Source organism: Phoenix dactylifera, chromosome 16 (genome assembly GCF_051530095.1).
Source record: "Phoenix dactylifera cultivar Ajwa chromosome 16, Ajwa_hap1_PhDact_Kaust_v1.1, whole genome shotgun sequence".
Classification (NCBI taxonomy): domain Eukaryota; kingdom Viridiplantae; phylum Streptophyta; class Magnoliopsida; order Arecales; family Arecaceae; genus Phoenix; species Phoenix dactylifera.
This window is the reverse complement of record NC_143205.1, coordinates 796,095-867,727: the sequence shown is the minus strand read 5'-3', so window position 1 is coordinate 867,727 and position 71,633 is coordinate 796,095. Positions and strand designations below refer to the sequence as shown.

At 43.4% G+C, this 71,633-nt stretch overlaps 2 protein-coding genes, 3 non-coding genes and 1 pseudogene across 7 annotated transcripts; 1 reads left to right on the top strand and 5 right to left on the bottom strand.

Moving 5' to 3' along the window:
- The first annotated feature begins 30,861 nt into the window (after positions 1–30,861).
- On the top strand, positions 30,862–35,713 carry LOC103695935 (putative polyamine transporter At1g31830). 2 transcript variants are annotated; one of them, XM_088712280.1, is made up of 4 exons: positions 30,893–31,035; positions 31,449–31,542; positions 31,758–33,643; positions 35,467–35,713. In XM_088712280.1, exon 3 carries the CDS (start codon positions 31,800–31,802, stop codon positions 33,234–33,236), a length of 1,437 nt encoding a protein of 478 aa, XP_088568406.1. In that variant the 5' UTR covers positions 30,893–31,035; positions 31,449–31,542; positions 31,758–31,799; the 3' UTR covers positions 33,237–33,643; positions 35,467–35,713. The 2 variants fall into 2 exon arrangements, with proteins under 2 accessions (XP_088568407.1, XP_088568406.1); XM_088712281.1 differs by lacking the exon at positions 31,449–31,542 and having other exon boundaries at positions 30,862–31,035.
- An 882-nt stretch (positions 35,714–36,595) lies between these two features.
- Positions 36,596–39,299, bottom strand: LOC103695936 (small ribosomal subunit protein uS3x-like; annotated as a pseudogene). The gene is made up of 4 exons (XR_015974169.1): positions 39,101–39,299; positions 37,837–37,898; positions 37,568–37,699; positions 36,596–36,916 (listed from the first exon to the last, which is right to left on the bottom strand). The product of XR_015974169.1 is annotated as a small ribosomal subunit protein uS3x-like (transcript).
- On the bottom strand, positions 38,142–38,303 carry LOC113461150 (small nucleolar RNA snoR143). The gene has a single exon (XR_003383219.3). It is a non-coding gene; the product is annotated as a small nucleolar RNA snoR143 (small nucleolar RNA).
- On the bottom strand, positions 38,883–39,046 carry LOC113461149 (small nucleolar RNA snoR143). The gene has a single exon (XR_003383218.3). It is a non-coding gene; the product is annotated as a small nucleolar RNA snoR143 (small nucleolar RNA).
- LOC113461151 (small nucleolar RNA snoR143) lies at positions 39,241–39,406 on the bottom strand. Its single transcript, XR_003383220.3, has one exon. It is a non-coding gene; the product is annotated as a small nucleolar RNA snoR143 (small nucleolar RNA).
- A 2,585-nt stretch (positions 39,407–41,991) lies between these two features.
- LOC113461148 (uncharacterized) lies at positions 41,992–43,251 on the bottom strand. Its single transcript, XM_089927907.1, has 2 exons — positions 42,771–43,251; positions 41,992–42,644 (listed from the first exon to the last, which is right to left on the bottom strand). The coding sequence occupies exons 1-2, from the start codon at positions 43,070–43,072 to the stop codon at positions 42,506–42,508; spliced, it is 441 nt and encodes a 146-aa protein (XP_089784033.1). The 5' UTR covers positions 43,073–43,251; the 3' UTR covers positions 41,992–42,505.
- Positions 43,252–71,633: the final 28,382 nt, after the last annotated feature.

Below are 71,633 nucleotides of genomic sequence, written 5' to 3'. Positions count from 1 at the left end.
TCGTGGGGCAGCGCCGGATACGGCCGTTGCAGGGAGTAGTGGAGCAGGGGGCCGCGGCGTGCCTCAGAGGAACAGTCTGTTGTTGTCGAGAGATTGCCGACTCGGGGTCGGATTGCTGGATCAAGGGGCAGCCGACTCGGGGTCGGGCTGCGGAGCCGAAGATATCCGACCCGAGGTGGGATTGCTGGATCAAGGGGCAGCCGACTCGGGGTCGGGCTGCGGTGCCGAAGATATCCGACCCGAGGTCGGATTGCTGGATCAAGGGGCAGCCGTAGTCTTCCTGGGCGCGCGTGCCGGTCACGTGGGGCATGGTGGCTAAGTTCCCCCGTAACAGTAGCCCCCCACTCCCGAGCCTGGAACCAGGAGGGGAACGGGTGAAGGGAGTGATGCTTCGAGATTGCCGCCATCCCTCGGAAAGGCGCGCGCGCTCCAAGCTTCCCGCCTTCTTTATGGCGTATGGCAGTTGTCGCTGATCTGGCGGTCTGCGGATTTCGGCGGACATCCTTCCTTAATGGCGTCGATTCGCCTTTGGGGCGCGAACAAACTTTCGGCAGCCAGGCGTCCTCTGGCGTCACCGAGGCGTCACCCGCCTTTCCGTCTATTTAACCGGGGGCCCTCCCCCGTCCGCCTTTCTCTTCACAGGCATCTTCAAGTTTCTCCCTTGTGCCGCTGCCGTTGCCGCCGAACTGTTCGTTCGCTCCTCCTTTGACGCTCTCGGAACCGTTCTTCCTTCCTTTCCGGTGAGTTGCCCCACTCTTCAATTTAGGGCTCTCCGTACTTTCTCCTTTCGTGTTAGTGTACTCCAGTCGTTCCGGTGCCTTCCCCCCTCTTGACCCCGTCCTGATCGTAGGTTCACTGGCCATTAAGGATGGACGAAGTAAGGGCGGACCGCATTCAGTCGGAGCTGGTCCCTGAAGACCTAGATAGGTTCGTGGCCCGGTACCACCTTCCCGAAGCCTGCAACATTACGCTCCCGGGGCCTGAGGAGAGGATGTCCCATCCTCCTCCAGGGAAGGTCGCCATCAATGAGGACATCCTTCGGGCTGGGTTCCGCTTTCCCCCCTCGGACTTAGTCGTGCAGGTGCTTCGGGGTTTAAGAGTGGCGCCGACGCAACTGGTGCCGAACTCATGGCGCACCCTGACGGCCTTCCAGGTTCTCTGCCGCATGCATGAGGTTCCCGCCACCCTGAATGTCTTTTGGGAATGCTACGGCCTGAACGGCCACCCCCGGGACAGAGGGTGGTGGTGCTTCGCGGCGCGGCGAGGGTGCGGCCTCGTCAAGGATGCTCCTTCCTCCATTCACGGCTGGAAGGAGCGTTTCTTTTTCATTGACGTAGATCCCTCTTGGGGAATCGGGACAACCTGGGAGACGCCGATGAAGTCCCCGATCGGCTTATCGAGGTTGTCGAGGGAGGAGTCCGATGGCGTTGCCGTCTTGAGGGGGCTGGTTGCCGAGGGCCGGCTTCCCCCGGTGGCCCGCCTTATTTCCGAGGATGCCTTGGTGAACGTCGGTCTGAGCTCGGTCCCCGCCGACCGTGAGCCCGCCACCACTTCTTTTTTAGCTCTTTTCTCCTCTTTCGTTTCTTCTTTCCATCAGTTTCTCAGTCTCCGACCATCTCGTCCTTTTTGCAGAAATCGACGACGTCATGCGGTCGGACAAGGCGATGGCTGTCAGTAGGGCGTCCCTACTGGAAGCGGTCCGGAGGAAGAAACGGACTCCTCCGAGCGGGGTCCCACCGGCGAAGAAGTCCCGCCAGCAGGCGACTCCGACGCCGACAGACGGGTCCGGACCCACCGATCAGGGGGACGCCGCGGGCTCGGACCGACAGTTGACGCCGTATCAGCCCTCCGGTGATGAGACTACCGCTTTTCCGGAGGCGTCACCCGGGCGCGCCCGAGACGGCCGGGTCGGACGCGATCGGTCCCCAGCCCGGCCTTCGACTCGGTCGGCTTCGGATGATACGAGAAGGAGCGCGCCGAGGCCCCGGCCGAGCGGGACCCTGTCGATTTCTGGAGCGGCCCCCGCCCCGAGCACGGTCAGCATGACTCTCCCCCAAGCAATGGGTAAGGGTAAGGCCGCAGAACCACCGTCCGGCTCCGGGGCGAAGTCGGGGTCAGCCTTCACTTTCGCCGGCGCCCGAAACCTCATCGAGACGGTGCTGCTGGAGAGTGACCGTAGGCGGGTCCGGCAGATGGGGATCCCTGACGTCGGAGCTGCCAGCTGCGTCTGTCTCATGTCGGTGAGTGTTCTTCTGGCCGCTTTCGTCATTTATAGGCTCTATTGATCCCCGCCTGACGCCCTCATTTTTCCTATCTCTTAGCTCGCCCAGTACATGATCCGTCTAGAGGAGAGCCACGAGGAACAGGCGAGGCTTCTGGCGAGGGCCAAGAGCCGACTGAAAGCTGTAGAGGAGGGAGGCCAGGCTGCGGCGGGGAGGACGACCAGGGACCTCGAGACGAGGCTCCAGGTGGCCGAAGAGCGGGTACTCAGCTTCGCCGCCCTCGAGAGGCAACTATTGGAGACTCAGGAGCAACTCAAGGTTGCCTCGGGTCTCGAAGGCGAGATCAGGAAGGCGGAGGAGCGGGCCGAAGAGCAGTCCCGGAAGGCTGCCGACTTCCGGGAGAGGTGGGAGAAGGCCCAGCAGTCAGCCGACAACGCCCGCAACCGAGCCCGATCTCTTGAAGCCAAGCTGGCCGAATTGGAATCGGCCTTGGAGGAGTCCCGCGCGAGCAACCAGGAGCTTCATTCGCGCCTGGAGGAGGCTGAGGCTGCTCGCGTTGCTGCCGAGGCGAAGCACATGGAGGCTCGGGCCGATCTGCTGAGGGTCTCCTCCGAGGCGGACGACCGGATTGTGGCGAAGGTCACGGAGGCGAAAGCTCAGATTACGGAGCGAGCGGAGGCGGCGCTGGCCGAGAAGAGCGCGGAAATCGGGCGTCAGGCGGTACAAGCCTATCGTCAGTCCGCCGAGTTCATCCGTGACATGTCGGACGCGGGGTCCGACTCCTTTGTCTTAGGCTTCGATGAAGGCCTGGCGAGGGTGTCCGCCAGATACCCTGAAATTGACCTGAGTGGGGTCTCCCTCCTCGACTCCCCTTCGATGCCATTGCCTGCTGATTCTCCAACTGTCTCCCTACCCCTTGCGGGTGTGCTCGCCGTTCCCGACCCAGGGGTTCCTTCAAGCTGACCCTCTGTACTTTTCTTTGTTCTTTTCTTTGTATGTTGGCGTTTTGCCATGTTGTATGGGTCTCGGCCCTGGTGCAACGAAAGTTAATGCAAACAGAGTGTTTCCTCATTTCACTTTCATCCTTCCTCTTTTTAACTCTCGGTAGCGCCTCGCCGACTCCTGACTCTTGAAGTTCCTCCGGCGCTAGGCCAGGCATCCGAGGGTTAGGCCTCAGGAAATTCATCCGGCGCTAAGCCAGGCATCCGAGGGTTAGGCCTCAGAAAATTCTTCCGGCGCTAGGCCAGGCATCCGAGGGTTAGGCCTCAGGAAATTCTTCCGGCGCTAGGCCAGGCATCCGAGGGTTAGGCCTCAGGAAATTCATCCGGCGCTAGGCCAGGCATCCGAGGGTTAGGCCTCAGGAAATTCTTCCGGCGCTAGGCCAGGCATCCGAGGGTTAGGCCTCAGGAAATTCTTTCGGCGCTAGGCCAGGCATCCGAGGGTTAGGCCTCAGGAAATTCATCCGGCACTAGGCCAGGCATCCGAGGATTAGGCCTCAGGAAATTCTTCCGGCACTAGGCCAGGCATCCGAGGGTTAGGCCTCAGGAAATTCATCCGGCGCTAGGCTAGGCATCCGAGGGTTAGGCCTCAGAAAATTCTTCCGGCGCTAGGCCAGGCATCCGAGGGTTAGGCCTCAGGAAATTCATCCGGCGCTAGGCCAGGCATCCGAGGATTAGGCCTCAGGAAATTCTTCCGGCACTAGGCCAGGCATCCGAGGGTTAGGCCTCAGGAAATTCTTCCGGCGCTAGGCCAGGCATCCGAGGGTTAGGCCTCAGGAAATTCTTCCGGTGCTAGGCCAGGCATCCGAGGGTTAGGCCTCAGGAAATTCTTCCGGCGCTAGGCCAGGCATCCGAGGGTTAGGCCTCAGGAAATTCCGCTCGTTGGCCGGCCAAAGCTGGCGCAAGCCGAGGCGACCGGTCGGGGCTTCAGGCTAGTCTGCCCCCGGGATGGTCATCGGGTTAGCCTGGCATCCGAGGGCCGAGCCTCGGGGAATTCCGCTCATTGGTCGGCCAAGGCTGGCGCAAGCCGAGGCGACCGGTCGGGGCTTCAGGCTAGTCTGCTCCCGGGATGATCATCGGGTTAGCCTGGCATCCGAGGGCCGAGCCTCGGGAAATTCCGCTCGTTGCTCGGCCAAGGCTGGCGCAAGCCGAGGCGACCGGTCGGGGCTTCAGGCTAGTCTGCTCCCGGGATGATCATCGGGTTAGCCTGGCATCCGAGGGCCGAGCCTCGGAAAATTTCGCTCGTTGGTCGGCCAAGGCTGGCGCAAGCCGAGGTGACCGATCGGGGCTTCAGGCTAGTCTGCTCCCGGGATGATCATCGGGTTAGCCTGGCATCCAAGGGCCGAGCCTCGGGAAATTCCGCTCGTTGGTCGGCCAAGGCTGGCGCAAGCCGAGGCGACCGGTCGGGGCTTCAGGCTAGTCTGCTCCCGGGATGATCATCGGGTTAGCCTGGCATCCGAGGGTTGAGCCTCGGAAAATTCCGCTCGTTGGTCGGCCAAGGCTGGCGCAAGCCGAGGCGACCGGTCGGGGCTTCAGGCTAGTCTGCTCCCGGGATGATCATCGGGTTAGCCTGGCATCCGAGGGCTGAGCCTCGGAAAATTTCGCTCGTTGGTCGGCCAAGGCTGGCGCAAGCCGAGGCGACCGGTCGGGGCTTCAGGCTAGTCTGCTCCCGGGATGATCATCGGGTTAGCCTGGCATCCGAGGGCTGAGCCTCGGAAAATTCCGCTCGTTGGTCGGCCAAGGCTGGCGCAAGCCGAGGCGACCGGTCGGGGCTTCAGGCTAGTCTGCTCCCGGGATGATCATCGGGTTAGCCTGGCATCCGAGGGCCGAGCCTCGGGAAATTCTGCTCGTTGGCCACGCGCCTGTCGCTTGCCGCTCGACGGGATTTCTCCGTGGCCAGCTACGATCGTGTTTCTCCTATTCTCCAAGCGTCGCCTGGGGAACACCAGAAGGGTATTAAATGCTAATTGAGGCGTTACCTGGGAAATCGGATCGCCAGTTGCTGCTTGCAAGGAGTGTCAGTTAAGCGGCCGCGATACGCGCGCTCTTCGAGGCGGATGCGGCCTGGGCGCGAGCGGAGATACGTGGGCCGTGGGATACACACCGCCCGGAGTGTCCTGCATGAAGAATGCAATTAAGGAGAACGACGCTTAGGAGATCGTGGGAGGATACGCCTCGAGAGCTGGAACGGCTCCGGATTCGGTGCGCCCGCCTTTATTGGAGCCACCCGCATCGGAACGACCGGGGGGCCACAGTTTGGCTATAAATATAAGTGCAGGTGCGGTGGAGCCTCCCAAGCCGGAGCTATTCGGGTTGCCATGGATCGTGGACCTCCTCTCCGGCGTGTGGCTGGGAAACCCCTGCCGGAGGAACGGGAGGCGCGCCCCTCGCGACTTCCGCCAACTAGCCGTTTCATCAGGGATCAACAAGGAGGTTCTCCCCGGCGGAACTCCGCTCTAGGCGTTTCATCCGGGATCACATCCCCCCTTCTTTCAGCCCCGCCTCCCGATTGAGCTCTGCGCCAGACGCTTCATCCGGGATCGCGCCTCCTCGCGCTCTTCTCCCTTGTATTCCTTCCCTCCCCTTCTCCTGGGGAGGACCGGAATATCCCTTGGAGGTGGCGTTCCTCTGGAGGCAGCGGGAACTTCTTCTGCGGCGGCTCCTCATCTTTTTCGTGAGGCGTCGATGGCGCCTCCGGGGGGAAGCACCCACGCCCGGTGGGATTGCAGCTGCTTCGGATGGAGGGTTCGGGATCCCAGATCTTCAGCTCCACGGAGTCTCCACCTCTTCCTTGTTTTCTTTACTCCCTAATTCCCCTCTGGGAATTCTTTGTAATCACACGAACACACCGTTGTAACCAGGAATTATTGAAATGAAAAGAATTGTACATTTTTCGAACTGTCTTCCTGGCTTTGTCGTTCTACTGGTAATACGCCCGCGGGTTAGCGGAATTCCAGCTCCTCGGAATTTCTCGACCATCTAGGGCCTCCAACTGGTAGGAGCCAGGTCGGTTTACCCAGCGAACCCTATACGGGCCTTCCCAATTTGGCGCCAGCTTCCCACCTTCCGCGGGTTGAGATGCTTTGGCTCGCCTTAGCACCAGATCTCCGATTCTGAAAAGTTTCGGTCGGACCTTGGAGTTATAATATCGGGCCACCCTCCGCTGATACATCGCCATCCGAACCTGCACCATTTCTCTTGCTTCTTCCAAGAGGTCCAGGTTCCCTCGGAGTTGCTCCGAATTGGCCTCGGGTCGGTGCGCGGCCACCCGGGGCGAGGGGAGTCCGAGCTCCACGGGAACAACCGCTTCCGTGCCATAGGTTAGGCTGAAAGGTGTCTCCCCGGTAGGGGTCCGATGCGTGGTCCGATACGCCCAAAGGACATTTTCGAGTTCTTCGACCCAAGCTTGCCCCGTCCGACCGATTCGCGCCTTAATTCCTTGGAGGATTGTCTGATTTGTGACCTCGGCCTCACCGTTGGTTTGGGGATGCGACACAGATGTGAACCGATGCTCGATCCCGAACTCCTCGCAGAAATCACGGAAATGCTTGTTGTCGAACTGTCGACCATTATCCGAGATGAGGACTCGGGGTACCCCAAATCGGACAATGATGTTTTTCTTCACGAACTTCCGGACTTGCGCCTCCGTGATAGTGGCCAGCGGCTCTGCCTCCACCCACTTGGTGAAGTAGTCGATTGCAACAATCAAGAATTTCCGCTGGGCTGAAGCGACGGGGAATGGTCCGAGGATATCCATTCCCCACTGTGCGAAGGGCCAGGGTGCGGTGATTGGTGCCAAGGGGACAGAAGGGACTCTCTGGATGTTGGCGTGGCGCTGGCAGGCGTCGCATTTCCGTACATGATCCTTTGAGTCCTCCAACAAGGTAGGCCAATAATAGCCTTGCCTCATGATCTTGTGCGCCAAGGACCTAGCCCCCAAGTGCGATCCGCAAACGCCCTCGTGGACTTCGCCGAGGACGTAGGCCGCCTCCGAGGGGCGGAGGCACCTTAAGAGGGGGGCGGTAAACGAGGTCCGATACAGCCTCCCTTCATAGAGTACGTAGTGGGCGGACTTCTTGACAAGTCGCCGAACTTGATCTTCGTCTTTAGGGAGGATCCCTTCGGCGAGGTAGGCGACGAGCGGGTCCATCCAAGACGGCTCCGGATCAATCGCCATCACCGCTCCAGCCTCGCCGATGCTCGGGGCCTCCAGGGTCTCCATGTAGATTGCCCTCGACAAGTTGTGCGCCTCTGCGCTCACCAAGCGGGACAACCTGTCGGCCCTAGCATTTTCGCTTCTGGGGACCTGCTGGATGTCGACTCTGCCGAGATCGGGAATGAGTGCTTGCACCTTCCGGACGTAGTTCTGCATGGTCGGGCTCCGGGCCTCGAACTCCCCACGGACCTGCTCGACCACCAGCTGGGAGTCGGTGAAGACCTTCAAACGCCGGATGCCGAGCTCCCTGGTGAGTTTGAGTCCCGTGACTAGGGCCTCGTACTCCGCCTCGTTGTTGGTCACTGAAAATCCAAATCTCAAGGCATACTCGGCTATCACTCCATCAAGAATGGTAAGGACCAGCCCGGCTCCTCCACCCTCGGGGTTCGACGACCCATCGATGTGAAGCGTCCAGGTCGGGAGGTCGAGGCTGGGCGTTTCCGGCGGTCTAGGTTCCGCCTCCTGCACCGTGCACTCAGCGAGGAAATCCGCGAGCACCTGGGCCTTGATGGCGGGTCGAGGCTGGTAGCGGATGTCGAACTCACCGAGTTCTATTGCCCACTTCACCAGCCGTCCCGCATTCCCGGGGTTGCTGAGGATCTGTCGTAGTGGTTGATCAGTTAAGAGGGTGACAGAATGGGCCTGGAAATAGGGGCGGAGTCTCCTGGTCGCGGTCAGCAGCGCGAAGGCGATCTTCTCAGCCTTCGTATACCGCGTCTCGGCATCCCGTAGGACCCGGCTGATGTAGTACACGGGCTTCTGGAGCTTTGCCTCTTCCCGAACCAGCACCGCACTGACCGCGGTTGGGGAGACCGCCAGATAGAGGTAGAGCATCTCCCCTTCTTGCGGCTTGGACAGTAGGGGAGGAGACGCCAGGTATTCCTTGAGCTGGTCGAATGCTGCTTGACATTCGGCCGTCCAGAGGAAGTCTTTCGGACGTTTTAACACCTTGAAGAATGGTTGGCAGCGTTCGGCCGATTTTGCCACAAATCGTCCAAGCGCGGCGACCCTTCCTGAACCTCCTTTACTTTGGTCGGAGGGGACATACCTTGGATGGCCTTGATTTTGTCCGGGTTGGCTTCGATACCCCGCTGGTTGACAATGAAACCGAGGAACCTCCCGGCCGAAGCGCCGAAGGCGCACTTCGCTGGGTTCAGCTTCATGCGAAACTTCCGCAAGGTGGTGAAAGTCTCCTCCAAATCCGCGATGTACTGGTCTGCATGGCGGCTCTTCACCAGCATATCGTCCACGTACACCTCCATGTTCCGGCCGATTTGCTCTTTGAAGATTTTGTTGACGAGGCGCTGGTAAGTGGCGCCAGCATTCTTCAGACCGAAGGGCATTACCTTGTAGCAGTACAGCCCCCGGTCTGTTATAAAGGCAGTTTTCTCCTCGTCCTGTGGGGCTATCATTATCTGGTTGTAACCGGAGAAGGCGTCCATGAAAGACAGCAGCTGATATCCGGAAGTCGCGTCGACCAGTTGGTCTATTCGCGGAAGCGGAAAGCTATCCTTAGGGCACGCCTTGTTCAGGTCGGTATAGTCGACGCACATCCTCCACTTCCCGCTCGCCTTTCGGACAAGTACAACATTTGCCAGCCACTCGGGGTAGCTTACCTCCCTTATGAATCCTGCCTCCAAGAGCTTGTCTACCTCCTGGTCGACCACCCGGATCCGATCCGGGGCACAGTGTCTCTTCTTCTGCTTTATTGGTCGGTGGGTCGGGTCGACGTTGAGGGCATGAGAAATGACCTCCGGGTCGATCCCAGGTACATCGGCCGCCGACCAGGCAAATACATCGGTATTGGCTCGGAGGAATTCCACCAACCGGGCCCGAGCTCCCGGATCGAGATTGGCGCCGACCCGGACCGCCCGGTCGGGGCGGCCTTCCTCGAGGGGGACTTCGACCACACCCTCGGCCGGCTCCCCCTGCCGCAAGGCCACCTCATCTCTGGTATCAAGGGACTCGACGCTTAGGGCTTCCACGGGCTTCTTCCCTTTGAGGGTTGCTAGAAAACATTGCCATGCGGTCGGTTGGTCACCTCGGACCTCTCCGATCCCGACCGCCGTGGGGAACCGCATGAGCAAGTGGTACGTGGAGACCACCGCGCGAAGGGCGTTCAGCCCGGGTCGCCCGAGGATAGCGTTGTAGGCCGAGGGAACACGGACGACCAAGAACCCGAGTCGCACCGTGGCTTCTGCGGGTGCGACGCCCGCAGTCACAGGCAGCTCAACGACACCTTCCGCCGGGACGGCGTCACCGGTTAATCCTACGAGGGGGGTGGACATTTTGTGCAACAACTGTCTGGACAAGCTCATCTTTTGGAAGGCCTCGTAAAACAAAATATCAGCTGAGCTTCCACTATCCACAAGAACACGCCTTACATCATAGTTTGCCATAGTGAGGGAGATCACCATGGCGTCATCGTGGAGAGTCTGAACCCCCTTTACATCCTCATCAGAAAAGGTGATTACATTGCCGACCCTCTGCCTCTTTACGACGGCCGTCCCTGACGCTTCCGTCGAGCCCCCTGCGTTCCTCACGGGCCGAGAGCAGCCTCCAGTGATAGTGTGGATCACGCCCGCAATGGGTCGATTCTGCTCCCGAGGCTCCGGAGGAGCCGGGTCGGCCGGACGCGGGTCTGCGGGGGGACGTCGGTCGCTCACATATCGACCGAGACGCCCCCGACGGATAAGAGCCTCGATCTCGTCCCGAAGCTGGAAGCAGTCCTCTGTGTCGTGGCCATGGTCTCGGTGGTACTCACAGTACGCCCGGGAGGGCCTCTTTCCAGGGATCCTTCGTATCTGTCTCGGGGCCGGGAGGTCCTCCCGCCCCTTGATCTCCATAAGGATCTGGGCCCGGGGAGTCAGGAGAGGGGTGTACCGGTTGAAACGTCGGGGCGGAGAACGAGGGCGTGGGGCGCCGTGGTTCTTCGCCGGCGACGGGCTTCTGCGCCGACGCTGGGGCGTCGGGCTCCTCCTCTGGCGTGCCTCTTTCCGCCTTTTCTTTCCAAGCTTTGGAGGGATCTCGGCAGCCTCCTTGCTCCGGTGGGCGGCCGCCTCCTCGGCGTCCGCATACTGGTTCGCCCGGGACAACAGCTCTGGGAAGCTCCGCGGCAGGCGTTTGTCCAGGGAGAAGGTGAGCCTGCCCTTCCGGAAGCCATGCTTCAGGGCTGAAAGAGCTACCTCCTGACTCAGGTTCCGGACCTCCAGCGTAGCCCTGTTGAAGCGGGTAAGATAATCCCGCAGGCTTTCTCCCTCGTTTTGCCGGACGTCAAAGAGGGAGTCGGAGACCAGTCGCCGCCGGCTACTGACGGCGAAATGAGTGATGAAGAGGCGAGTGAACTGGTCGAAAGACCGGATTGAGTCAGCCTCCAGCCCGGCGAACCACGCCCTCGCCGGGCCACGGAGGGTTGCCGGGAAGGCCTTGCAGAGAAGGGGATCTGATGCTCCGTGGAGGAGCATAAGGGTCCTGAAACTCTCGACGTGATCCCGCGGGTCTGCCGCCCCGTCATAGGGCTCGATCGCCGGCATTTTGAACCCCGGAGGATTCGGGGTCCGCAGGATCCTCGAGGCAAGCGCCGGCTGAGAGGAGATCTCTAAGTCGGCGAAGGGATCTTTGGAATGGCCCTTCAGGACCTGGAGTTGTCGGTGGAGATCGTCCACCCGCCGGTCCAGGGAGCGCGACCGGTGGGTGGGAGACAAGGAGCGGCGAGTGGGGGACCGACTGGAGCGCGGGTTCCTCGAGGACTGGGGGGTCTGGGAACGCGCCCGGGCCCGCCTCTCGTACCCCGCGCGCTCCGATGGGAAGGTCCCGGCAGAATAGACCGTGCTCGAGAATCCTCCTCGCACCGGCGCTCCTCCCCATGGGAGAGGAAGGAGCGCGGGTTGAGGAGGACAGGCGAGCGCTCAGGGAGCAGTGGCTCCTAAGCCCGCTGCGGCGCCCGGGACATCGCACCCTGCAGATTCTGCACCGCCTCCGCGAGGGTGCGAACCTGCTGGGCTAGCTGGTCGAACTGGGCGGCTTCGACCGTCTGAATGGGCGGTGGGGTGGTGGAGTGTTGCTGAGAGTGTGTTGGAGATGCAGCGGCCTCCCGGCCGGAGGCGCGAGAGGCCCCGCGACCAGAAGCATTGGAAGCTCCACGACCACCTCGCCGTGCCATTACGATCGCTCGGAGGTTCGGGCCCTTCCTCTAGCGCCAACTGTTGCTGGTGGTCCAAACCGAGAACGATTGGCACAGCGGTGTGAACGGGGTTCCCTTTGAGTTGCTTTGGTTGCGCTCCGCCCTCCGCCGTGAAACCTGCAAGCAAGCCTCGCACCACCACCGGGGTAGTGGGGGCCCTCCGACGATCAAGTCAGAGGAGATCGAAGGAGAAGGAGAAGGAGAAGGTAGCAGGTGAGATGATACTCTGGAAGATATATCTTACCCTCCCCTTTCCCCTCCAGCCTCATATATATCAGGCTGGGGGGTTTTTCCGGGGATTCGTCATCGTGTGGCACGATGGGGCTGCCACTGACATGGCCGTTACAGGGCGTCGTGGGGCAGCGCTGGGTACAGCCATGGCAGGGCATAGTGGAGCTCCGCTTTGTACGGCTGTTACAGGGGATCGTGGGGCAGCGCCGGATACGGCCGTTGCAGGGAGTAGTGGAGCAGGGGGCCGCGGCGTGCCTCAGAGGAACAGTCTGTTGTTGTCGAGAGATTGCCGACTCGGGGTCGGATTGCTGGATCAAGGGGCAGCCGACTCGGGGTCGGGCTGCGGAGCCGAAGATATCCGATTCGAGGTCGGATTGCTGGATCAAGGGGCAGCCGACTCGGGGTCGGGCTGCGGAGCCGAAGATATCCGACCCGAGGTCGGATTGCTGGATCAAGGGGCAGCCGTAGTCTTCCTGGGCGCGCGTGCCGGTCACGTGGGGCATGGTGGCTAAGTTCCCCCGTAACAATAATAATAATCATTTCAGCGGATCCCTATTGCACTATGTGCAGATGATATTATAGTGTAAAGAAAAATGTACTTATAATTGTCTGAATTAGTTTTTTTTTTTAAAAAAAAACCCAAACCTAGGTCATGGTATTAGAATTTCTCTACTTGAAAAGAGTGCTAATTACAGTATCTTTTAGATGTCTATGAATTACCAAACTTCCAGCACCTTGAGTTTGGGTTGAGAAGGTCCTGCCTTGAGAGTTGATCGGCAAGGAGATTAGCCTACCTACATAGATCTCAATGACAATGGCTCAATGATCATACATTCCACTCTCTAATCCAAGGTTTTGTGTTCGAATATTGACCGTGAATTCTCAAAAATTTTGGTGACGGTAGTTATTTTGCGGGTGAGTCTTCCTGCCTTACTGTATTTGCATATAAATATGATACTATTTATTATCACGTGGATCAGGCATATGAAAATTTTAAATCAGTTATTGTGATAGAAATATTTTTTTTTGATAAATTGACAGCTTTTGAGAATTTAATGGATTTTCTATTGCTTGAAAATTTTGAAATGAGAATGGTTTTAAAATTCTCATTTGTTTTTTTGATAATTGACTCTCTAAGTTTGACTACCATTCGGACCTAGCTAATGCAATGATTATTGACATTGCATGTACTTACACACTAGTTTCTTTTAAAATAGAATTTATTAACAAGATGGATGTTGAATGACACTTATAGAGTATAATTATACTTATTTATACTAAAATATAATAATTGTCCATTCTGATGATTGCTATCTACATCTGGTCTTCACTCTTGGTGATTCTGATGGCTGACATCAGTTATCTTTTCACTACTCCATTTGGTTGCTTTATACCAATTGTTAGACCAATAATCATATCTTATCGGCCTTGGTTTATCTAGACATTGTTAACCGCCTCTCTTTACTTTGGCCTATAATATAGTCATTTGCACTTAGACATATTTTTGAGACCGATTCGGTTGCCTTGGTCCATTCCTTCTACCAGGCATCCAACATCATATGTTTTATATTGTGGTTAATCACGGCCAACCCTTGATTTTTCGGTCTATTTGTCAACATCCTGATCGAATTCTTCTTTTTCAACCTATATAACTGAATCCTATCCAGCTCAGCAAGGGTTACATAACTTCATCCATCTTTATTCAATCTAATCTTGTCCACATAGTGCTTACTCACAACCTCCAGCTAGGCTATCAAGATGGGGTGACCTTTCCTCTTGAGAGTGATTCTATAGTAGCTCTAAGCTTAGAATCCAACCAGTGCATCTCTCTTGGACCCATCTAGATTCCAATTAAGAATCTGATACAACCTTATTATATTAGCTTGAGAGATAATCCGGGGCAGCGACATAAAGGAAGGAAAACATGATTGGTGCATGGTCTTAGCAAGAGATAGGAAGGGTGACTCGGAGAGCATTGGGACATACAAAGTCCCATTCTATAAAATATAATAAATCTATCCAACTTTGTCTGTCACTCCAAGTAAAGTCTTGGCCTTTAAGAGAGAGATCCGTAAGTTGAAGAGATCTGATAAGAGCACAAAAATCTGAGCCTACTATATTTGATTCCTAAGATGTGAATGTGATATTAAAATCACCTCCAATTATCCAGGGCTCACTATAAAAGCTTGTAATACTTTCCACCCCATCCCAAAAGTTTTTTTTTTTTTTTCCTTGAGGTCTTGAACTATAGGGCCATATACCACTGTATTTGGGTACCTTTCCAACGCATTGCACAACCAATTGTCCTCTCATATCCAAAGTTTTTTTTTAAGCCTATGAATATTTGGGTAGTGGAACATACTGCCTCAAATTTCGTGGGCAGTATTTGGAGAGATAAATCTGATACTAAAAAGTCAGAAGATCCCAAAACTGGTTTTGCTTTGTTTGTTGGTTTGATTTGTTTCTGAAGACTCAATTAATCACACTCCAAGACCTCATTAAGGCGGTAATAAACCACAAATGAGAAGGTGCCACTTTTTTCCAGAGGTACCTCTATTGGCAAGAAACATCAAAAGACCCAAGTTTATGAAGGTAAAAATACAAAAGCCAAAGTAGAGAGATGGTGAAGTGGAATAGAGGTAAGGATAGTAATTTATTTTTACTGCTCTGCTATAAGATTAAATAACTGATAAAAATCATAAGGTAGGAACGACTAGCTCAAAATTGCGCACTCTAAAGGTATCTTCAATGAATTGATAAAAATCATAAGGGATTTCGGCGTTCAACTACGCACACATACACACAAAAAAGCAAGAGAAGCAAGTAGGATTCTGAGTATCCAACTTGCAAATGTAATATCATTTCCCATCAGCTTGGTCTCTCTCCCATCTCCTAAACACGATTTTTGGAAACATACCATATCATTATAGCAATGTGATGTGCACAAAGTAATGATGCCTAGAAACAATTCTTTAAAAAATTATCTAGGGGTCCATAATTACATATTTGGTTTTAGGGGTGCAACAGGGGACAATGAGCAATCCAAGCTTGGCTCTAGCTCAGTCTTTGTTTTATAGCCAGCTTATTCAAATTCTGACATGAAATCGAGCTGTTCATGGATGACCCAATTAAAAGATCCGATAAAAGCTTGACATCTTTCAAGACTTTATTTACACAATTTGGACTTATTTTTAATCATATTTTTAATTTATAATTAAATATATTATACTCTTCATAAGTTATATTATTTTATGATAAATAAACATAAAAATAATTTTATATTGATAATAAGTAATATATGCAGATACCATATAATAAATTTACGTATTCATATTTCAAGTTAAATCGAGTCAAGCTTGAGCAAGCTAAGCATAGCTTGAGTCCATCTTTGTTCGGGCCCTTATCTCAGTGGGCATGCCAAGGAACTTGTTTGCCCTCTCTTGATCCTATCCAGATGTGCCAAGAAACTTATTGATAGATACAAAGGATAACAAAGTCAAATGGCAGTATAGATAGATATGCGGGCATACCACCAATGTTAGAGCAGTTGGAAAGAAGGTGATCGAAAGAAGGATACAAGAGTATCATACGTTCAGGTATCTTGATCTTCAAGAATTTTTGCCACCATCATACCACCATTCGAACAAGATTGATTCAGATAAGGATAGGGATATAGCTTAAACTATGATAGTAACAATTTATGTTCACACTCTCCTAAGGTAGAAAGCTACTCGTAAGATAAACTAAGATAAAATAAAATACATTGATAAGAAAGGTTTTTTATCGCAAAGTACAACTCTACTTATTTATACTAAACGATAATAACTACCCATTTAAACAACTACCACCATGTCTGGCCTCCACTTTTGGCGGTTTTAATAATTGATGCCAGTTGTTCTCCCACTATGCACGTTTATTAGCACAATTGCTCTACTCTGACTATCAGACTGATAACCATATCTTATTGGTCTTAGCTCATCCAACATACTTGCATTGGCCATCTCTTTTTGTTAGGCCTATAAGTGGTCTTCACCACTTTGAAATTCTTGGAAACTGATTCATTCACCTCAATTTATGCTTTCTATCAGCCATCTAAGCGAGTACATACGCTTTGGCTCAAAGTTCTAGAGGCTCTATCTGATTCTTCTTTAGAGCTGCTATGTGTACAGTGATCCTTAGATATTAAGATATGGTATACGAAGGCCCTATAAATTAACATTTAGGTTTACAATTTAGGCATGGGTTTATGTTACTTGTGTAGCATGGTATGATGATGCTATGCTCAAACAAATGCTGCCAACTAGACATGACATTGCTTCTGTCATTGACATATATTTGTTAAAGTTAAAAAACCAATTAGTAATTGTTAGTCTATAATTTAGGAGATATGTCACTCATCATAGTTGATGAGGAAAATACTGGACACCCCGACCTTGAGCCTAACCGACCTCCCTATCCTTGACGTAAACTGAGGCGAACGACTTCGGCTCAGTGAACGACTTTTGCCCCGATTGAAGAGTCACCAGCCATGGAGAACAATCGGCATGCGTCGACAAGGGCTGACAGCCCCAACAACCAATAACCCTAGCAGTCTGCAGTCGTGACGGTAACATATTCTGCGCCCCACTAGCGCACTCTGCCACCCACGTGGACTAGCACCCATGTCGCAGTTGTACCACTCGCTACTGCCTGGCCATCATTGCACGACACGTCGGCCCAATTAACAACAAATTGGCTTCTCTATATAAAGGGAGCAACCCGGAGGACCTTAAGTACACAATATACACGTAATATGCTATTCTCCTTACAAAGCCCTCACTTTACTGAAATCTCCTCCTTCCATATTATTGCCTCGTTGTTTTGACTTAGGCATCGAAAGATCTTCTATCGAAAATTCTTTAGCAAGTGGACTTCTTGCAAGCCACCCAATGGAGGAGTCTAGTGTCCAATGCCTCAACCAGCCTGCTCAGTCTGTCTCCAGCCGACCTCAGAGTTGTTCGAGCTGTGCTCCTATCTCGGTTTGGATACGGCAGCAATAGATTGACGCTAGAAGGAGGGCCCAGCCCTAGCTACATCAACTTAAATTAAAGGAAGAGACAATAGCATGAAGTCGCGAAGAACTCGTGGCGTGTCTCATGCTTCACAACTCTGCGCTCCGACCTCCCAAAGGTCGTTGCAAAGCCCCAAACCTACTCCACTAGAGTGGCCCGCCATGCGTGAGACAATGAGCAATTCAACTTACTCACTCAACATGTTAAGACATTGACCGTGGCGGTCTAGGGCCTGCAACAGACAATGGCGCGGCTAGCCCAATCAAAACTCGGCCAGCACAACCCCCATTCTCAATCATTGGCACACCATGTGCCCCAGGACAGCCACCGCTCTTATGACCGAGATCCTGAGCAGTCACATTAGAGTCGGCACACCCGACGAAGCGACCTCGCCTGAAATGAGAGATGGTGTACTCCAAGGCCCCATTCTGGTGGGGACTTTGTCTAAAGCTTCTTGCCTATTCGTCTGGTGGAGCCCCTGCCTCAATGGGGTGTCGACCTTAATAGGAGGATCAAGAAAATGGGTCGCCAGATTTGGGCCCTACAACCTCAACTTTTCCTCGAATCTCCTTTCTACTGGCAGATCATGGAGGAGTCGATCCCACATCGATCTAAGATACCTCAAGTGGAGCTGTACGACAGCACTTTAGATCTCTTGGACCACCTTAAGAGCTTCAATACTTTTATGATGCTGCATGGAGCCACCGACGTCGTGCTTTACAAGGCATTCCCTATGACCCTTTGTAAGGCAGCTCGATTCTAGTTCTCTGGGCTTTGGCCTGAGCTTATCTACTCCTTCGAGCAGCTTATCTGTCTCTTCATGGTGCACTTCATCTCCAGCCAAAGACGGCGCCGCAACTCGAACATACTGCTTGGCATTAAGCAGAGAGAGAGAATGCCTCAAAGAATGTGTCAGCCACTTTAATATGACGACACTGGAGGTCCATGACTTAGATTAGTCGGTTGTGTGTCTACAACGAAGAGCAACCTATGGCCATTGAGTTTTCTCCCTGGAGAAGCGCTTCTCCATCAACTTCGCTGAAATATTGGCACAAGCTGACAAGTATGTCAACGCTGAGGAAGCCATGGCCTTTTGCCGTGAATCTGCTGGCGTGAGACTCCCCTAAGAAACCAAGAGGGGATGCGAGGAGCGAAAAGAGCCGAGAAGTGTCTCATCTCAGTGTGAGAGGGGCCTAAGATGGCTTAAGAGCCCTCCTCAAAAGTTGGAGAGGTACACCCCTCTCACCACCTTGAGGACCCAAGTCGTCATAAAAATTGAAGGCCGAGGCTATCTGCACCCCCCTCATTGGTTGAAGGCCGCAGCATTCAATAGGGACAAGAAGTACTGTCGTTTCCATTGGAACCACGACCATAACATCGAGGAGTATCTCCATCTTAGAGACAAGATTAAAGTGTTCATCTGACGCGGGTGGTTGGGTCAGTACGTCCATGCTCGGCATGACCGAGAAGCGCCTGGTTCCTCCTCTGGTCCGCCACCTCTAGAGCTGATCAACAATCGTCCGACAGCATGCATCATCAACACTATTACAGGCAGGCTTGTTGAGGCCCCTAAATGCCTCAGATAGCCGAACTCTTCAAAAAAAGACGACCACGGAGCTGCCATAAAATCGTGCATGTGGATAGGTCATCAAGCCTGGGAGGCAGGAAAGCCGGTCTCATGCTCACCGACCCTAGCGAAGTGCGCCCCTTGGTTCAAATCCTCTGCCCCGAGTAGCGAAGCTAAGTGCAAGGCGCTAATCACCAGACTCAAGCCTTTGAAGAATCTCGGAATCCGACAACTAAGGATCTTTAGCGTATAGGTTGGGAGACCTCGACAGCACCATAATCCTGTGGGCTCAGGACTACGACAACCTCCGTGCCTGTTATTAGAAAGGCTCATTGAAGTCCGAACTTATTTTCAATAAAAATCCTCTCATTGTGTTTATCTTTCAGATCGAATGACTGTGCTAATTATACTCGACTTGGGACACCCCTGGAAAGCCCAAGCCCTAATAAAGGAGACACCCTGGGGACACCTGGGGACTTCTCGAACCGATCTCTCTCAAGATTCCTTCGAGACCATAATTCAGAGAAGAAAGGAGGTGCCGACCTCCCGAAGACCTAGCCTACTCGGATTTTCTCTGGTAGCCAACTCCAGAGAGCTTTGGGGAGCATACTCCTGAGATAAGAAGATCGAGCCCACCTGAATTTTTTTAAGTATCCAACCCCAGAGATGCTTTGAGGAGCATACTCCCAAAGATGAGAAGATTGAGGCCACTCGAATTTTCTCTAGTAGCCAAACCCAGAGATAACTTTGTAAGCATACTCCGGAGACGAACGGAGGCACGGGCCTCCCGAAGACTGAATCCACTCAAATTTTCTCGAGTAGCCAAACTTAGAGATGCCTCCGAGTGCATACTCGAAAGATGAACGAAGTCCCAACCTTTCAAAGATTGAGTCCACTCCGATTTCCTCTGGTAGCCAAACCTAAAGATGCCTCCGGGAGCATACTTTGAAGATGAATGGTGGTGCCAACCTTCCAAAGACCGAGCCCACTCGAATTTTTTCTAGTAGCCAACCTAGAGATGCTTCGAGGAGAATACTCTCGAGATAGGAAGACCGGCTACCGTGCTGAAGGCTTGGTGAGTCAAGCGACCTCTTCAAGTCTATAATGACTTGAGCAGGAGAACCGACCGCCGTGCTAAAGACTCGGCAAGTCAAGCAACCTCTTTAAGTCTATAATGGCATGAGCAAGAGAATCGGACGTTGCGCCAAAGGCTCAACGAGTCAAGTGACCTTTTCAGGTCCATAATAATTCGAGCAAAAAAATTGGCCGCCATACCAAAGGCTCGGCGAGTCAAGTGACCTCTTTAGGTCCATAATAACCTGAGCAAGAGAATCGACTGCAATGTTGAATGCTCGGTGAGTCAAGCAACCTCTTCAGATCCATAATGACCCATGCAGGAGAACCAAACACTGCGCCAAAGGCTCGGAGAGTCAAGCGACCTCTTGAGGTTCATAATGACCCAAGCAAGAGAACCGGCTGCCGTGCCAAAGGCTCGGCAAGTCAAATGATCTCTTCAGGTCTATAATGGCCCGAGCACGAGAACCGGTCGTCGCACCGAAGGCTTGGCAAGTCAAGTGACCTCTTTAAATTCATAATGATCCACGCAGGGAGCCGACTGCCATAGCAAAGGTTTGGCAAGTCAAGCAACCTCTTTAAATCCATAATGATCCAAGCAGGAGAATTAGATGCCATGCTGAAGGCTTGGCGAGTCTACCGGTCTCTTTAGGTCGGCAATGGACCGAGTAGGAGAACTAGTCACCGCACCGAAGGCTCGACAATAAGCAAAAACTGAAGATAGGTACTTCACAAAATTCCTTTACTTTCATTATCTTCTGGTGCATACAACAACCTTGGTAGAAACCAAGCAAAAAGAGCTACAACAAACAGATCAAAGTTGGGGATGACGACCTGGACTTAAAAAAGGGCAAATAATGACATGCGTAAATCAAGACCGAAGTCTACTTGGAAAACTCCTCGCTTTCATTAAAGTTGTATCCTCCTACATTGAACCTAACAGAGGCCAAACAAAAAGAAGGCACATCAAGCTCGGTTCACTCGAGCAAAAAGAAAAATAAGTAAAAATATCGAGGTGGAAGACTTCATTCTTCACCCTTGGCCCCATTGTCGCCTTCATTATGGCCAGCATCCCTGCCTTCATCACCGTCAGGGTCGCCACCTTCACTAGCACTGCCATCATGGACATCGAGGATAGAGAAGTCTATCCTCGAATAAAGTCGCTAAGCTTGAGCTTGGCATGCTTCGAATTCCTTCCCAAAGGTATCGGCCACAGTCTCCTAAGCCTCCTCTCAGAACTCTTCCGAGGCGCGATACTCTTCGACCGCTCCCATGACCTTCGCCTTGGCGTGAAGGGTTTGCTCCCTAGCCTCGGCAATCGGTCGATCAGCCTTATTAGCCCACTGCTCGGCCTCCTCGACCCCCCGCTCAGCCTTGTCAGCCCATTGTTCAACCTCTCGAGCCCTATGTTTAGCTTGGGCCAGCTCCGCGGAAAGGTCTACCACTCTCCGATCGGTAGCTTTGAGGGCCTTCTTGATTGCAGATAGCTAGGCCTCCTTCACCCCCGCTTAGGTCCGCACGTGGACTTCCGCCAACCTAGACTTATCCTTAGCCAACTTGGCCTTCGCCTCAGTCACCATGGTTTTTGCCTCACACAGCTCAGCCCGCTCAAAGGTCACTTTCTATTTCTCCTCGAGTGTTGAATGCTTCGTGAACCTCTCGACCAGCTCCTCTGTCTCGCTAACCACATAGGCATGCTAGAAAGGGGAATAAGAGTCTATAATGAAAGTGAAGGAGCACACGAAGGTCTCACCCTCGATTGAGGTAACTGCTCAATTTCCATCACCCAAACCAGAGTATTGTCCGACCTCATAAGTGGGGAGCAAGTGATGAAGAAAATATTGGACACCTCGACCTTGGATCTAACTGACCTTCCTGTCCTCCGACGTAGACCAAGGTGAATGACTTCGGCTCCAACTAATGAGTCGCTAGCTGCGGAGAACAATTAGCATGCGTCGACAAAGGCTGACAACCCCAACAACTGATAGCCCTTGCAATCTGCAATCGCAGCAGCATTACATCTTGCGCCCCACTAGCACACTCTACTGCCCACATGGACTGGCACTCACTCTGCAACTGCATCATCGGCCACTGCCTGGCCATCATTGCACGCCACGTCAGCTAAGATAACAACAAACTGGCTTCTCTACATAAGGGGAGCAACTCGGAGGACCTCGAGTGTGCAATATACACGCAATATGCTATCTCCTCATAGAGCCCTCACTCTGTTGCAATCTCTTCCTTCCATATTGTTGCCTCGTTGTTCTGACTTAGGCATTGGAGGGTCTCCTGCCGAAAATCTTCCGGCAAGTGTACTTTTTGCAGACCACCCAATAGAAGAGTCTAGCGCCCAACGTGTTAACCAGCCTGCTCAACCCGTCTCTAGCTGATCTCAAGATAAGTGCGTTTCTACCTCGGTTCGGATATGGCGACAACAATAATCATCCTAGTTCAAATAAGTAACATACACGACAGGAGGTAGCATGATAATGATGCTATATGGATGGTACCTAAACTTCACCTTTAGATTTAGTATAAACGAGCAAGCCAAACTCAAACTAAACATGAGCTGGCTCATGAATAACTTTCTTGTTTGTCGGTCCTAATTGGTTATTTTTGTGAGCAAATCTACGAGCATTGCAATAATTTTCCAAAATCGATGCAAAAATGACTCACAATCTAGGAGTGATTAGAGATATAATTGCAGTAAAATCCAATGACAGAACTCTTAAGTCTCTCTTGTTACATAAATAGAAAAATATATAGATTTTTTTAATATATGACAATTTCTTAAGCTTTAGGTGGACCTGTGTTTGACCACATATATAATCAACCTAGCAGGGCTACATGCAGATCCACATAGGTGGCTTTGCTGCTTGGCTGTTAGAAGATTGGCCCACGTGATCCAACCCCAAAGAAAGAGTATAATTTAGCTGCAAGAAAATCGAGTCCTATGATCAACCCCAGAATCATTAACAGCCACGTCAAGGCTCCCATGAACGAATGTTCAAGCACACGTCATCATTGTGACATGCGTGCAAATCTTCATGCGCAAATATAGAAAGTTAGAAGCTACGGATACTACACTGTTCGTATTTTGTACCTTTTGTTTTTTTATAGATCGAGTGGATTATACTCTCCAAGTACTGGATATATTCAAAAAAAATAAAAAATATATATATAGAGAGAAAGTAGAATAATCTTATAGTTCTCTCATAGAATACCATCAAATATAGGGTAATAAAAAAAAAAGATCCAGCCAATAATTCTATACGCTTCTCAATATATATAAGTAGTATTGAAAGCATCACAAACCATCATTAATCTAGGGTTGTCCTGTAGTAACTGATGTCCATCGCTAGCTCTGCAGCTTTTTTCTTTTTTTCGAATCGAGTACAATCCACTCCAAAGACGTATAGATGATTCCCTTCAATATTGTTTATTTTTTTTGGTAGAAATTTTCTGCACGTAAAAAAGAAGAAGCCAAATACGTAGTCTGTTCCCTCACGAATGACGAAGTCTGCGGGAACGTTTGCCACGTGACAGCATCTTTCTTTCCACGTCAACTTTTATCCTAATATGCTGCAAAACAAATTCTTCCATTAATTCAAACCACATAGAGGGGAAGCAAACCTATAATATAAAAAGTATAAGCCAACTCCAAACAATTCATTAATTAATTCAAAAAAAAATGAAGCACGATAAAAATAAAAATACATCAATGGCATACAAATCAGCACCATAAAAAAAGAAAACAAAATTATAAACAATCACTAAATCAAACAGATGTGCATATCATAATCATACCTGGAACAAAATAAATCCCAATGGCCAAATAGAATATTTGCCCATAAATAGACAAAGAGTCAAAATATTGGCTACCATTCGACAAGGATAATCATATTGTACACCAAAGCTGCCGACTACGACCCACCACAGTCGGGTGGTAAGACTTTAAAACCGCCAAATTAGCTTACCGGCGAGCTTGCTATATCCTACCAGTAGTAATAATAGATAATAACTTTCTCTCATCTTTGTTTCTAGATCTATCGACCTTTTTTATTTGTTGATATTTATATATTTTTATCATTTTTTATATCTCTTATTTGCCAATATATTTGTATGTTTTCATATTTTATCATTTTTTATATAATTATGTATTTTCTTATTTTTATATTTCTCTTACTTGTCAATATATTTGTATACTTTATTATTTTATAATTTTATATGAATAATCAAAAATTTGATAATTATTTCATCATTTGATCAATCTCAAGTAATAATTGCAGAAAAAAATTAATTAGTAGTATTAAAACCTCTGCTTTTTTATTCCCCCATCATTGGGGTATTTTACTAATTAAATTTTATCAAAATATATGGCCTTTATGACATGGCATGCATGGAAACAAATTTCAAAAGGAAAACAAACTATTAAAAATTCTTATCAATTTGGACTTCTATGGTCTTTCATAGCATGCTCTATTTTTTGTATATATATATATATATATATATATATATATATATATATATATATATATATATATATAGAATTTTGTAGTGGATTGAGTTTTCTCTCTTCTCTTGCTCATCCATTTAAAAGGAACAAAAATCATATATATATATATATATATATATATATATATATATATATATATATATATATATATATATATATATATATATATATAGAATTTTGTAGTGGATTGAGTTTTGCTCATCTTAAAGGGAAAACTCAAAAGTCAAATAAAAATAGAACTTCTTCTGCCAATAGAATTCATCAATTTTATAACTTAAAAAAATATAAAATAAAAAATTTCATGCATAATAAAGATCGATGAAGAAAGATCATCGCATTCTCTTTTTTTCGTCAAGTGATACAGACTCATCGGCTTCCGGATACATATTGTAACATTTTTTGACAGCGTAAATTAATTCCCAACCCCCCATGACCATAGTGTAACGCTAAGTCCCTGTTGACCCAACAAACCGAGCTTTCCGGTCCAAGATTAGAGTTAATCTTAATTACCGGTCCTTAACACAGATTTGTTTTTTTTTTTTCCGAAGTTGCCCTTTCGTTGCCGTTATAGTTTTAAGAGAAGAAACAGTTGGAAAATCGTCCGCAAACAGGGGAAAGGGGAAACAGTTCAGCTTCTATGTTTATGTTTGTTTTAGCAGAAATAATCAAGTGAAAAGGGTAGATTTTCTCCATTGGTATCGTGGTTAAGGAAGTATCTCTATTGGCAGTCGTCCGCAAACAGAGGAAAGGGGAAACAGTTCGGCTTCTTCGTTTCTATTTGTTGTAGCAGAAATAATCAAGTGGAAAGGGGAGATTTTCTTCATTGGTATCATGGTTAAGGAAGTATCTCCATTGGCAGGGAGTCGGGGAGAGCTTCTCGGTTGGTTCGGCGCCCACGTTTCTTTTTCCTGTTGCGGTGAGTCGGGGAGAGCTTCTCGGTTGGTTCGGCTCCTACATCTCTGTTTCATGTTGTGGTAATTACTGATTCCTTGCGATATCCCTTTTGCAAACTTATCTGTTGGCAGAGAGTCGGGGAGGGTTTCTCTATTGTTAGTGAGGCAAAGGAATGTTAGATGTTATAGGTGAACCGTTGAAGAAACAGAGAGTTTCTTATCTGTGAGTTGGCAAAAATTCAAATTCTTCCTTATTTGTTTGCTTAGAGTCCCTTTCGATTTTTAGCTGCATGGTTTCATTGCACAAGAGTATTAGATGTTGAAATTCTATTCCGATTTCTCATAATCCACTGAGTCATCCCTCTGTTCTTCTTTGTTTTCCGATTGTGATCGAACAGAAACCCTGTTTTAGTTAGATTAGCTTCTTGTGTGTCTGCCATTGCTCATATCCTGTTTGGAAAACTTCTTGTGTGACTTCAATTGCTGATATAATATACGAAAAATAGTTCCTGTGGCAGCATTTCCTTTGTTTCATTGTTGAAATAGCATTCGGAACTTCAATCAGTTCATCCCTCTATCCTTTTTCCATTGTCATGGCTTCAAAAAAAATAAGTAGCCCTGTTTTCATGGGTATTTGTTCTTATGGTGGCGAAGCTCTTATTATTTCTATCTCCGAGGACACAAATCTCGATCAAATTTACAAGAAAATAGTGAAAAGGTGGAGACATCTTTCTGATACAATGGTAGAAGTTAAATATTTTATTCCAAACAAGTCTAGAATACTTGTTACGCTCCTGTGCGATAAGGATGTTAGGAATATGCATCAAATACACGTCAACTTAAATGCGCCGGTGATTGAGTTAGTTGTTAGTCACATTCCATGCTTGATCAAAGCAGCCGATGTCGTCATTGATATGAGGTAATGCAGAAGTTAATTGCATATGTTTCTATTTTGGTAATCTTAGTTTAAACTTTGTTGTATTACATATTTCATTTGTAGGTTTGTTCATGTTAAGCACAAATTTATTAGTTAGTATGCCGAATTTTTGTTTAACTTATTGTAGGGATAGTGGCCCATCCCAAAATGTCTAGTGGAGTTGCAGATCCAAATTTTTTTCAAAGGGTAGCTCAAGTAATTTCGGTCGAGTTGTTGAAGAAACAAGAACTGCAATTGATGAACAACCTAGTCAAACAAATTCTTTGGATGCTTGGAAAACTTCTATAGAGGGTGTTGGTCAGGAGTTCAATGATGTGGAAACTCTCCGCGACACGATCCGCAACTTCTGCATTGCAAATTGTAGAGATTTTGTATTTGTAAAGAACGATCGTCGGTGACTGACCGTGGAATGTGCATACAAAGGATGTGAATGGCGTATCCATGCTTCCCAACTTGGGAATCAAGAAAGATTTGCAATTAAAAAATGAACAGTCAGCATACATGTGGCGGAGGGTTGCAAATCCGGTCACATCCTAAGGCTTTGAAACGTTGGGTTTGAAACATTGTTAAAGAAAAACTTCAAGATATGTTATTATATAGGCCGATTGATATCGTAAAGGATATTCGTCGAGAATATGGTGTTGAATTGCCGTATCATCAAGCTTGGCATGGCAAGGAGGTGGCTATGAAGGACCTTTATGGTCACAGATCAAAATCTTATGACCGGATACGCTGGTATTGTGATACCATTCTTGAGACCAACCCCGGCAGCATAGCTGAGTATGAAACTATTGAAGGTCGATTCAGACGCCTATTCATTTCTTTTCATGCTTCAGTAGTTGGTTTCATAAGAGGATGTAGACCTCTGATTTTTATGGATGGAACATTTATAAAGCATAAGGATGGAGGAGTAGTACTTAGCACGACTTCCAAAGATGCGAACGACGATATGTTTTCTATTGCTTACGGTGTCGTCGATATAGAGACTGATGACAATTGAGACTGGTTTTGTCGAATTTTGAAAGAAAAAATTTATAGTTGCAGTGAGTGGCGAAGTGAACAAATCACATTTATGATGGATAGATATCAAGGAATTATTAAATCAGTGCCGAAGTACTTTCCTGGCAGTTACCAATCATATTGTTCCGTCACGTGAAAGGCAACTTCAAGAATCAGGTATGGAATGTCATATTCTTAATTATCAACCCATAATTTATCTAACTAATTTAGGATGTTGTAGATCTCATCGTTTGATTATTGTTAATGCAGGTGCTTGTCCATTATTGTGCAAGTGAGAGAAAGAGGCTGCTCGATTTACTAAATGCTGCTGCCTATACTCCAAGGCTGAATGTTTTCCACAAATTAATTAGCAAGCTTACATTAGAAGCTCCAGGGAGTAGAACTTTTCTCCTGCATGCAAATCCGAAGCATTGGGCAAATGCAGTATTCCCAGGTCCACGATGGGGTATTATGATGTCTAACGTGGCAGAGTGTTTCAACAGTTGGATCATGGAGGCTCGCCAAGAAATAATGATGTGTAGATACATGAGAGGTGTGTGCCATATGTACATAAGTGTGTGCCGCCAATTGAAAAGTACATGCGAAAGTCTAGAATGCTTGTAAGTTTTTTGTACAAACATTGAAACTTTTTTGTACACCCTTTTGCAATGCATCATCTCTTCACGTCTCTATCGGAGCAACGTCTCGTGGCCTTCCTTGCGAGAGAATGTGCAACTCCTCCTCTCTAGGCTCTAGCTTCTCGATCACCTGATGCAAGCGAAAACTTAAAGTTTGGCATCAACTTAAATTATTTTCGATGTAAGAAATAAAAATTCAAACCTGATATCATTTTAACTTCTTCATGATTTCAGCAATCACGTCCACCTTGCGAGGGAATGGGGCATTGCTCCAACGCAGGAGACGTGGATACATGAAGGGGGGTCGTTGGCTTCCAACAAGGCTGTTCGCATGCTCAACAGCCCATGCCTGCAAAAAATCAATGTAAACATCAAATTAGAAGTAAATACATATCTTAACAATGAAATTTAAAACAAACATTAAGATGCTTACCACCAAAGCGACCGTGCAACCGTCCATATATTTAGCCGATCCCTTGCCGGTGATATTTCTTGACCTCACACTATCGGCTAGACTAGGTATTTGTTTGCGAAGAAAAGAAAAAACAGCAAGACCCCAACTATATGAACCTAAGCGGTCTAAATCATCAAGATATGAACATAATGCCTTAGGAACATAATAGTGTATAGTTGGAAAGAGGATAGTCACAAAGAGATATAGAACCCATAATTTTGTGAAATCCTCTACATCTTGATGTCCGCTCTTTCCAACAAGAAATTGTAATCTATTTTTAACTGCATTTCTATTGGCTTTTTTTATGGTCCCGCTTAAAAAAATGGATGATGAGGTCAGACGTAATCCTCCCCTTCCTATGCAGTTCTATCTCATCGCCCGTCGCACTTAAACCAAGAATTAGTGCAAAATCGCTCCTTACAAAAGGAACTAAAACCTTACCAAACAAAAAATCCTCCTCCTCGTCATTCCAGAAGGAGAGCAGAGTGTCCAGGACAGGCCTACTCTATTTAATATATAGAAGACCTAGCAAATGCCCAAAAGGTGTGCCGGTGATCCTAACCTTCTGCTCATGAGACATTAACGGGACTAGGATGACAATAAAATTGACAAAATTGACCTTATTTTTTGGGCCAACAGCAAGTGCTTTGCGTCTAGTCTGAATTGGAGCCATCAAAAATGTCTGCAACACAAATATATTCAAACACTAATTGTGAATAAAATCAACTCAAATATAGAAACATATAATTGAGTAAAACATAGATGGGATAATGAATAATTTTAAAAAACTATAACAACGAACAGAAATGGAACCAAATAATTAGGCTTTTTGAAGACAAAAATCTCCATTTTGATATCACAGCGTCTTTGTCTGATAATTTCTCAAATCCTAAGCATTCGCACATTTTTAAAATAAATGCCCTACAATACTATATAACAGTTTGTTGTTAGAAAAAACAATTCGAGAAAATATGATGTAGGATTTACAAACCGTCGAAGGATTGGCAATACGCCTCAGAGAGGGTTTGGAAAGCAATGTCGAACGAAGCGCCGTCAACCAACAATCAGGGCGAAGTCGCGAGTATCAAGGAAAGCTTCTAGAGTGGGACTCGACAAAATGCTGTCGACTCAGAGCTCTCAGTCGGAGACTTGCCGGAAAATAGAGTCGAGAGAGGAACGGATTAACAAGACAAGGGAGCAAGAGCGATTTGCCGGTGGGAACTTGTTTACGGTCTTAGGGTTTGAAACATGGGACTAAAAATCAACCGAAATCGGTGAGGAAGATGGAAAATTTCGTGGGGAGATAGGATTACAAAAAGGGAAAAATATGAAACCTTAATGATGAGAGCTATTTCCGTGTGAAGATAAGAGTGAAAAATGGGAAGAGATGAAGCCAAATTGGTGAGAACTTCAGGGCTATTTTCATCTCAAATGGAAAGCTAGAAACGGGATAGACCGGCTGTTACAAAAAGAGTCAACAAGGACTAAAACTTATAGTCCGGTCCAACACCGGACCGGCCATTAATTACCCCTTTTTGATATACACCTAGCAGCAACCCAAATACATACCTTTAGATAAATCGATATATAGTTTCCAGAATATAATGTTCTCCAGTACAATAGTATATAATTACTTGATACACACCTTGCAATATAGTCATCGAATATCCCAATATGCACCCCATGTAAATTAATACACAGTTTCCATAATATGATTCTGACCAGTCTTACTACATGGTTAAGTAATACACAATCGTCGATTTTTCAATACATACTGTAAGCTTTTTTTGGTATATACTGAGCAACAACCCAATATATACCTTCAGATAAATAGATACATAGTTTCCAAAATATGGTATTCACTAATACACACTGCACGATTAGCTGATACATGTCTACTAAAATAGTCATCGAACATTTCAACATGCAACTTTATGTAAATCGATAAACAGTTTCCAGAAAGAAGGAAGAAAAGAACTCGGAAGAAGAAGAAAGACCTTACGAATAGGAGAAATGAAGAAGATAGAAGAAAAGGCTCGACGAGAAAGAAAAAATGCGGATGATCTTTCTTCATAGATGTTTTCTCTTGGTGCGTATAATTTTTTTTTTTTTTTTTTTTTAAGTTAGAGGATTGAGGACTCTGTTTGTAGAATTTTTTTATCCATATTTAACTTTTGAGTTTCTATTTAAGATAGGTGAAAAAAAAAGTGCCCAAAAAGAGGTTATGCTCATATTATTATATTCTATAGTGCTCCCCGCTATGATTTTTGCACGTTTAAAGGAAGGATTGAGGACTCTGTTTGTAGAATTTTTTTATCCATATTTAACTTTTGAGTTTCTATTTAAGATAGGTGAAAAAAAAAGTGCCCAAAAAGAGGTTATGCTCATATTATTATCTTCTATAGTGCTCCCCGCTATGATTTTTGCTCGTTTAAAGGAAGGATTGAGGACTCTGTTAGTAGAACTTTTTTTATCCATATTTAACTTTTGAGTTTCTATTTAAGATAGGTGAAGAAAAAGTGCCCAAAAAAAGTTCTGCCCATATTATTTTTTTCTATAGTGCTCCCCCCGTATGATTTTTGCTCCTTTAAAAGTTATTCATTGATGCGGTTGTGACGCTGACCGCTAACCACGGGAGTTACAAACCTTTACCACATCCAGGGAGCCCCGATCCCCGAAACGGGAATCGGGAAACGCATCCTATTCCTCCTTCCACATGGGACCGCCTTTCCGGGACACGTGCAGTCCGTAGCGCACGTTGGAGCTATCTTTTACTTTCTGTATGGAAGACCGATGAACGTGACTGGACGAAAGAACTCAAGGCTGAAGGTTTCGGCGAATCCATTATAAAAGTGGGTCCCACTTCCCCTCTCTCTCTCTCCAGGTACAATCGTGCGTTTCTTTGCCTTTGACAGGTCCCCCGAAGCTTTTCCACTTGCTAGGGACTCCAACGCGCCGCTGGAGAGGGTGAGAGGGAGAGGGAGAGGCGGAGGGGGAACTGGGAGAGCTTGGAGTTAATGGCGAGCTCGAGCCCGTAAACCCTCGTTGTTTAGATGGTCAGTTGCAATTCTGTGCACCGATTCTACGCCTTTTTTTTTACCTTTTCTTCGATTTTTTTTTTAGTTTTTTCAGATTATTTGTTCTGAGATTTATGTTCTGGCATTTAGTGGGGGATTTTGTTTTGTTCTTTCTGAGAGGAATTGGTTTGGTTTCTCTTTGGATTTCCAAGTGTATGATGATGGTTTATTTTTTGGGGGTAACAAACAAAAAAGAATGCACTTTTCTTCATTTATTATGTCCAATTTGAGAAATCCGTCTCCTAGTTTTTTCTATTTTTTCTGTAACATAGATCTTGGTGTACTGGATTGGATTCTTTGAAAAGAATCCTACTATTGGTTTACGAAGAGAGTGCGTGGGATCAAAAATTTGTTCAAATAAAGTCCCAATTTATCCTCATAATTTGTTTCAGGAATCAAGATGATAGTTCAGAAGGGAACTCATATTTCTTGGTATAGGAAAGACATTCTTTTAAGCAAGGGATCTGCCTTAAATTCTAAGGAAAGGTGTGACTTTTATCCTCTCTAATCGTCAATTCCACAACTTGGAAGAAAAACCCAGTTTTCGACGAGATCGGCTCTCTTGGTTTTTTCTCAACCACTGGATACCTTGAGAAAAGAATGAATTTTTATGTTTTGTGATCTCGTATCCTTCAATTGTATTTTGGAAGATGACAGGATGATTTAGTATAATTCAGTAATTTTGTAGCTTCTGTTTGCAGAAATTGAGGAAGACAGGAAGCAATAGAGACTATTCTGTTCCTATGGGGGAATACGGTGGCACTCAATTCCAGGGAATAGGTGAAGGAACTCTCAAAGCAGACAGTTTTCGGAAAGTCTCAGTTATTCCCCTTGTCTTCCTCATCTTCTATGAGGTCTCTGGTGGCCCCTTTGGGATAGAGGACAGTGTTCAGGCGGCTGGCCCCCTCCTAGCTATCCTCGGCTTCCTGATTTTCCCATTCATATGGAGCATCCCAGAAGCACTGATCACTGCCGAGATGGGGACAATGTTCCCGGAGAACAGCGGATATGTTGTCTGGGTCTCTTCAGCTCTGGGGCCTTTCTTGGGTTTCCAGCAAGGTTGGATGAAATGGCTTAGTGGTGTCATCGACAATGCGCTGTATCCAGTTCTCTTTTTAGACTATTTGAAGTCTGGCGTTCCGGCTTTCGGAGGTGGGCTGCCAAGGACATTGGCGGTGTTAATACTGACAGTTGCGCTAACTTACATGAACTACAGAGGCTTGACTGTAGTTGGATGGGTAGCTGTCTTTCTCGGTGTGTTCTCAATCCTTCCATTCATTTTTATGGGGCTTGTGGCTATCCCGAAACTTAGGCCTTCAAGATGGTTAATGGTTGACATGCACAATGTTGATTGGAATTTGTACTTGAATACGCTATTTTGGAATCTCAACTACTGGGATTCTATCAGTACTTTGGCAGGAGAAGTTGACAATCCGAGGAGAACTCTTCCGAAGGCTCTCTTGTATGCACTCATCTTGGTTGTTGTTGGGTACTTATATCCCCTCCTGACAGGTACAGGAGCTATTCCGCTTGATAGGGAGCTGTGGACAGATGGTTATTTCTCTGATATCGCGAAAATTCTAGGCGGGGTTTGGTTGAGATGGTGGATCCAAGGGGCTTCGGCATTATCCAACATGGGAATGTTCATAGCAGAAATGAGCAGTGATTCTTATCAACTTCTTGGGATGTCAGAACGGGGGATGCTCCCAGAGTTCTTTAGCAAGAGGTCACGCTATGGGACTCCACTCGTGGGGATATTGTTCTCCGCTTCTGGTGTAATTCTGCTGTCATGGATGAGCTTTCAAGAGATTGTTGCTGCAGAGAATTTCCTTTACTGTTTTGGGATGATTTTGGAATTTGTGGCCTTTATAAAGTTACGAATTGAGCGGCCAACTGCTCCTCGGCCTTATAGAGTTCCTTTAGAGACCGTTGGTTGTATTTTGATGGTTATTCCTCCCACGGTGTTGATTTGTGTGGTTCTGGCGCTTGCCTCTTTCAAAGTTATGATTGTTAGCCTGGTTGCAATGCTTATTGGATTTGTGCTGCAACCATGTCTGATGTATATGGAGAAAAGGCGATGGCTGAGGTTCTCTATAAGTTCTGACCTGCCTGATTTTCGATCTGCTGAGTGTGAGAATGATGCTGAACCTCTGATGGACCAATCCAGTATTGTTTGTTGATAGGAGGCTACTCCTGCTTTGGACATCTACAATGTATTTTCTGACATACATTTGCTATCTATGTACACCAGGAAATTATTGTGATATTAAGGTCAACGGCAGGTAGTTTACTTCCAGTTTCAGAAAGCCCATGCAATCAGGCGCATCTTTCTGTGTCTTGCTGCTACAGATTTTCCTGTTCTTCCATTGTACGGGCGATCTTTCTGAATCTTTCATGCTGAAGCTAAGAACTTAGCAGTGCCCTGCAGCATTACTTCTAAGATACGTTGTAGTTCACTTTATCGCTTGATAAAATATAGCAGTAATGCTCTGCTTAGTTGTTGTTTTCTTATATGGAAGTTACATTGGTGCAGAATCAGCAAGGTCCACTTGAGACGTTCATGACTGGAAAGTGGTGCATATGAGTGGTAATTGTTTATGTTTATAATTTCACATTCTTATGCGACTGTCATTATGATGAAAGTGGTGCATATGAGTGGTAATTTAATCATGTGTTAGATCTGCAGCAGGGATAAAGACATAACTACAATTAAAAAAAAACAAAAATTCTATGTCATTATATAGGAGTGTGGAAGAAAATTTCGATCTTGTAAAATATGTAAATACATTGCTGAAGTGCATGGAAACTTGTTTTTATGTCAACTTAGCAATTATTCCTGTCACAAAAATGTGAATTTGACATGAAAAGTGTTTTGACAAGGGATGCTGGTTGTTAGGTTGTAGATAAAAGCTGAGTACTATTTGATATCTCAGACTGTTGAATTAGAAGCTTAGCTTGTATTGTTTGTACATGAGGCATTGCTATGAGATAACTTATGAAAACAAAAGCAGGACTGTCGCAAGTATGTTCTTTTGTTCATTCATTTTCAGTAAGAAGTTAGGTTTTGCTGGGAACGAGCATGGGAGGACCATTACATACTACCCATTGATGATTGCAATTAGGTCTGACACCTTTTGAAGACCTATATATATATATGTATATGTATATGTGTGTGTGTGTGTGTGTGTGTGTGTGTGTGTGTATGTATATGTATATGTATGTATGTATATATGTATGTATATGTATATGTATGTACATGTATATATGTATATGCAATCAACAACTCCCTATGCCCACCATAAGTAATTCCTACGTTTTATATTGCTCTTGAATACATCTTAGACACCAAATTATTTGGTACTTCTCTCTCAGCAGCTACCAAAAGAGTCCTTTAGTATTTCTTTTCCGAAAAAAAAAATCTCTGGTATTTTTTACCAGAATTAAATTTATTTGGAATGTGTGTGATGGTTACCAGATCTTGATTGACAGTAGCTTGCAAAACTATTATTGCTAAAAAATCTTTTTAATGACCTAATTTTTCCTCACTGAACAAACTAACGTGGAAGGTTTTTGCAGTGGCCCAAAATGTGTATCTAACTTCAGGGTTTTCTTAGCTGACAATAGCACTAGTTTGACAAATCAAACTATGAACTAGTACTAGGACTAACTTTGGGGGCAAACCATGTTCTGGGATGATATGGCCAACATTATTCCATGTGGAAATTACCCTGATCTGGTTACTACTCATAAAATTATGTATTTGTAAACTAGATAAATGTTTTCCTGCCTACCTTGCCATGAATTTCTTGGATTCCTCGAGTTAGGTTACTCCCATCATCTGTTAGCCAGTAGGGTGATTTGAGATGTAATAATCATGCGAGATTATGTGGTCGGTTTCGGTTGTGTTTGCACACACTTATTTGATTTGGTTGGCTTCCATGCTGTGGTCAGGGACATGCCTTGTGAGGAAAAACATAAAAACTAGGAGATGATTGCATCTTATTTGTTATAATTTGTGAAGCATAAGAAATCCATTTTTTTTTTCAGAATTTCTTTCCTGTTTCAGTAAACTAATCCGATTTGTTCAAAGTTCCATCTATATGAAAGCCTGATGCATGTGCTCTCTTGGGTTACTTTTTCATTTTGCATACCTAATTTAGCCCTTGTAACTTCAGAAACCATATCAATTTTCAACGTACATATCTACCCATTCAGATTGCTCGATAGTTTATTTCCTTATAGTCCCTGTATCGTTCTGAAAACAGATTCAATTTTGTCAAATTCAAACATTCTAAGTCAACTTTATTCAATCAACCAATCATAAATTTGTTGGTGAAAGGGCTTAGCAATCACTAAAATCTTGGTATCAGGTTATGTTCATTCCTTAATTCTCATTGTATTGAAATGCAGGAATCAGAGATGCCACGTTCTGGACATCATTTGTAAATTTTGAAAGGAGCTCTTGCATCGCCTCCTCAATCCCCATTTCTTTGTTCAATTTTTGTTTTGTCCTGCTAGAAACTCTTCTTACCAGACTTAAAAAAAGATGGTGACATGTAGCCTGCATCTCATTTTTGGTTTTAACCTAACGACTCCACTGTTATATAAAATTTTACTCATGGGAATGATATTCTCGGGTTGTGTAAGATGTTTTTTATGACCTCTCTCCATCATTGGCTTTCCTGTAAAAATGACTACTAAACATTACAATTCCGAAATCCATGGGAGCCTCCTATGGGAGGGCAATCTATTCTATTGCTAATGACCAAACAAGGCTAATGAAAGACTTGAGTCTACTGCATTATTTGCCTCAAAATCTGCGATGCTCTAGCTGTAGCAGAATGACCCAAGCCATTAACCTACGAGAATGAGATGCTAGGCCAAGCTCCTTTCGAGGAAAATGACTTGGAAATCATTGCCCGAACCTGCTTTAGCAAGCAACATTGAAATTACCAAGCTGCTCTGGGATAGTTCAGAAATTTGAATACTTTTCAAAGTGATAGCATGACCCCTGCACAAGAATGAAACGATATATTGATTTCAAATTTCAGACCTCCAGTGATTCTGGAGGGCTTCCCTAATGTCACATGCGGCTTTAGAAATGGTAAACGTGTGGCTTCCAGGGCCTGAGCTACAAAACAACCATCCTTCGGTATCAAAACAATAGCTTTGGGAAAACAAACTACCCATGTAATTGGCAAAGGTAAATAATTTGGCCGAATAATATCATTATAGAGCACAACAGCTACACGAAAACAGAAATTAGCATTCATGCAATTGACATCGGAAAGGTCGCCAATGCATGTTTCTCAAATGCCATGCCTGAACGTAAGACAGTTACTCTATCGAGGTTACGTCTGGCATGTTGATATCAATTTGTAAACTTGATATTTATACAGAAAATAACAAAAAAGCATACTAAAAGCAAAAACGAGCTATATTGATATCAATTTTTCCTTGTCTCCTCAATGGAGGTCAGCCATCCAGGTTCATCAACAAGATTAAAGAACAAAGAACATGTCTGCAAAAGAAAAAAAAATTGTGAAAAGATCGTTATTGATCACCAAAACTGTATCACCAATACGGCCAATAGAGCTATAATGGAAAAAATCTGCTTAATTAGTCTCTCGGCATGGACTTTCCAGAAGTTCATCACCCTGCAGCAAGTGATGGAATTTCAAAACTCTAGTCTAGGGGCGAATATTATATTTCCTGGGCCAACAGAGGAGGCTGAATCAACTCCTCTTCCTCCTTGGGGGCGTGAATTGTAATTTGCAACAAGATCAGGCAACGTAGTGGGGACCTGCTTCCCCTTGGGATCCCAATCCAGCATGATCTTCACCTTGTTGCCAAGAACTCCCTGCACAGGTTGGATGTTGGAAATCATATCAAATGGATCGCCATGCACTTGAACTGTGGCATCTGATTTCAGTGGTACTTAAAGAAATCGTAGCAAGGACAAGATTGAAAGACAAAGCCTAAGCTCTAATGCACTAAGTTAAATATCTGTTTGATGCTACAATTTAATATATATTAGCATAAACATCAAATGATAACCAACTCAATCTACTCCAGTTTTTAACCACAAGGCAGAGAACAGCTGCCACTACAAATTCTGGGAAAGAGATTCAAAAAAGCAAGAGAGCAGAAAAGGCAAATATTCTCAGTTTTTGGGCATTACATAAATCCATCGACAGGTTTGTTTCCATGTTTAGTTGTTATAGTAAGTTTGTAAAGCTCCATCCTGCCAGACTCTTGACATCATCCTCCCAAAATAAGAAAAGCACACCTAAAAAATTCCATAACAATTAAGCAATTTTGTCCAACCTTCATAGTCATCAGGATTTGAGGAACTTCTAGATTTTGTAGAATGCATTTTCCTCAAAGAAAACCATAAAAGTTCCTCAACAAACCCCCATCAACTAAAAATACATGTGGCTTCCCTGAATTGAAAAACTGATGATCTGCAGAATGTAAGTTGGATATCTATTTAACTACACTGGAAGCTGACCTGTCTCAGAAGGACATGCCTCACAGCACAATCAATGTATTCATTAACTGGTTTACCAGAGGAGATCATGTAACCATCCTTGAACTTCATTCACTTGGCACGTTGTGCCCTGAGCTTTCCGCTCACTACGACCTGGAAATAAGTCGCTCAGCAGCGAGACCAAAAACACAAGACTACTAACAGAAGATATTCGGTGGACAACCTTTTCTGTGAGAAAATCTCATAAAAAAGCACAAACATAGAACAATTCTTGCTATTCAAAGACTTACCTCACAACCTTCAGCACCACTGTCCATGATGAAGCGAATGACTCCATAGCAGGCCCTCGAGGCTTAAAAACGTATGACAAGAACTCATAGAATATAGATATTACACCACAGATGCATCAATGCTTCAATACTTTGAACAGTTTGTACAAGGTCCGCTACTTATGGTCGTGATAGAAAGGCGAAAAAAACCCTCAAGAAAGTGAAAAGAAATGGGTCCACCAGGGGGGAAAAAAAGCAAAGTGTATACAGAACTATATCCCTGTTCTTTGCTTTCTGAGGTAAACAGCACTCATACTGTAACAGAGAAATATGAGATGGAATTAGTAGATGGCATCAAATATCAGTCATCTGTGGATCCATCCCTGCGGTTGTCTGGCCGCTGCCAACTGAATAGCTTTTCATTTACGCATTGTTGCTAAAGGCACCACTATTTAAATACATGTGGCCTTATTATCCAACAAATGCAGTGAGTGAATGTATTCATGAAAGCAAAAGAATGCATGTGGCATAGTTAATGAATCGTGAATGCAGATCGATGCAGGATTAAATTGTAAATGCACACAATAAGAAAGAATGAAAAGAACCTCGTAATCATAACTCCCATAAAGCGGAAATCAGTAAAAGGAGTCTAGCAACCTGAAATGACTGGAAATCGTATTGAGAAATCATCCATGGACTGCAACAGGAAAGACTGCTCAAGAGAACCGCATGCCTAGACTTTATGGATTCAGAAGGTCAGATACCATAAGGTCTTTAGCAAGAGCTAAATGAATCTATTAACTTTTCTCTTGAAATTTGCATGGAGGCCCCTTTCTCTTGTAGCACATCTAAAACAATAGACCTCACCGCTCCCCCCCACCCCCAACACACACACACACAAAAAAGAGAGGAAAAAAAAAGAAAAGAAATAAAGAAGGAAACCTCTCTTGAGTTTTGTCTTTATTACTAAAAATTAAAACATGCTGCATTGTTTGCTATACAAGGCAGTCCATTCAAGTCCACATATTCTAGCAGAGGACAGGCCCAACTCTGTTGACAGGAATAATTGATGTGAGATAGAATCAGTAGACAAATGGTATCCAAACCACTCACCTGTGGATCTATCTCTACGGTTGTCTGGCCGCTGCCGTAAAACAGCTTTTCATGTACGCACCATATCTTGAAATCTCACTAGAAAGATGAGTGAGACCTCATAAATTTTCAGGTGCATGCACATTAGTATTGAAGCACAAAATTTTAAGCGTGTGCATACATACTGACAAACATTCAAGTGAACAAGTAACGGGGAAGTAGTCATGCCTATCCATGATGCATGCGTGCTTTGCATTCATATTCCACATAATACTATGTTGTATTCTTGTGCGGTAGACATTTATACCGATTACAATGAAAGGAAACATAAGTACATATGAGATGGTATCAGTAGACAAACAGAAATTTTTATCAGTCATCTGTGGAACCATCCCTGCAGTTGTCTGGCTGCTGCCGATTGAACGGCTTTTACTCTATGCATTTTTGCTCAGACCCCACAACCAGAACATGAGCGGCCTTGGTCATCCAACAAATGCACGAACATGAGAGAGAAAGGAAGCTGTTCACATACCTTTCCAAGAACTGACAAGTTTAAATCGCAAACCACAGTAGTGGTATAATAATATACTTTGAAATAAGGGGGTCTTTTTAAGAGAGAAAGTGAAAGAAAATAATCTCAATCGGTTAAAACACATGCTTACAATCCAAATATTTATTCGCTATTTCCAATTCTTTCATCCGAAAAAAACCAATCCAATTCAAAAATATATGGCTAAATCCAAGCCCTTACCAAGTATTCAACTTGCTTATCCTTTAGCGGCCCAAAAATTCCACATCAACTAAAAGTTTATTTTTATCATGTCACATGATTCTGAGATTCCCTTCGTGCAAAGATCAAGCATCTAGCCACTTAAATTCTAGGAGATCTTAAAAATCCTATAAGATACAAAAAAACAATTAATTACCCTACTTGGTCTACTGGGACGAACATATAGTGCAACGGAAACAAAACGCATCAATTACGGCTGCTAGAATGCATATAAACAGTGGCCAGTATGGAAGATGCTCGGTAAAACAAATGGAGTGAAAACGAACGATCTAATCTATACCCCGATTAGAGTAAAATTCTTGGAAAAAAAGAGATGGAAGGAGATCTGAAGCAGAAGAGGACGAAGGTTCGGGTCAAAGAGGACTTGCCTTCCTCATCTGGGTCGCCATGGCTGGAGATCAGGGAGGTAGGGCGAGCCCCTCTCTACAGAGCTCGAGCCTGAACCGTAGATTCGCTCGAAGAGGCGGCCGGGAGGTGGAAATGCCCTAAGAGAGCGGTATTTATTGTGGCAGGGACGGCTGCGAGCCTGCGAGAGGCACAGGCGCTAGGGTTGAGATGAGGTGTTTTTAGGCTGGAAATGGGTTGGGTTGGGATCGAGTCTAATTCAACCTCATATCAATCTAAAATTAATTAAAATTTTTAAAAAATCAATTATAATATTATTTTATTTTTTTATTTTTATTTTATGTATAACTAAAACTAATATTATGGAAAGATGAACAAATATTGTCTCAAATTAAATACAAAATAATATTCTAATTCGAAGCAATTTTAATTCCAGCTGGAGTATTAGTGGACGGTTTAACCATATTCTCGCATTCGCTTAGTTTCTTCTTCTGTATGGCATTTCTTGTGGCTTATGCAAATAAATAAATAAATAAATAAATAAATAAATAAATAAAGAGGAGATCAATGCTTGGTGATGATCAAATTCGAACGATGCTTGGTGACGATCAAATTCGATAAGGAGCAAGAAAGAGAGACTAAAGGTGATAGATGGATAGGTATTTACAATGACATTTTTCTCCCGATCTTTTATTCTCTTGCTTGATTTGGTGCAAGTCATTGGCATCTGACTTGGGTGATTCCAATTGGTGAACTGCTCTGATTGAATGGCTTGAATAGGGCTTTTTCCTAAGCCGGATTTTACATGGACCCAAACTATAAAATATGCTGAAAGGTACTGATACGGTGCCATAAAATAAAAGTTAGATATATTATCTCGTTTTTTCTCAGGACAGTCTTATTACTGTGTAGTTAACTATATGTGGATGTTGTTTCATTCATGAAGCTCTTTGAATAGCTTAGTAACAAGTACCATTCATATCTTTGAATAGCTTGGTTACCTCGTTTAATTCAGTAGATGCCTTGGGTTGTACCTATCTTTGTTCTATACAGTGGTGTCAGTGTCTCGCAGCATCTATTTTCTTCTCATCTTTGTTGTGTGGAAAGTGGACAAGGGCCAGTAAGGGTTATCTTTCTTAGCTAGTCTCTGATGCACTGTTTCAGAAATTGTAAGAGAGATATGTCCATTTTGAGGGTCGAGTATGTTGTTTTTGTTGTTTTAATCGATTCATAACATATCTTTGACCCTGGGAACAATTCTACATTTCAACTCTAGACATTGCCACCAAGTTGATACCTGGGACTGCATTCACAGTACCCAACCTACTGCATGTTTCCCAATTAGAAAAGGTTTCAAATATTTGAAAAACCCCTATTGTGCAGCGATTAATCAAGATTAGTTTCAAAATATATCCCTTTCTCCACATAAATATGTGGATTCAAAGTAGCATAATGTTCATTTTAGATCATGAACCTTGATTTCTAAACTCAAGTCCTTAAGATGTGGCTTATTTTTCAAGAAAAAGAAAATATTCTGCATTTATATACACATCAATCACCAATGCTATTTCTATTGATGTGTATGGGTTTTCAGATGAGCTACAATCTTGATTGCTCTCTTGGTTGTTTAGAATGGCAGAGGGAAGAAACTTAGCACAAACATTACCATCAGATATGCAGGCAATTCTTCGGCTCCGTGAGAATCTTGAGAAGGAAGTGCGGCCGCTCAAACTCAAGTTGTGTTTCATGAACAGGTAAGCCCAATGACATTAGATCACATCTATATCTAGCAACCATTTGGAAATTACCTCCATGAAAAGGGTGGATGCATAAGGTTCAAGCAGTTGATGGAATATAGCAACAAAAAAATGAATCGAACTTATGGTGTTGCCCTCGAAATTCTAATGAAAAGCTCGGGAAGGATTCCGGTAACCACGTTACCCATAAAACCGAAACCATGATCAAAGCTTTATTCCATCCATTTGGGTTGGCTTTATGAATCCTCATTCACCAAGTATTTCTATTTAGAGCTGATGTCAGGCACATAAGAAATACTATCATGCACATCTGAAACTTCTTTGAGTTCTTATCATGATGTATATCACTAATTCCTCTGGCCTAGTCACATGCACACAAGATATAAAAGCTGAAAGAATTTTGCTAAGCAAACAAGCAGAGGGCAAAACTAATTTCAGTTCTAGGATTTAGACCGAACCGATCCTCATCAAACTAATTCTTTTTTTCTTCTCAGTATCAAAACGTCAAACAAGTAAACTGTAGTTGATTCAATCAAAAACATCATCATGGAATGCTACTTAGAGAGAGAAAGAGAAGGGATGAGAAAGAAACATAGGAATCAAATCGGCTGCTTCTTCCTTGGAGAAGTCTTTCTCGGCTTCGCGCAATCGGCCTCCTTCCTCTTCCTCCTCTCCACATTTCCTTTCCCAGTGATAGTAGGGCTCCTCACCGAGTTCCACTTCCTCCATGCCCGGCTTCCGGCTGGGTCCTCGATGCAACCCCTTCCCCCGCCTCACTATGCTTCCCCATCTGCTGCTGTTCCATGATCCTATCAAACTCATCTCCGAGCCTCCCCACCCTCTTCCTCTTCTAAGTGGACCCAGTTGACGGTGACAAAACGATGCTGACATCCTTTGCCTTCTTCTGCACCTCCTCCTCCTCGGACTCGGATTTGGAGGAGTCAGAACGGAGCGAGGCCAGAGACTAGGGCTTATGGCCGGAGAGCCTTGCCTTGGTCGCTGGGTTTCGGTCGAGGGAAGGGGAATTTTTGTGCATTCTATCTTGCTGGGCGCGGGGATTCTTGATGGAGTCCTTAGGCCGGCCCTGGAGGTGGTGGCGCTTAAGGTTGAGGACGCCCATGGACCAGTGGGCCTCGTTCGTCCACGAAAGCAGCGGATCCATGACGTGCACCGATGGGTCGACGCGGTCCTCGTTCAGCTTCACGTCGATGTAGAAGCGCGGCTGCAGGAGGCTGCTCCCGTAGAACCTGCCAGGCCCCAAAGCCGCCACCATCTCTGCGAAGATTAAAGAGGGAGAATAGGAGAAAAGTGGTGAGAGACGGTGGGGCGATGGGGCACTTTTTACTGATGGGAAGTTAGGGAATGGCGGGAAGGTTCGGCGTCAGAAGGTCGGGATCACATTTCATAGCGGCAAACGGCTGCCAGTTATCCGACACGTTGATTTTTGAAGCCGAGTTGTGGGCTGCTTGAACGGAATTTTGATATGCATCACAGTTGCTGTAGGTTAGTCCAATTATTTTGGAGGACGATTCGACAACAATGATCTAATGGATTCAGGGGGTTCGAGGGACGAGAGCACGGACCACCTCTTGATCCGAGACATAGAAATGATGACGAGGGATGGAGTGGCCTTTCAGGCCAAGCATATATTTACAAAGACCAACAGAGCGGTCGACTGGATAGCTGCCTACGTGGCTCACCACTCAAAGTACATCCTGTGGTCAGGAGAGGGGAAGCTATCACGGGCACTCCGCGAGCTTGTATTTTTTGATTTTATTGAGTGCATTCGTACACGCATTGTATGAAGAACCTGCCAAAGCAAAAAAAAAAAAGCGAAAAGAGATTAATTACCAAAAAAAAAAAGCGGCAAGAGATTCGATACGAGGCGATTCGAAAACCAAATGATGTGTGCGGACGGAGGCGGGGGAGAAAGATTCCCTCTTCCGTCAAACACCGAGTTTCACTTTGGTTATTAGCCCAAGCCATATAGAGCACTAACAATTTTATATATCAGGATTTAACTCAAAAAATCAGGGTGGAGCAGTTGATATTATGTGATCTTCATTAAGGCCATCACATATTATTGGTTTATTTTTGTGAACTCGTTCCCCTATTGAATCTTTGAGGAAAAGAAAAGTGCTTGTGAGGGAGAGAGATGAATTCAAAACCTAATTTATCCATTGAGACAGAAGGAATCTCTAATCAAGTTCAGGACTTTTAATTATGGTTTCTGATGGAGAAAATATTGGGCATCTCAACCTCGGACCAGACCGACCTCTCCGACCTTGATATAAATTGAGGTGGACAACTTTGGACCTAGTCGAGGAGCCATCAGACACCTGCCAACAAAGATAGATAGTATCTCAGACTGGACGACTTCAGCCTTGGCTGAAGAGCTGACTAGCTTAGGAGCCAATTGATATGTGCCGGCAACAACTGACAGTTCTGGCAGCCCACGATTGTGGTAGCACTACAGTCGGCATGCAGTCAGGGTCGTATGCTACCCATGTCGTAGATATACACTTGGCTACTAGTGCACGTTACATCAACCCAGGTAAACAACAAAATTAGACTCTAGTATATAAAGGAGTACTTCAAGGGACCTGAGGTATGTGATATCATACATAGAGCACTCAACTCTGCTAAAATCTCTTTCTTTCATACTATTGCTTCTCTATCCTAACTAAAGCATCGAAGGCTCTCCAACCAGAAACTCTCTAGCAAGTGGACTTCTTATAGAGCACTCCTGAAGAAGACCAGCCATCCCCACCTTAGCCAACTTGTTCAGCTCGATTTCTGGCGACCTCAAGGTCATCCGAGCTGCGCTCCGACCTCGGTCCGAATTTAGCGGCAACTGATTGGCACTAGAGGAAGGGTCACCCCCTAGCTACATTAATATTAATTGGAGGAAGATATAGTCAGCATGAGGTTGCGAGGAGCATACGGTGCATCTCATGCCTTGCAATGCCATACTCCAGCCTCATCAGAATCTCTGTAGAGCCCCTACACCTGTGGATAATGAATAATTCAACCTGCAATACAACTGGTGCAGGCTCTGATTGTGATGATTCAGGGCTTGCAACAATAGGTTGCACAACCAAAATCAGTTCACACTAGCCACCACTTTCAACGACCAGCGCATCATATGCACTTGGTTAGTCATCACTCGTGATGCCAAGACTCGAAGCAGTTTTGCCAGAGTCAACACTCCCAACAAAGTGGACTTGGTTAGGATGGAAAACAACGCACCCCAAGCCCCCATTCGGATAAGGCCTCAGCTCCGAGCCTCTCATCTCGCCCTACAAAGCCTCTGCCTCGGTGGGATGCCGAACTCGATAGAAAGATCAAGAAAATGAGCTGACAAATTCAGGCCTTGACAGGATAGGCGTCAAGGACGAGCAATGACCTCAGTTTCTCTTTGGAACCCTCCTTCTTTTGGCAGATCATGAAGGAACCGATCCCATCTCAGTTTAAGATGCCTCATGTAGAGCCGTACAATGGCACCTCAGATCCTTTTGACCATCTAGAGAGCTTCAAAGCTCTCATAATGCTAGATGGGGCCACCGACGCCATGCTTTGCAAGGCCTTCCTGACAACCCTTTGCTAGGCGGCGTGGTTCTAATTCTTAGAAATTTGGTCAGGATCCATGCACTCCTTCGAGCAACTCAGGTGCCTTTTCGCTTCGCACTTCGTCTCTAGCCGAGGACAATGCCATGGCTTCGACGCATTGCTCAACATCAAGCAGCGGAGAAAGTTATGGCCTTCCATCGCAAGTTCGCTAATGGGAGACCTTCCAAAGGAGGCAAAAGGAGGCAAGAAAAGCGAGTGCATCGAGGAGTGCTTCACCTCGGTACGAAAAGAGCTCATGATGGCCCAAGAGCCCTCCTCGAAAGTTTGAGGGGTATACTCCCTCTATTGCCCCAAAAACTCAGATCCTCATGGAGATTGAAGGCTGAAGCTTCCTACGCCCTTAGTTTTGGATGAGGGCTCCATCAACCAATAGAGACAAGAAGAAATACTCCCTCTTCCACTGAGATCATGACCATAATACTGAGGAGTGCCTCTAGCTCAAGGATGAGATCATGGCACTCATCTGATGAGGACGACTGGACTGATATTTTCATACATGATGTGACTGAGAAGTGCCTGCCTCAGCCTTTGATCCGCTACCCCAAGAGCTGATCAACAATCGTCCGACCGCTAGAGTCATCAACATGATTGCTGGCGGTCCTAATAAGGTCCCAAACACCTCAGGTAGCCGAGCTCCTCAAGTGACCAAAGCTGCCCCAAGGAAATAGCGCATGGGAGATGTCATCTCCTTCTCTGAGGCCGACCTAGGAGGAGTACAGACTCTTCATGATGACGCTATAGTTATTTCTCTTACTATCGCAAAATACGATATAAAGAGAATATTTGTTGATAATGGAAGTTCGACCAACGTATTATTCTACGATGCTTTCCAGAGAATGAGACTTCCTGTCGAACCACTCGAGAAAGTCAACACACCCCTAGTCAGCTTCTCAGGAGACTCGGTTCCTATGGAGGGCATGATCAATTTGTCGGTCACCATGGGACAAGAGCCCAAAAGTAATACTTTGTGGCTAGACTTTCTAGTAGTTTGAGTTCTCTTGGCCTACAATACAATTTTGGGCTGATCTGGTCTGAATGCTTTATAGTTGTGGTATCTACCTACCACCTACACGTGTGATTCCCTACAAGGAGCAGAGTGGAAAAAATCCGAGGTGACCAGACGATAGCTCGTCAATACTACATGGCCACCCTCAAGAAAAAGAAACTGGTAGGAACTCTACGGATAGAAGGACTGGACACAAGGGACGGATTGAAAAGCAGCAAGAAGAACTGGCCGAAGAGTTGGTGCAGGTCCCCTTAAGGAGGATGAGCCTGACCGAACTGTTCAGATCGGCTCCAACTTTAGTGAAGAAAACTGAGCCGAAGTAATCAACTTTCTCCACACCAATGCGAATGTCTTTACCTAGTCGGCCACTGACATACTGGGTATAGTCTCCATGGTTCATAGGCTCAACGTGGATCCGACTCATCGACCTGTGTGGTAGAAGAAGAGAAACTTTACCATAAAAAAATAACAAGTCATCAACCAAGAAGTTGACAAACTCTTGGATGCCAACTTTGTTCGTGAGGTGAACTATCCTGATTGGTTGGCCAATGCTGTACTCATAAAAAAAAGCTAACAAAAAATGGCGAGATTCCATCGACTACACCGGCCTAAATAAGGCTTGCTTGAAAGACAGCTTTCCACTCCCAAGGATTGATCAGCTCGTAGATGCAACTTCAGGACATCAGTTACTGACATTCATAGATGCATTCGTTGGGGACAACCCGATCCAAATGGTGCCCGAAGATGAGGAGAAAATAGCCTTTCTCACTAGCAGGAACCTCTACTGCTACAACGTAATACCCTTTGGCTTAAAGAATGTAGAGGCAACTTGCTAACATTTCATCAATAAGATCTTCAAGGAGTAGATCGGCTGAAATATGGAGATGTATGTGGATGACATGCTCATGAAGAGTGGAGTAGCAGAGCAGCACATAGCCGACCTAAAGGAAAATTTTATGACCCTCAGAAGGTACCAAATGAAGCCCAATCAAACGAAGTGCACCTTTAGAGTCACTTCAAAACAATTCTTGGGGTTATAGTGACATAGTCAGGCATTAAGGCAAATCTGAAGAAGGTCCGAGCAGTGCGGGACATGCAACTCCCAAAGACCATAAAAAAAAGTTCAACGTCTGACTAATCAGGTCGCCGCACTAGCAAGGTTTGCCACCAGATCAATGGAGTGTTGCCTCTTGTTCTTCAAGGCCTTGAAGCATCCGAAGAATTCCAATGGACCGAGGAGTGTCAAGAGGCCTTCGACCAACTAAAGGAATAGCTCAACTTGTCGCCTCTCCTCACCAAGCCATAAGTCGGAGAAATGATTTACTTGTATTTATTCATTTCTCCTTCTATTGTGATTTTAGTCCTGGTGTGAGAAGAAGAAAGATGCCAGAAACCAATCTATTACACAAGTCGGACTCTATAAGACGTCGTGACTAGATATTCTGAGTTGGAAAAGGCAGACTACACCCTTATCATGTCAGCTCAGAAGGTCCGACTATATTTTCAGGCCCATTCAGTCACTATCCTGACCGACCAGCCAGTGAAGCAGATCATAAAAAAAGCCAGAAAATATAGATCAACTAGCGAAGTGGGCAGTAGAGCTCAGAGAATTCGACCTGGAGTACCGACCATAGCCATCCATCAAGGCACAAGTGTTGGCAGACTTTTTGGTGGAATGCACCATCCTTATGAAGATCTCATCGAGCTCCCCAAAATAAAGACCATGAAGCAGCCATGGATCCTGCACGTAGACGGGACATCAGGCCTGGGGGCAGTAGGGCTAGGCTCATACGTATCGGCCTAAATTGAGTAATCATGGAGTACGCTCTGCGATTCGAGTTCTTAACCTCAAATAACGAGACTGAATATGAAGTGCTCATCACCAAGCTTAAGCTTTTCAAGAAACTTAGGGTCCAATAGCTGAAGGTCTTTAGCGACTCACAATTGGTTGTTGGCAATGTTCGAAGAGAATTCGAAGCTCGGGGGCCATCAATGATCAAATATCTACAAAAGAAAAAGAACATCAATTTGCCCTTTCATAGCTTCGACATACAACAGATCTGCCAGACAAAGAATGCAAGGGCCAACCTGCTGTCAAAACTGGCCATCTTGGAGACCGCCAACCTGACCAAAGCTACATACCTAGAATTCTTGAAGACGTTGAGCATCAATGAGCCTCAGGTCGTGATGAACACTGTTGGTGAACTGAGCTAGATAGATCCCTTCGTCGACTTCTTGAAGGATGGAAAATTGCTTGTGGACTAGGTTGGAGACCGCCACATAAAGCAGCAATCCTCCCACTATGCTCTCCTCGATGACAAGTTATATTGAAAATCATTTTCATTGCCGCTCCTCAAATGCCTTCGTCCGACCGAGGTAGATTATGCACTTTGGAAGTGCATAAGAACATTTGTGGCAATCACCGGGGGGGGGGCAGATCCTTAGCCTACAAGATCCTGCGGTGAGGATACTACTGGTCGACCCTGCAAAAGGATGCAGCCAACCTCTTCAAGAGATGCGACCAATATTAACGCCATGCAAGCATTTAACGACGACCAGTTGTGCCGTTGACACTGATTGGTTCCCCTTAGCCATTTGCATAGTGGAGAATCGACATCCTTGAATCTTTTCGATGGCAATCGGGCAGCACCAGTTTCTCTTTGTGGCAGTGGACTACTTCACCAAATAGGTAGAAGCCGAGCTAGTGCTTGGATTATCGACGCAAAAGCTCGAGACTTTTTCTAGAAGGCCATAACTTGCAGATTCAGACTCCTTCAGGTGATCATCATTGATAACGAGCGTCAGTTCGATAATGTCCGATTCAAAAAATTCTACACCGAGCTCGGAATTGACCACCGGTTCACTTCGGCGGTGCACCCCCAGTCCGACAGGGAGGCCAAGGAGACCAACCGAACAATCCTGTAGGGACTGAAGACAAGACTGGACCGAGCAAAGGGACTGTGGGCCGAAGAGCTCTACAATATCTTGTGGTTGTAACGAACCACATCTTGAATCTCCACCGAGGAGACGCCCTTCAACCTTGCTTTTGGAATGGAGGCAGTGATCCCACTAGAGATCGGGCTTCTGTCATATCGGGTGGAAAGTGAAAGTGAATCCTAGGTTCTTCGGTGTTTAGCATGCTGAATTTTTTTTTTTTTAAAAACCATGGCTGAACCTGATCGGGTTGCCTACGTACCCCTTCATAAGGGGGATCAAGCCATACGTAGTTCTTTTTAAGTTTTAAAACACAGCGGAAAAACCGAATCAAACAATTTAATTCATGCATGCTTACAAGATCAAATCTAGAAATCAGCACCTTAAGAACATATAGGATTATGCCGGAATCGTTTAAACAATTATACTAAAACTTTTATGCATGATTAACTATCAGATCTGAAACTTAAGAACTCTATTCCAATTAATCTCCGAATATCCATCGAATGGATTCTGGAGATATCTCCGTGAGGAGCCCCAAAAGAGGGTAAAACCTCGGAGAATTGGACCTAGACCTTGACACCATAATAAATGATTAATGCTAGATTAATACCTTTTATGATGGATGAAAGTTGTGAATCTGATTCTTGACTTCGCAGCCACGCACACGAATGGCCTCTACGAGAAGTACACGCGAAGTCCTGAAGGATCTTCTTCCGCAACAGTGCTAGCAGCTGCAGAACACTTGAAAGCTGAAATCTGCCCGCCGGGATTCAATCAACTCTTGATCAATCGTCTTGAAGCAGATAGAGATGAGGTTTGTAAGAAAAGTAGAGGACTCAGATCTGATCTTGAATCTTCTAGATATTCACCCTAAAAACCCTATCTAAAATGGAGAAGAAGAGGAGGAGGAGGCGGGTGAGGAAGAAGGCTGCAATGGATGTGTTTTTGGTGCCCATGTTTGACCCCTTTTAATGGCCTCCGAATTTTCATTCAAAATTCAAAATTTATTTTCAGAAAACCTCTTTTAGTTGGCACATGCAAAGGAATAGGAACAACCCAAATCAGATCTCAACCAAATCTGATTTAAATTCAAATTTTAAACACATGTGCAAGAGGGAAGGAATTTGAAATCCATGCGGCAAGGTAAAACACTTCATAATTTCAAAATCACCTCTTGAAATTTGAATTTAATCCATTCAAAAACTCAGACGCCACCTTGGCTGATGGTTTGAGTAATTAAAATCATTTAACACATTGCTTAATGTTTGAATTTAAATTCAAATAACAAACAATGTCGCCATGTGTCAAGCAATGGGTCCATGTGCCATGCAATAATTTTGGTTTATTTAAAATTCATGAAATCCAATTCCATGTCACCAATAATTGCCACATCATCTGAGCCTAATCCCCTTGGGTTGCACCTAATCAAATTTGGTCAAACCCGAATTAAAACAAAGCAATTTGGTTGAACCCAATCTAATCAGGTCAGACCCTGATTGAGCTCAAATTGAATCCAATTCAATTTTGGCTCATGCAAACTCAATCAAATTGAATTATTACTTTGTGTTGGACCTAATTCAATTAGGTCAATCCCCAATTAAGAACAAATTAATTTAAAATTAATTTGATCAGCTTAAGTCCTTTTTGGTTCTGACCTAATCCAATCAGGTCAAAACCCTGATTGAGCCCAAACTTGAATCCAATTCAATTTGGCTCATCCTTAGCACAATTACTCAATCAAATTGAGTTTATTAGTAATTTAATTACTAATTAATCCTTCAATAATTACTTTAATTATTTTATAAGATAATTTGCCAATCAAATTGACCAAATTACCCCTGAATGATTCTTAATCATTCATCAGCTTTCTTGATCAATCAGGAATCTTCTATGCGTGTGACCTCATAGGTTCGAACCTAAGCCGGTAGTATAGGAACAATTTTCTACACTAATCGATGTGACCATCTAGCAATGGTACCCGACGTCCGGATAGGTCGAATATATGCGAAGCAAATATTCTGGAACCCTGAACTATGGTTACTGTATAATTCAATCCCTTTGACTCCTAATGCCAGGATGACTTAGAGCTCACTGTCAACCCTATAATTAGTACATCCATTATGTGATTAACTTTAGATATCCCGTGACTCCTCACTGGGATTACCCTGGCCAAGGTTTTGCTAAATTAATCACAAGACATTATCTCCTGTTTTCAGGAGGGGTCAATTCCATCTTGACTCACAACTGACTACGCAAGTACTTGACTGCACCCAGTGACCTTCCGTCACTGAATTAGAAATTCAGGTAGTCCGGTACCAAAGTACAGTGAGTTGCTTGCTAGTCACAGGTTGCGGTCTCAGGTCAGAGGGCCAAACTTATACCCATATCCACTCGGAACATCTCTCGACAGTAGAGCGTTCCGGAATTGGTCACGTTTAGTGAAATGTACTTCTACACTTCACTTGTGTGGCATACCAGTGTCTCCACACTCCTTGGTTAAGAGGACAACCAACGTATATGTCACACAACGACCTAATCTCGATAATGTTGTCGTCCTAGTAACAACATATCATTTCGTCGCAAACAAGTTTAAGGACTCAAAGATAAATTCTCCTTTATCATAACATAAGTCCTAAGGACTTCATCATATAAGAGTTCATTTGAAGATGAAATGATGAATAATGCCAAATAACACTTTATTAATTTGTCAATTCATTTACAAAATTCAATCATCAATATGCTGACGATTGACATTTAGGATACAAATTCCAACAACTCCCACTTAGCCTAATGCCAATCGGCACAGTATCTAATACCCATCTTCGACTTGTGTTCGTCGAACTCTTTGATGTCGAGGACTTTGGTAAATGGGTCAGCCAGATTTTCTTTTGTGTCAATCTTCTGAAGATCAATATCACCTCGATCGATGATCTCTCGAACTAGGTGGTAGCGACGTAGAATATGCTTGGTCCGCTGATGTGCTTTGGGTTCTCTTGCTTGAGCTATGGCCCCAGTATTGTCACAAAATACAGGCACTGGACCATCAATGGAGGGTGTCACTCCAAGCTCGGTGATAAACTTCCAGAACCATACAGCTTCCTTGGCGGCATCAGATGCTGCGATATATTCTGCTTCACATGTAGAATCTGCCACTGTATGCTGCTTGGAACTCTTCCAGCAGATGGCCCCACCCTTAAGAGTGAAGATATATCCTGACACGCTCTTGCTATCATCTTGATCTGACTGAAAACTTGAATCAGTATATTCCTCAAGTTTTAAGTCAGAATCACCATAGACAAGCCACTGATCTTTAGTATTTCTCAAATACTTAAGGATGGTTTTTACAACCTTCCAGTGGTTGCTACCTGGATCAGACTGGTATCTGCTCACTACTCCTAGTGAGTATGCCACGTCTGGTCTAGTACATGTCATGGCATACATTATAGATCCCACTGCCGAAGCATTTGGAATTCTATCCATACTCTCTCTTTCTTGAGGGGTTGTCGGACAATCCCTTTTAGAGAGGTTAATTCCATGGCCCATCGGAAGATAGCCTTTCTTGGAATTAATCATACTGAACCTCTTCAGTATAGTATCAATGTATGTGGATTGGGATAATCCAAGCAATCTTCTAGATCTATCTCTATAGATCTTCATCCCTAGGATGTAAGATGCTTCTCCCAAATCCTTCATGGTAAATTGAGATGATAGCCAAACCTTTATTCCTTGTAATGCAGGAATGTCATTCCCGATTAAAAGAATGTCATCCACATACAAAATAAGGAATATAATAACTGAACCATTTGCCCATTTATAAATGCAAGGTTCCTCTTCATTCTTAATGAAGCCATATGTTTTGATTACCTTATCAAAACGTATATTCCAACTCCGTGAAGCTTGCTTTAATCCATAAATGGATTTTTGAAGCTTGCACACTTTAGACTCATCTGCAGATGTAAAACCTTCAGGTTGTATCATATACACTTTCTCTTCTAAATCTCCATTTAGAAATGCAGTCTTTACATCCATTTGCCAGATTTCATAGTCTAAATGTGCTGCTATCGCAAGCACAATCCGAATGGACTTGAGCATTGCCACAGGAGAAAACGTCTCGTCATAGTCAATACCATAACGTTGACGATAACCCTTGGCAACCAAACGGGCTTTATAGGTCTCTACCTTTCCGTCTGCGCCCCGTTTCCTTTTGAATATCCACTTACACCCTATGGATTTAATTCCTTCGGGTGGGTCAACTAATGTCCAAACATCATTGACCTTCATGGATTCCATTTCGGATTGCATGGCTCCAAGCCATTTATCAGAGTCATACCTCTACATTGCATCCATATATGTGATCAGATCCTCATCGTTTTCATCAAGTTCGATAGGATCCCCATCTCGGACCAAGAAACCGTAGTATCTGTCCGGCTGACGTGGTACTCTACCCGATCGCCTTAATGGTGCATCTAATATGGGTTCTGGATCTGATCTAATCAAATCCGACTCAACTGGTTCAGTAGATGGTGTCGGATCTTCTACATGTTGAACTTCTCTAAGCTCAACATTAGAGCTATTTGTTCCTTCACCAAGGAATTCCTTTTCTAAGAAAATTGCTCTATTGCTTACGAACAACTTTTGTTCTTCAGCAAAGTAGAAGTAATATCCTTTAGTTTCTTTAGGGTAACCAACAAAGAAACATTTGTCAGACTTGGGTTCAAGTTTGTCTGTCTTCAAACATTTGACGTACGCCGGACACCCCCAAATCCTAAGGTGAGAGAGCATCGGCTTACGTCCAGTCCACATCTCATGTGGTGTTTTATTTACAGACTTACTTGGAACCTTATTTAGAATATAGCAGGCTGACTCAAGAGCATATCCCCAAAAGGATATGGACAGATTAGCAAACCCCATCATGGATCGAACCATGTCTAACAGAGTTCGATTTCTCCTTTCTGACACACCATTATATTGTGGTGTACCAGGAGGAGTCCATTGGGAGAGAATCCCATTTTCTTCTAGATATGTCAAAAATTCACTGGAGAGGTATTCACCTCCTCGATCTGATCGAAGAGTTTTAATACTCTTTCTAGTTTGTTTTTCTACTTCATTACGATATAATTTGAACATTTCAAATGATTCAGATTTATGTCTCATTAAATAGACATAACCATACCTAGAAAGGTCGTCTGTAAACGTAATGAAATATGAATACCCACCTCTAGCATCTGTGCTCATTGGCCCACATACATCAGAATGTACAAGGGTCAATAAATCACTGGCTCGTTCACCTTTTTCGGTAAAAGGTGATTTGGTCATTTTACCAAGAAGACATGATTCACAGATTGTCAATGATTCACAATCATTAACATCAAGAATTCCCTCTTTACTTAACCTGTTCATCCTATTCTTGTTAATATGACCTAGCCTATGATGCCAAAGGTAGACATCCGTGACATTATCTATTCTAGGGCGCTTATTGGATTTATACATTACATGAACAGGCTGTGACAAAATGTAAATGCCATTACTCAGAATTCCATTCATTACAACAACACCATTCCAAATGACATTGCAATAATCCTTTTTTATTGATATTTCATAACCATTTTTGGCCAAAAGGCCTACAGAAATGATATTCAATAGAAAACTTGGACAATAGTGACAATCACTAAGGACATTTACATGAGAGCTGAATTCAAGTTTAAGAATTCCTAAAGCTAGAACTGGAACTGGTCTTCCATCTCCAACATTCAGGAACCTTTCTCCTTCTTCAAACCTCTTACTGACTTGTAGCCCCTGCAACGAATTGCAAATATTAAAAGGACTACCGGTATCCAATACCCAGGTCGAATTATCACAAATAGAAAAATTGCAAGGTGTTATCATATAAGTATCTTGATTGGCAACTGATTGCCCACTTTTCTTAGGCCGGTTCGGATCGAGGGATGCAATGTAAAGAGGACAGTTCCTCTTCCAATGTCCTTGCTTCTTGCAGAAGAAGCACTCCGCCTTGCTCTGATCAGCCTTTTTATTCTTTTTCTGACTAGGCTGAGCATGGTGCACCTGTTTTTTTTGGATTTTATTTTTCTTTTTCCATTTCTTAAAGGAGCGACCCTTGGATGAACCTCCCACTAAATTCACCGTCTTCTTAAGAAGTTGGTGATCATTCTCAAACGTCTGTAGTAACCCCAACAATTGGTGATAATTCACTATAGGTTTCGTCATACGAAAATGAGTGAGAAAAGGACGGTATGATCCAGGCAATGAGTTTAGTATGGCATCCTTCCCCAATTGATCATGAAGGGGAAAGCCAAGAGAGCTTAGACGCTCGATCAACTCAATCATGTACAGTACATGATCAGTTACCGAGGTCCCATCTTTCATTCGGGCGCTGAAGATGGCACAACTAGTTTTGTGCCTCTCAACGTCGTCAGGAACCCCGAATGATTCATTCAACACTTGAATGATATCTTCCGGCTGCGTATTCTCAAAATGCCTACTAAACTCATCACTCATTGCTGCCAACATGATGTATCGAACAGTGATCCGGTCACTGAGCCACTTCTGATAAGTGTCTCTGGCCGATCTTGATGCATTAGCAGCGGGCTGCTCAGGTGCTTGATCCGTTATCACATAAAGGATCCTCTCATGCTCTAGCACTATTTTCAGTTTCCTATGCCAATTATTGAAATTTGGACCAGTCAACTTGTCATTGTCCAACAATGAGCGAAGTGATAAATTAGTGGCCATTTCTGCATAAAAAGAAAATTTGGCTATTAGTATATGAATTAACTAAACACAGTAGACTTGGACTTTAGTCTAAAGATATTCCCACTATTTTATACAAATTGGTAGCCTCTACCTCTAATTCGAAAAATTACTCCTAATTCTTTAGTGGGCACTAGAACCCAATAGATCCCATATAGGCCCGAGTGTGGCTCGGCCAACCCATATGCACCTATTGGTAGGTTCTTAACCAATTGCTTCACCAAGCAACTTCTAGTGATGATTTTGCCCTAGGTTTTCCGGCAGGCGTGTGGCGCCTCCACCGAATACCCTAGTCAGGTCCAACCATTAAATGATAGGGTTAAGTCTAATCAACTAATAGACGACCAAGCCCGAGTGTGGCTCGGCTCACCTGACCGCCTATTGAAGGTACACTTAACTCATCATATATTGAATGACAATTCCAATGCTTGATAAGTACCAGGCGTGTGGCGCCTCCAATAATTATCAAAACATTGGACCCATTATCACCCAACTTAATGGGAGGCTATGACCTAGTTATCTCCATAACCATTTCATTTTAAGGACCTAATAATTTTAGAGGATTTCTGTTGCCCAAGGTGACAAGCCAAGAGGGGGGGGGGGGTGAATTGGTTACTTTTAAATTTTGGTGTTTTAAAAGTTTTCTTAATTAAGTGCGGTGGATGCTTTCTTAAATTATTTGAATGAGTTAAACTAGAACAAAGATGGAAGATAATGCAAGAATAAATGTAAGCACATGCACAACACAAACACAACAATATATAGTGGTTCGGTGCTCTCCTTAGCACCTACGTCCACTCTCCAAGCGACCCCTTGGGAATTCACTATAATCTCGCGGATTACAGTTGGATTGTTTTCCGGGCTCACAATCCAAAAACCTTTGTTGGTTTTACGGGCTCACCAACGAACCTATACACTTTGGTTTTCCGGGTTCACCAAAAACCTTTGTTGGTTTTGCGGGCTCACCAACGAACCTTTACACTTTGGTTTTCCGGGTTCACCAAAAACCTTTGTTGGTTTTGCGGGCTCACCAACGAACCTTTGCACTTTGGTTTTCCGGGTTCACCAAAAACCTTTGTTGGTTTTGCGGGCTTACCAACGAACCTTTACAAAGTGTTTAACAAATGAAAAGAAAAGATTCAAACTCCTAAATGAGCATATGAAACAATATAAACTACAAAGAAGAGTTAGAAAGTATTTATCGCTTTGAAGTGGCTTTGCTCTTCTTTGTCAAGGATGCTTCACTCTTCAAGGGAGGATGGAGCTCTTGATGCCTCTTTGAATCTGCTCAATCCCTTTCTTTGATTCTTGAATGAAGCACTTGGATGAAGCTTGCCTTGCTAGGGTTCTCTCTTGAATGCACTTAATGTATTTTCCCAAAAGCTTGCTTCCTCTAATGAATACTCCCTCTTAAATATTTCTCCAACCTCCAAATAGTCCTTTCTGACCGTTGGATTGAAGAAACTAGCCGTTTATAGCCGTTGGGAGTCCAAAAAGCATTTCTGCACAACTAGCCGTTATGTTCAGCCCGTGTTTGGGTCGGCTCAACCTGTCCTTGGGTCGACCCAACCTTCACTTGGGTCGACTCAAACATTCCTTGGGTCGACCCTCTCAGAAAACACAGAAACTTGAAATTCAGCCTTCCTTCCCTTGGGTCGACCCAACCTTTCTTTGGGTCGACTCAACCTTGGGTCAGCTCAAACTTTTCTTGGGTCGACTCAACCTTGGGTCAGCTCAAACTTTTCTTGGGTCGACCCAACTTTCAGAAAATTCAGAATCTTGAATTTCAGCCTTTCTTCATTTGGGTCGACTCAACCTTTCTTTGGGTCGACTCAAGGCTTACTTGGGTCGACTCAACTTCTTCTTGGGTCGACCCTCTCAGTAAATCCAGAGAACCATTTTCTGAGTTGTTTGAGGATCTTGATGTTTGGGTCGACTCATGTTTTCCTTGGGTCGACCCAACTCACTGTTCATCTGTGCCATTTTTGCAGAAGTGTGCCAAATGATTTCTTGATGTGCCGGGGTCGACCTAATCATCCTTTGGGTCGACTCAATCCACACTTTGCTGCATCTCAAGGTTAGATTCATTCAAATGAACAAAGACATGTCTCTATATCAATTCATACAAATATACTGAGAGTAATGAACTTATAAATGAAGTATCAATTTAACTTATAGCATACTCTAGATAATTGCTTGTTAATCATCAAAATAACACTATCATCCTCAATCTCCCCCTTTTTGATGATTACAAAATAAAGAGTATAAGCCTATTGATACTTGTCTTTAAAATCAGTTTATAAAAGGGATTAAATTGCTGAATTTCAGCTTTTCATATATACTTGTGAAATCTCCCCCTATATCATTCAAAAGTTGCCAATTTGACTTTTTGAATGGCTCCCCCTTTCATTTATAATTCATTAACAATGAAACTTCAAAAATTTGAGATAAAATATGAGTTTCAGGTTATGTATCGGGGTGCGAGAGGTGCGTGCCAAATTCTGAATTTGTATGTGCCAAATTCTGAATTGTGATAGAAATTTTTGATTTAAACAGTTTCATTGTTACAAATTGCTCCCCCTTAGATGTATAAGCTTTCTTATATGATTTTCAATTTGTTTGCCCATTTATTTCTCTTTTCTTTACATAACTTCTTTATTCACTTTCTTTACATACTCTAAACACTATCTTTACTTCTCCCCTTATTGTTATACGTATCTTTACTTCTCCCAAAATTAATACTCTTTCTTTACTTCTCAAATAAAATACTTTTTCTTTTCTTAAATTGATATACTCTTTCTTTTCTTCTCCCCCTTTTTGTTATCATCAAAAATATATATATGGGAAAAGATGCAATAAAGAACAAACTGCAGACTATATTGATCAAAATAGGAACATTTTCATACATTAATGCCCAAAATAAAGATAAGTACAATGTTCCTCAATCAAGATTTAAAGATGCATGATAACCACCAAATACATATGAGAACTAGATACATATCCTAGTCTCTAAACAAGATCGTGAGACTCTCTCGGATCGCTTGGCTACGGCTCTCTCGGGTCCCATTTCTCCAAGATCTTGAAGTAATCTACTGTTTGGAGATGATTGGAGAAGATTTGAGAGTGGGAAATAGGGTTTTCGGAAGAGGACAAAGGGTAAACAGTGCCCTAGATAGCTCACGGGTCCCCCTTTTAACAGTGGGGTCCCGACGTTGGGTCGACTCAAGAATTTTCTTGGGTCGACTCAACGTTGGGTCGACCCTATTCTGGGTTGGGTCGACCTAAGTGCAGAATTTTTCTTTTCTCTTCCTTTTTGCTTCTAAAAATTTTTCTTGCTTCCAATCCTTATAAATTCTTTCTGGGACAATGATACATGAGTAAGGAATCTATAGATTACAAGTTTGACTCATGTTTCATAGGTTTTTAGAAATGGGAGGAATGTATCATGAGACTGCTTGCTTCCTTTTATATCTCTTCAATAAAACGGATCACATATGCCTAATTTCCTCCTTAGCGTGCAGAATCTATCTTCACTCAAGGGTTTTGTGAATATGTCGGCTAATTATTTTTCAGTGCATATATGCTCATATGTTTCCATTTTGCACATGATCCCTAATAAAATGATATCTTATTTCTATGTGTTTGGCTTTAGGAATGAGATATTTAGAATGTAAGCCAGAAGTGATCTCTAAATGTAGATTCCAAAGATAGTTTTGAAATCAAGTGTAGATGGAATCTTTTTCAAGTTATTTCAAGGAGTATCAAGAATAATATTCAAAGAAAGCACGAATGAAAATCCAATATCCTCCTTTTTTTTTTAATATATTAAGTATATAGCAACATGAGAGCAATCTAATTAATTTTTAGAGTATAGTATAAGAGCAGATAAAGATCAAAATTTATATACTCAAAAAATATAAGATTATGTTGAATCCTTAATTCTTAATGACTTCAAAGTTCTTTCATGATATAAAAGTATTGGAGCATAGATACCAAGACATGAATTTATGCAATGTAGGATATATAAAATTCAGGGCTTTGAAAGTTCTTTTAAACCTCTCTTAAAGACTTTCTTTTACTCCTTTAAAGATCATAGCATCAAAATCAATTAAAATGAATTGGCTCATGATTGAAACACTAAAGTGCAAGCCAATAAGAGCTCATTAGTAGATTCCAAAGTAAATTTCCAATACTAAGACAAATGGAATCCTTTTCACTTAGTTTTCAAAACAAGTGATTTACCAATTAAGTACAGATAAAAATCCAACTTTCAAAAGATATTCAATGAAGCACAAAGTTTAATACCACTTTACATTTCGTATTCTTTCTCTTATCTTTAGTTGAATTTCAGATTTTAATGATAAACGTGAATAAAACTGAACCTTTATGATATCAAGAATGTAGAGTGATCTAGAATTATTCAAAATTTATAGCAATCACTCTTTTTAATCTTTTAAGAACAAGTTATGCTTCCTCTTAATCTTTGAGAAAATGTACTGAAATATTAATCAGAAAATGATTCATTTGAAGCTCAAATTCTTTCAAAAGCATTTACATTTTCTTTCTTTTAAGAATCATTTGAGTGAGCTGAAATATTTCTAGACTTGAGATCATTCACTCTTTTAATAATATATATACATATATATTTTGATGAAAGTCTTTAACAATGTAGGAGAGAAAAAAAATATATAGATGATCATTGAAGTATATGTATTTATAGAACTCAATTTCTTAATCAAGGTTTTTCAGCAATGTATATATGAAGCACAATAAATCTTTTCAATATCAAAATAAAATCATATATTAAAAATATTTGTTTACAATCAAGATCATCAAAAGACACATCATTCAGACCAATATTAGTACACTTTGAAGATAAGAAATGATATGTTTCAGATGCGTATCGGGGCAAGCAATCAAGGCATCAGAATTATTCTATTTTTCTTAAGCTGTAATTTTATCTAGAAATTCATATTGAGTTTAAGCTTTTATATAAAATCAGATTCTGAATTTCATAAAGATTCTCAAGGAGGCTTTCAAAGTTGTAATTTGAGATATGTATCTTCTCATTGTAGCTCATCTTAAATCATTACGATTGAAAATACATATTTCAAGAACATTAGAGCACATCCAGAATCTTTGTAATTCATATTGAATTTTGGTACAAATTGGAGGACATGATGTTCTAATGTTAGGCAAGATAAAAGATAAATCAGAATCAATTCATTTTGCCTAATTTGCAAATTCAAATTATGCTTTTCTTTTATTTTTCAAAATATATTCATTAAAACAGAATGATGTTGTTGTTGGTAATACCATGTTTCAATCAAATTTTATAGGCCTGAAGCATTACCAGTTATATTTAGGAAAGATCTTTGTTATTTGAATATTGAAGACACATAATTCAAAATATCATGTCACATGCAAAACATAATATGCATTAAGTCATAACATCATGTATTAAAACATTAAGAGCAAGCATGTCAAAGATCAAAATTTATTCTTTTCAAATAAACTCTCCCTATTTATATATAATTCTACACTGATTTTATCCTTAAGGTGTGTTTTCAAATGATCGAAACTTCATTTGGCTTTTCACAAGCTTTTTATATACTTTCATTTATCTTGTCATTCATTTCCTTATTTTTGAATTTCTTCCTTTAACCATTTAGTGAACATTCTAATCTTCATTTCTTTTGGTATTACTTTTCTATGCTCTATACTCTATTTGCTCCCTATCCGGTGGAGTTGGAAGGGGCACGAGGTACTACCACTAGCCTCCCTCTTGTGCCGTCCCTAATATGCCCTACACCGAATAGTTGGGTCAAATAGTGTCGGGTACTACCACTAGCCTCCCCATTGACACCATCCCTATGATGAGCAATATAGAAGGTTTAAAATGTTCACTTCAAACTTTTTTTTTTGTAATTAATTACGGATTTTATCTCTTCCAAAGGAATGTTCATATTAGTCTCACAATTGTGCCGAATGTATTATGCTTGTTTTGCTTTTTCTTAAGATTGAAGTATTTGTCTTTACTTAGATTTTACTTCTCTTGAATAATATCCATTCTCTTTTCTTTATCTCTCTCTCTTTTTGTTATTCTCAAGTAATTTACATGAAAGAGCAGAATAAAGAAATAATCTTATATGCTGCATATGCATGTATATCATGCAAACAGCATTTTCATTATGCCCAATGATTCATAGCTTATCACAAGTTATTTTGAATTAGAGATTTGAGGCATAAACTTGTGTATTTCATGGTTATGCATTATATAGGAAAAAGTAAACTTCAATTTAATCACACCATGAAACAATCATCACTAGCATGAGAATGAAGCATGATATCAAGATGATCAGCAATTAAGGGTTTAATCATGCTACCATATAATTTCAGACTATTGATTTTGCTCAACTAACTCACAAGAGAAGAGTTTAGATTACCCGTGCATTTAGCATTCTTCAAGCCAAATACCTTTTAGATTCTTTACACCCTTGGCTGAAGAAAATCTTCCTCTTTTTTTTTGTTTCCAAGAGAATGTTTATTGTATCTTTCATCGAGGTGTCCTTCAAGTTGAAATTTCTTGCTCACAAATCCTGTATCATTAGCAAAATCTTTTTCTTTTCTTGAAGGCAATTCATTAGGTTCTCTAGGATACAAAAACATTCATACAACATATTTCTTAACTAGATGACTCAACATAAGATATGACAATAATTGAATATTAAGTCACTTCACTCAAGAGATTGTCAAAATATAAGCAAGCACAAGTCACTTGAACTAAAGAGATAACTTCATTAAGTAAAATGGTTCAAGGACAAGCATGTGAGGTAATAGAAGGATTCATCAAGGTCAAATCAATTTTTTTTTTATTTTCAGAATTAATTTAGCTTAGATTCTATTTGCTTAAGATAATTATCAATAAGATATACAAGTTGAGTTTTAATCAAATTATCTTAAACAATTGTTTCTTTCAAAATTCAGATTGTTACATAGAATCAAAGTGATAAACTATATTCTCAATAAAAGATCTAGTTTTAATAAGAATAATATAAATTGATCTTTCTACAACTAGTATCTTTTCATTGAATATTCTATATGCATTGTTCAAAGAGTAATATCCAAAGAAATACTTGTTTTATCAGATTTGGCATATATTTCATTCTTGAGAACATAATATGTATAACTGAAAAACATGAAGGTATGCAACATTTGATTCTCTGTTTTTCATGAGTTCACATGGGGTTTTCTTTAAAAATAGATTTAATAGAAACCTTATAATATGACAAGCTGTGATGATAGTATTAATCAACTGCTATCACAAAGCATTGTCCTTACACAACAAAGGTTCTATTTTTTTTTTTTATATATATATTTTTATAACCCCTATATGCAATAGTGTTCTTGGTGCAAGCACAATTGTATTCAATACCATTTTATCAACAAATTGGTTTTCAAGGCTGTGCCATGAATTTTCACAGTTTGCAAACCTTTTTCATTTGAAACCTTTTGTAAGTTTGTGCCAAAGCAGAAAATATTTCAATTTAAGTGCCAAGAATAAAACCAACATTAGCTTTGAGAAATCATCCATAATTACAAAATTAGAGAGCTTATCTCCTAGGTTCACAATCCTAGAGATCCAAATAAGTTCTTATGAAGAGTTTTCAAAGGCTAAAAGGTGAAAACAATATTTTCAGATTTAGAAATGATTCTAGTTTGTTTTTCTAGATGACATACATAGCAAACTTTGACCTTGCAAAGAATAATCTAAGTGAACCAATGACAAGGTCTTTTGAGATCAAGTCCATACTAGTATGAGTTGATTTTATATGCCAAAACTAGACTCTTTAATCTTGGTATTCTTAATGCATATATTTAAAAAAAAAAAATTATACCAAGTAGACATTCTTATGTTTGTGATCAATAGAAGATAATGTCATGGATAAGACCTCTCAATCAAGCATATAGAGAATTTAAAGAGTTATTCTAATAGTATTGATTAAGCAAGTTATCCATCAATAACTGAAGCATAATATAGAAAGATGGAGTGATTTGGATATATTTTCTTTTCATGCCAAAAGTATCACTTATATCACAGAAATGATTAATACCTGCAATTTATGTTTTAATTGGATACTAAGGCAAAGAGAATGATGATATGCAAGAATTACTAATTTCATTATTCTTTTCATTTCAATTACTTTTCTTAAGTATATTTTAAGTTTCATTCTTTAATATATGTCTAGAGCACCCAATGTCTAAATTAACATCTTTTGGTTGGAGCCTTGAGTGCTAGATACACTTACAGAAAATATTCAGATTTTCAACTTAGGAACCCAAGCTCTTTTGGGTCCTTGTAGGTTAGCTATTATTGTTCCTTTTGGAACCCATATTTTCTTAATAGCTATTTTGTCCATAGACTTGCAAATTTTAGGATTACAAGGAGTGAATTTCTGCATCATCTTGTTAAATTTAACAAACATAGATTTAACATGAGTAGTAGATAAACTTACAATTTTCTGTTTTTGCCTATTAGGTTCATCAGATAAATTAGAATCTGTTTTAGGACAGATAGTAGAGGATTTAACACACATGTCATTAAGGGATTTTTGTGTGTACCAAGATTGATATCCTAATCCATCCTTTTCAAATTCAGCTCTTTGATTATTTATCATTAAGTTCAGCTTTTCAGAGCTAATAGTAAATTTTTCAACTATAGGCTTAAATTTGTTAACTTCTTTAGTTAACCTTTCATTGTCTTCTGAAAGCAATTTGTTATTTTTCTTAAGTTTATCATAGCTTTCAGTGAGAAGTTGGTTTTTCTGATTTAGTTCTTTATTTTTCTCAATTAAGATTTTAGTTTCATTAGTATGTTTCTTAATTAGTGTTTCATAATGATTAGACAGTTTCATTTTTTCATTTACTAGGATTTTTTTTTCATTCTTCAGGTTCTTATTTTTACAAATGAGTTTCTTATGTTCTTTCATTAGATCAAGAAATGCATCATGTAACTCATTAAGTGTAAAATCATCTTCAGTTTTATCATATACTTCATATTCAGAAGAGGAGACACTTTGTGTTTCAACACATACCTCGTTCTTGTGTGCCACAAGGCATAGGTTTTCAATATCTGCTTGCCTCTCATCTTCTTCAAAGCTAATTTTTGATTTGCTAAAAATGTTAGTGCTTTCATATTTAACCTCAAGCATATTCCATATGTCTTTAGCAGTTATGCAAGAAGATATGTAATTAAATTCACTATCATCTAATGCACAAAATAGAATATTCATGGCTTTTGCATTTTGCTGAGCCCTTTCTTTATCATGATTAGTGTTTGTGTGTAGCCCATTGACTATGATACTCCATAAATCGTAGTCATGTGCTTGAATGAAAATGCGCATGCGTGCTTTCCAATATGTGTAATTTATTCCATCAAATAGTGGAGGTCTATCAATTAATTGTCCCTCACTCATAGAACATCCCACTTGGGTTGTCATGATCTTTAACTCTTGATTGTGAGATCAATGAGTATTATTAGAGCACCTTGCTCTGATACCACTTGTTGTCCAAGGTGACAAGCCAAGAGGGGGGGGGGGGTGAATTGGTTACTTTTAAATTTTGGTGTTTTAAAAGTTTTCTTAATTAAGTGCGGTGGATGCTTTCTTAAATTATTTGAATGAGTTAAACTAGAACAAAGATGGAAGATAATGCAAGAATAAATGTAAGCACATGCACAACACAAACACAACAATATATAGTGGTTCGGTGCTCTCCTTAGCACCTACGTCCACTCCCCAAGCGACCCCTTAGGAATTCACTATAATCTCGCGGATTACAGTTGGATTGTTTTCCGGGCTCACAATCCAAAAACCTTTGTTGGTTTTACGGGCTCACCAACGAACCTATACACTTTGGTTTTCCGGGTTCACCAAAAACCTTTGTTGGTTTTGCGGGCTCACCAACGAACCTTTACACTTTGGTTTTCCGGGTTCACCAAAAATCTTTGTTGGTTTTGCGGGCTCACCAACGAACCTTTGCACTTTGGTTTTCCGGGTTCACCAAAAACCTTTGTTGGTTTTGCGGGCTTACCAACGAACCTTTACAAAGTGTTTAACAAATGAAAAGAAAAGATTCAAACTCCTAAATGAGCATATGAAACAATATAAACTACAAAGAAGAGTTAGAAAGTATTTATCGCTTTGAAGTGGCTTTGCTCTTCTTTGTCAAGGATGCTTCACTCTTCAAGGGAGGATGGAGCTCTTGATGCCTCTTTGAATCTGCTCAATCCCTTTCTTTGATTCTTGAATGAAGCACTTGGATGAAGCTTGCCTTGCTAGGGTTCTCTCTTGAATGCACTTAATGTATTTTCCCAAAAGCTTGCTTCCTCTAATGAATACTCCCTCTTAAATACTTCTCCAACCTCCAAATAGTCCTTTCTGACCGTTGGATTGAAGAAACTAGCCGTTTATAGCCGTTGGGAGTCCAAAAAGCATTTCTGCACAACTAGCCGTTATGTTCAGCCCGTGTTTGGGTCGGCTCAACCTGTCCTTGGGTCGACCCAACCTTCACTTGGGTCGACTCAAACATTCCTTGGGTCGACCCTCTCAGAAAACACAGAAACTTGAAATTCAGCCTTCCTTCCCTTGGGTCGACCCAACCTTTCTTTGGGTCGACTCAACCTTGGGTCAGCTCAAACTTTTCTTGGGTCGACTCAACCTTGGGTCAGCTCAAACTTTTCTTGGGTCGACCCAACTTTCAGAAAATTCAGAATCTTGAATTTCAGCCTTTCTTCATTTGGGTCGACTCAACCTTTCTTTGGGTCGACTCAAGGCTTACTTGGGTCGACTCAACTTCTTCTTGGGTCGACCCTCTCAGTAAATCCAGAGAACCATTTTCTGAGTTGTTTGAGGATCTTGATGTTTGGGTCGACTCATGTTTTTCTTGGGTCGACCCAACTCACTGTTCATCTGTGCCATTTTTGCAGAAGTGTGCCAAATGATTTCTTGATGTGCCGGGGTCGACCTAATCATCCTTTGGGTCGACTCAATCCACACTTTGCTGCATCTCAAGGTTAGATTCATTCAAATGAACAAAGACATGTCTCTATATCAATTCATACAAATATACTGAGAGTAATGAACTTATAAATGAAGTATCAATTTAACTTATGGCATACTCTAGATAATTGCTTGTTAATCATCAAAATAACACTATCATCCTCAATTTCATAATTAGGATAGATGAGAAGATCCGGTTAGTCTAATTTCTCCCACTGACTTCACCAAATCAGATTAGACTCAAACCGGTTAAGGAGACACCTAAATCAGTCATACTGATTTTCTTTAAGGCATGGGCTAACTCGAATCATTAAGTGATCCAATCAAAATGTGATTGACCATGTCGGCCAGGTAAGTGAGATCGGTGGAAGGGATATGCCATTAACTCGACAAAGATGAATCAGTGCGAGTAGCTCCCAATTAAAAACCACCGGTCAAAACTGCCAAACTTACCTTAGACACCGACTGGTTAATCAATTTCGATTTGATTACTCAAATGACTCGGGCTACACCTCTGAGCCTAAATCAAGTTCCATCTTGGTCTAATCAAAGACATGGAATTGATCAATCTACAACTATTGTATTTAACCTAGAGTTTCCTTGACCTAATCTAGTTACTACTTAATTAGATTTGATCAATTAACTCTAATTAGACCATGTTTGATTCTAACCTTAGGTCTAACCCAATCCTAAGAACTTGATTCAAGCTAACCCATATGCCCAAAGAATTATGCAATGTCAATTAATTGAGTTACAATTCTATTTCATAACACTTAATTCTCAATTAAGTTTAGACTTATGAAAGTTTTGATCATTGCATATTTCTTTTTAATTACATATTAATTACAATCTTTCAGTTCTTAAAACACATTTTCAGATCTGAGTTTTTGTAATTAATCACATGTAATCAGATTTAATTCATGTTTAAGTCATTATGTTTTATGTTCATGCATCACATATACATAACAACATGAATTAATACAAACAACATACATCTTATGTATTTATTTTTTCACTTTTATTTTCAGATCTGATTTGTTCATTAAAATCAAAGATCATATGAATCATAAACTTTATTTAGATCTAATCTAAACAATATTATGATTTCAGATTTATTCATGTTACTAATCCTAACACAAACATGCATCATATGCATCCAAAATTTCAGATCTACTTAATCATGCATAATCAGCAATTAAATCAATCATAAAAAGCACTTTAGATCTAATCTAAATATGTTAATGATTTCAGATTTAATTGCAAGAATTAAAACATAAAAGTTTAAACATAAACCTGACTCTGATACCACTGAAAGTGAATCCTAGGTTCTTCGGTGTTTAGCATGCTGAATTTTTTTTTTTTTTTGAAAACCATGGCTGAACCTGATCGGGTTGCCTACGTACCCCTTCATAAGGGGGATCAAGCCATACGTAGTTCTTTTTAAGTTTTAAAATGCAGCGGAAAAACCGAATCAAACAATTTAATTCATGCATGCTTACAAGATCAAATCTAGAAATCAGCACCTTAAGAACATATAGGATTATGCCGGAATCGTTTAAACAATTATGCTAAAACTTTTATGCATGATTAACTATCAGATCTGAAACTTAAGAACTCTATTCCAATTAATCTCCGAATATCCATCGAATGGATTCTGGAGATATCTCCGTGAGGAGCCCCAAAAGAGGGTAAAACCTCGGGGAATTGGACCTAGACCTTGACACCATAATAAATGATTAATGCTAGATTAATACCTTTTATGATGGATAAAAGTTGTGAATCTGATTCTTGACTTCGCAGCCACGCACACGAATGGCCTCTACGAGAAGTGTTGGCAGCGACCCGCACCGGAACCCACTCACACCAGCGCCGCCACCGACGTCGGACAAGCAAGAGAGATACAAACGGATAAGCACTCTCTCGCTCCCTCGACTCCGGACTCAAGGATCACCTCTTCGCTCCACCTACGAAGGGCAAAAGATTACCCCGTGGTATCAGTAGGGTAAAACACTTGAGTACCGCAACGGATTATCAAAGATCAAAGGAAGAAGAAGGAAGAAAATAGCAAAGCAAACACAAAGATGTAACGAGGTTCGGCTACAAATAGCCTACGTCCTCCACCGCTCCAAATCTCAATAAGGATGAACTGATTACAGAGATAGCACACACCCGAACGATCACAAGCGATCGATCTACAAGAGATTCACACAGAATTCCCTTTGCACAAGAAGTAGGATCCCAATCCTCTTCTTCTCTAGAACCCTAGCCTCACAAAAACAAGAGTCTCTCTCAAATATACGGCCAATCACACTACCCTAGGGCTCTCATGAGTCCTATATATAGTCTCAAGACCTTCAGATGATCATAGCCGTCGAAACGCCACCAAAAACACCAAAAGAAAATCGTCCGTACGATTTTTCGCGAGCCCGAGTCGACTCGGCTGTGGTTCGAGTCGACTCTGGCACGTCTGGACAAAACTGGCACGATCTAGAGTCGACTCGACTGTAGCTCGAGTCGACTCGACGATGCTTCGAGTCGACTCGACTGTAGCTCGAGTCGACTCTGACAGTCCAGACAGAAACATGGTTTTTCGGCCTTTCTTCTCCCGGGTCGACTCGACGGACCTCGAGTCGACTCGACTGTTCCCGAGTCGACTCGACTGAAGCTCGAGTCGACTCCGACAGTCCGCCAGACAGAAAACTATGCAGAATTGATTTTCCTTCAATTCTCTTCATCACCAAAGGTCTCCACATACCCCAACAATCTCCCACTTGGAGACCTTGGGTATATCCTCTTGTTACTTGGCTCTCCTCTGTGCTCCCACTGAAACTAAATCATCCTAGTGAAATAGGTACGATGCCTCCTCAACGTCTTCAAGCATGAAGACCAGCAGAAGCTGAACAACTCCTCAACTTCTCCACCGTGACGACCTTCGTCAACATATCTGCAGGATTCTGACTTGTATGAATCTTCTCCAACTTGACGAGTCCCTGCTCGAGCAATGACCTCACGAAGTGGTACCGTATGTCAATATGCTTCGTCCTTGAATGGAAAGCTGAATTCTTTGCCAGATGAATTGCACTTTGACTATCTGAATATAACATGCAATCCTTCTGCTCCTTCCCAAGCTCCTTCATCAAGCCCTGAAGCCATATTAGTTCCTTGCACGCCTCTGTGGCTGCCACATACTCCGCCTCCGTAGTCGACAATGCAACAACTGGTTGCAACCTGGAAATCCAACTGACGGCTCCACTGCCCAAGGTGAACAAGTACCCTGTCGTGCTTCTCCTGCCGTCCAAGTCCCCTGCCATGTCTGAGTCCACATAGCCCTGTAACCGGATCTCAGAACCTCCATAGCACAATGACATGTGCTCAGTGCCTTTCAGATACCTCAGTATCCATTTGACCGCGCGCCAATGCTCCAAGCCTGGGCAGCTCATGAAGCGACTCACAACTCCCACTGCTTGAGCAATGTCTGGTCTCGTACACACCATAGCGTACATCAAGCTCCCCACTGCCGATGCATACGGGATTTTTGACATATTGAGCTCCTCCACCCGCATCTTCGGACTTTGCCCTTTTGAGAGCTTAAAATGGGCACCCAGCGGTGTGCCAACAGGTTTGGCACCCTCCATGCAGAATCTCCTGAGTACTCGGCTGATGTACTCCGCCTGAGATAGTCTGAGGATATGTTTAGACCTATCTCTACTGATCCGCATCCCAAGGATCTGTTTTGCTGCTCCTAGATCCTTCATTGCAAATTTTCTTGACAGCTTCAGCTTCAATTTTGCAATCTCATGCAAGCTAGCTCCTGCAACTAACATGTCATCAACATACAATAGCAAGATAATGTAAGATGTACCGAAGTTCCGGAAGTAGCAACAGTGATCCTCCTGACATCTCCTGTATCCTATCTCAAGCATGTAACTATCGAACTTGAGATACCATTGTCTGGGTGCCTGTTTCAAACCATAGAGGCTTTTCTTTAGTTTGCAGACTAAGTCACCCGTGCCAGCTGCAATGTATCCCTCCGGCTGCTGCATATATATCTCCTCATCGAGATCTCCGTGGAGAAAGGCCGTCTTCACATCAAGCTGCTCTAAGTGAAGATCCTCTACTGCCACCATGCTCAGCACCGCTCGAATAGTACTCATCTTGACTACAGGAGAAAAGATCTCTGTGAAGTCGATACCTGCTCTCTGCTGAAATCCTTTTACAACCAGCCTGGCCTTGTATCGCTTCTTCCCGCCTTGCTCTTCCTTCAGCCTGTAAACCCATTTGTTTGACAGTGCTTTCTTCCCCTTGGGCAGATCCACCAAATCCCACGTTTGATTCTGCTCCAATGACTTCATCTCATCATCCATGGCCAACTCCCACTCCTTCCTGGTATCAACCTCCAATGCCTCCGTGAAGCATTCAGGTTCGCCATTATC

Coding starts and splice junctions, on each gene's coding strand:
- LOC113461148 (XM_089927907.1), bottom strand. CDS start 43,072: ATGGTGGCGGCTTTGGGGCCTGGCAGGTTCTACGGGAGCAGCCTCCTG. Junction 42,645..42,770: donor GCAAGGCTCTCCGGCCATAA/GCCCTAGTCTCT, acceptor CACTTAGAAGAG/GAAGAGGGTGGGGAGGCTCG.